The following is a 72,089-nucleotide window of genomic DNA, read 5'->3' as shown; positions in this document are numbered from 1 at the left end:
TTCCACTTCCTTCCTTTAATTTTCAAAAACTCCTCTCTAAATGTAGAGATTGGGTAACAACCTCCACAAGTCTAGGAAGGGCCTCTAAATAGGCCTCCAACTCAACCACCCAAGGGCTCAATAACTACCCCCACCCACTAGAAATTCTAGAAACTCCTAACTCAACCTACACTATGGTTAAATCCTAAGTGGAGATGAGGTGAGGTAACTCAAGAGAACCATGGTCAATTTTCGCACAAAGGCAAAAAGAGACTTTTTGAGTGACCTCAAAAGTCAATAAAAGGGGCTTAGGGGTTGGAAAAGACCCCTAACCCATACCCATACCATTTGGGTATAATTATTTCATTTTTTAAGTCTTAGGGAAAAGGTTTATAGTGAAAAAAAATCTAGGAATAAAATACAACCATCTAACTATTCTAACATTGCAGATTAAACACTAATCTAGATTAAGGGAAGACTAACCTCGATTAAGAACCCAAAAGCAAACTGACACCAACTAAACCAACTTGGGTCCAAATGTTAAACAACTAACCCTAAATAGTACACTAAAGCACATAAACAATTTACGAGTGTCAAGTGACACTAAAAGAACATAATTACGAACATTAACATTCACTGAACAAAGAAGATACATACATATATTTCACAATACAATACGTGAATTACGAACAACAAGGTTTCCAAAATTAGCACAAAGATATCAGTTATATTTCTCCATAGGGTTTCTCGGCTAAATATCTCCACACTCATTGCACACATCAGTAGTCCCGTAAAATCACATATACATAAATGTATACGTATTAGAAATTCACATAAATTAAAACATACATCAATAAGGGTTTCTTCATCCTACTTAATTCTTAACCATTTAAAATCTCTTCGATCAAAGTCTCAATCCTACATTTACTGATTTTATCAACATACATATACATGAAACATTAAATGACAATCATCAAATATATCTGAAAGTAACATCACACAACATGAAATAATAAAGTATGTTCTAAGCATCAGATAATGTCTCAACATCTCGAGTCGTGAATATTAAAATAATAGTAATGTATCACTATGCTACGATGGGTCGGGGTGAGGCCTCACAATTTGGTTATTTCTATCTAAAAAGTAATTTTCTTCAAACACATGATTTTGATAAATTTATTCTAGCTAAGTTATATATGGTCTCACATTTTCTTGATTGGAAATGTCAATTAAATGAATGTTTTATACTAGTTAGTATCCAACTACTAAAGAAATAAAATTATTTTAGAAAAGTGATTTTTCAATAACTCTTACTAGTTTTTATTATTATTTTTAATAACATATAAACACCATTTAATAGTGCTCATGGTCATGAATATTCTCATATAGAGTTCATAGTGTTTTAATTAGATATAGTATATTGTAATTAGAAAATTTTACAAGTACATATTTTAACACTCGAGAAGATGTTGATTTTGAGAAATAAAAAAATATTAAATCATATCAAAGAAAAAGAAGAAGTTATATAATTTTTCTTTTGAATGGAATACATTTATTTTGAAAAATGTGGTGGGAGATGAAAAGTATCAATTTAAATAAGTTCAAATGTGAATTGTTATAAAATAGAAAATATAGGTTTGACGCCTATTTTGATTTTTTATTGTTCTATCTACATATGTTATCTATAGTATAATCTAAGATCAAAGGGAAATAAGATTATTTCCATGTCATTTTTTGGTGGGAACTAGACCCTGAATTTCGAGTGTTTCTCGACAAATAAAAAAATATCCTTAAAAATAAGAAAATATATAATTTCTTATTCCAAATAATTATTAAAATTTACAATCCTAAACTTCATATATTTCTACACATTTCACTAGTTTACTTCATTTTCAAATTCTAAATAATAATACCAGTTTTATGTCATTGAAGGCCAACAATTATACTTTTGTTTTTCTTTTCATTTGTAAAAGGGTCACATAGGTTTGTGCTTTTACCCAACTATTGTATGTATCTATTACAAACTTGAACAGTTAAACTAGTAAAACTAGTTAAACATAAATTAAACTTATATAGTGTTACGTATCTTTTACAACTTGAACACTTGAATACTTTAGACTTGATTTCTTCAAACATAGAAAAGGGTAAAACTTGTATAACTCATGAGTTGGACTATAGACTTGTTTTCTTATGATTTTTCTTTAGGTGTTATACCTTTGTTAACATTCTGAACATTTTTTCTATTGTTATTTCTTGGGTGTTTTTGAGTGGAGTCTTACACTCCTATTAGGGGGAAAGGGTTCAATGGAACTCACATAGTGACTGCTTTAAATTTATCTTTCTTGTAGGCTTCCAATTGTAGATACCTATCTTTTTATTCCTCTTTCATTGCATAATTCATTGAATTAATTTTAGATGAGTTCTCCTCCCCTATCAGACCTTAGATATTGTAGTTAATTTCCTATCTCTTTCTACAATCTAGCAAGATACCACTTCAATTTTTGAAAGGCTTTAGATTTATCTTTCAAGTATATCACTAGCATCATCCTAGAATATTCATCAACAAATAAAATGAAATACTTATCTCCACTATATCTCTCTATGCCAATGGGTCCACAAAGATCTGTATGAACCAGCTCCAAAGCTTCTTCAAAATGATAGTTCTTGCTCAGATTTGACAATTTTTTTCCTTTTCCATATAAGGTTTCCTCTGACTTGAAATGCCTTTCACTCTTTTACTATTTCTTATGCTGACTAGGATATCAAAATTCACATGACACAATTTTTTATGCCATAACCAACTTTATTCTACTTGAGCTATGAAACATGAACATTTAGTTAGATCTAGATAGAATAGGTCATTTCTTGTTTGATTTCCAGTCCCAACTAGATTTCATTTACCATCTAGAAGCTTGGCCTTCCCATTCATGAATTCTACCTTGAATGTGATATTGTGCAACTATGCCATACTAAGTAGATTGTGTTGCATTTCTTCAATTGAATAGGTATTGTCACATCTAATTTCTTTAGTCAATGCAATGCAACTTTTCTTTTACATAACAAGGTTCATCATTTCCAAAGATGACACTCCCACCATTATAGTATTCCAAGTGCTCAATTTTTTTTTTATCACCATCCATGTGGTGAGAGACCACTATCTATGATCCATGTCTCATTCTTGTTAATATGAGAAATGAGGGCCATCTTATCATTTTCATTATCAGATTAATTTACAATAGCAATGTGAACCATTTCATCATGATTAATACTATCAAAGTCTTTAGCTATGTAACACGATTTCTTACCTTTATCCTTGTAGTATTTGTAGCCTTCAAAATCTTTCATGAATTTTTACTTATTTTTCTTCTTTATTTCTTTTCCTTGTGTCTTTGGACACCTTGCAGCAATGTGACCAACTTCTTCACAAGAAAAATATATTAGGGGCATTTTACCTTTTTCTTTAGGAAATATTTTTGTAAGAAGGGCTTCAATGACATCAATGTCATCATCAAGACTATCTTCTTCTTCATTTTCAGACTATGTGGCTCTATATTTTTGACATTCCTCTTTGAGTAAATTCTTAGCTTGTAATGCAGACTCAATGCTACTGGAGTTCTAAACATAGTTGTCAAAGTTATCTAACTTAAAGGCTATTAACCTTCCCACTAGAGAAACCATAGTTATTTCATTCTTAGGTGACATCTCATTTCTTGAATTGATGAACCTGAGATTACATAAATAGGAAGAAGAGTTTTGAGTAGCATTTCAACCATTGTTACATCACCCATTTTCCCTCCCAATACTCTAATTTCACTAACACTTGCATTGATTCTTTCACTACATTTTGCAATGTTTTCATCTTCCCTCATTATTATTTGATCAAACTGACCTCTCAGACTATCTACCTTAGCTCTCCTCAAATTTTCATCTCCTCCATAGATATCTTTAAACTGGACCCACATTTCATGAGTAGTAGGAAAATCTTTGACTTCATCAAATTTAGCATAATTAAGGGTTGAGGATGTGTCAATCATCATTATGTTGTGATTCATCTTTTGAACAAGTTGATCCATAGACAAGGGTCCAACAAGTTTCACATTCTTGTTCTCTAGATATTTCAGGCATGTATCTCTAATTGTTACCAAATGTAGCTTCATGAGTTTCTGCCATGCTTGGAAGTTATATATGTTCAATTTATGAATTTCTCATTTTTAAGACATCTTGATATTTAGCTTATATCCTTGAAAGCTTATCTACAAGCACCAATACCTATGATACCAGTTTTTCAAAATGGAAAGGAGTAATTGAGAGGGGAGGGGTAAATCAATTACCACTAATACAAATCAAAGATCCCTTAAGATGTCTAGAATTTAAAACAAAATCCTTGCTGAAACTAAATATTGTGTTGTAACTCAATTAACATGAGATCACTTAGCTAACACAAGATCACTCGGTTAACACATGATCACATGAGTAATATATGATCACTTAGTTAACATTGAATAATTATTGTCACTTGGTTAATAGATAATAATATAAATCTAGAGACATTAATTTTATTAACATTAATTAACATAGTTACAATAACATAAAGAAAATTAACACAAGAGACACCAATATTTAATGTGGAAAACCAATTTTTGAAAACCACAAATTGCAACTAGTTAGTATTTTTTACTCTTGTAAAGTGAGCCATATTAGGAGCCAACCTTGCTAGTACAAAATACACAATTAGATGTGACCTTCTTAGAGGATTTAATTCACCCTATTAGGAGAGGCCTTCTCAGAGGTCATCAAACACTTCAATCTACAAATTCTACCTTGTTAAAGGATTTAAAAAATAACTATTACGATAACTCTATTAGGGGATTTGATTCATTGCTACAGTTATTAGAGAGTAAGAATGAATTGACTTGATCATAGATGTAACTATCTTTTCTGATCTAGATCCCAGTTTTGGTTTGATTACTTTATCCACCTTGATTATATTATTCATTTTTGCTTGGTCAACTCAGATACTCTTTTATCTTACATATATCCTTCTAATTTTATTCCTTTATTTATCTTCTTCTCTTTCACACATTCTTCTTTCAATCCTCAAATTGACCTTTCTTTTCTATAATTTACCTTGTCAAGTTGGCTTGAATATACTTTTGATCAAACAAATATCATCCCTTAAGTTGACTAATATTAACTAGTGAATCTATTAGACTCAATATGCTGATAGTTAGGTGATACAGAATTGAGTACTTTTCCAACATAGAGAAACCCTTCCTTACCTGACCCAACTCGGTCAATACTAACTTGTGTTGACTTTCCTTTGGTAACCAAATGAACTTAGTCAACACAAGAAACATTGTAACTTTCCTTTTGTAACTAAGCTAACTTTTTTAATACTAGAATATGCTAACTATAATGCTTGGCATACACATGAAAATTCTTGCGATGTCTAAGTGAGCTCAGCTAACATTGATAGGTCAGTAAAGACTTGATATTTTTTGTAATATCAAAGACAACATACAATTAAATAATTTTTGAAACATAGCATTGGGGTGATTTCCAACATCTGTGTAGTGCCCTTCTTCCTTCTATAGAGGTCACCAATCTTTAATTTTATACCTTTATATATTGGAGATAAACTAATATGGAAGCACACCTCTTCAAAATATTTCTCCACAATATATCTATGCTCATTCTATTGAATTCCAAATATCCATATCCTTTATATTCTAGCAATTGGATTTACTAGCTTATCCCCATGAAAAATATTTTCTATTGTTTCCTCCTTCAAAATTAAATTTTAACTAATGATAATTTATGTCATGGATGTTTTCATTTCCCTGATAAACACTACTTTTGCATGGAATATGCAAAATATTTTGAGTCTATTTCTCGTGATTGTCCCTTCTCCTCTTACATTTAGTATAGATTCTTACAAAGTATAAATTAATTTTGGGTGTTTCCTAAATCTATACAAGATATCTTTCAGGAAATTGAGTACGTCATTTAAAAAAAAAAAAACCTTAATATATTTTTGGTCTTTTGTTCTACAACTCCTTGTGTAGAAAATTTTGAATCAAAGAAATGATTCTATTTTTTGAAATGTTTCCCTTCCCTCAGATATTTTCAATGACAAAAATTCATAGACTTATTTGGTAGAATGTCTATCTTTTCGAAGATTTCTCACCCAATAATTTATTTTTATAAGAGTATGTTTTATAATGAAAATGATAACATGCACCCATCAATGTCATGATCTTGAATACTAGAGATAGTTGCATATAGAAACACCCTAGAAGTGATTGGGTTAATTAACTTTCTTGGGCTAGCTTGGTGTGATAGGGCGATCAAATATGACAAGGACATATGTATTGCAGTCATGGAACTCCTCTTGGGAATCTATAATAGCCTCCTTTTCAATAAGATGGGTTCATATTAGACCTCAATACTAGATAATAGTCTAAATTTTCATATGATGTAGATGTTGAAAAAAATTGTTCAATTGTATATTATCTTTGATATTATACAAAATGTCAAGTCTTTACTAGTCAATGTCTATCAAGCTTACTAAAGCAATGAAAATAGCTTCCAATGTTTACCAAGCATTCTAGAGTAAACCAACTTTAGAGACATTATGTGTGAAGTTCACTCAAGAGGTAGTGAAAGTTTTTAAGAAGATAGTGTCTACCAAGTTCACTTGGGCGGTAAAGAGAAGTTGACATGGGACTAGTGTTAACTGATTTCACTTAGTTATCAAAGGAATTTAGTTCAAGATACAATGTTAACCGAGTTCACATGATTAAGAAATGAAGTCTGAAGAGAGTCTTTTTTGAGATAGTATTGACCGTTATGGGTTGGCTAAGGAAGGATTCTATTGAAAAGTATACGTAAATTGATGAATTTATTTGTTTATTCTAATTAACTAAAGAGATGGATATTAAATATTTGTATGTGTATCCAAGCCAACTTTAAAAGGAAAAAGATATAAGGTCAATTTGTGGGATTGAATTTGAGAAGCATGGGATTGAAAAGATAAATAAAGGAAGCAAATTGGAAGGATAACATAGTATGTTGAGCTGATCGAGCTGCAAAATTTTATTTGATGAAGAAGGATCAATTATTGAAGCTAGAACTAAGATCTGAAATCAGAAATATAGTTGCACCAACAATTAGGTCATATCATTGTTATTCTCTAATAATTGTACTAGTGTATCAAATCTCTTAACAAAGCTAGCTTAACAACTATTTCCCAAACCCTCTATCAAGGTGGCATTTCTAGATTGAAGTGTCAAAAGGCCTCTAAGAAGGTGATTAAATCCTTTAATAGGGTCACACCAAAAAGTTTCTTTTGTAACCTTTAACATGCTTAGCTCCTAATACAGCTTGCTTCAAAAGTGTGAAAAAAATTAACTAGTTTTAATTGGTGATTTTTCCTAAATTGGGTTTCCACATTAAATCTTGGTGTCATATGTTTCATTAATTTCAGAGATGAGCTTATAGGAGTAACTTTTAATCACTAGGACATAACGTCCAAGCTTTAGAAGGTTGGAAGATGTGTGCATGTAGCCTTGAAAGAACTACAAGACTAGTTGGGTACCATCAAAGATCTGGCCCAAGAGCATTCTTGGCTCTTGAGATACACAAATGTGCATGTCCATAAGAATGAAGAGCTAACTCTGATCATTTTTGCTGCCAAAGCCTATAGGGAAAAGAAAGAAAAGGGAAAGAAGGTGAAGTGATTCCTTTTCCACCTTTTCCATTTTTGTTATGTAATAATTGTAGTTGATGAACTAGCTCTTTCCTATTTATCATTTTTGAGAAGATGAACCAATTGAACTTCCATTGTAACAGTCATGTCAGAATCCTATATGTATGATAATGAAAGATTAACAAAGGGCTTGCAAATTTTTGGTGTGAAGTACTTGATGTTGTAGAGTCAATTGAATGGTATTTCTATATCAATAATTTTTTGTTCCATTTCAAATAATTGTTATTTACTTGTTGTTTCTCTTTATCTTGGATTGAAATGAGGAATAAATAGAGTTGTATTCCCCTTTTTTCAATACATCAAGATAAAGATAATAGAAATTTTCACCATAAGCTTAAAGAGATCCTTTAGATGTTTTCATTCAATATAATCTTCCTCTACAATCTAGTTTCTAGATAGATCAGTTAATTTCAGTGCACATTAGCTATGAGTACAAGACTTGACTAACCCTTCAAATATCATTTCTTTCCTGACCTAACAATTCAAAGGAAAGTAAGTCTTCTTAGAGGCAACTTTTGAACTATTGTAATCATATGTTGTTCACAAATTATGGCATTGAAGAGTTAAAATCGGGAAGAATAAATCTGTTTACCAACATAGTTATCTCTAGATTTATTTCTAGTTTCTTATTTAGGATTGAGGTGATTATATTGATTTGGTTTTGGTGATTTCATGTGATTTCATGGGTTGGTATATGTGTACTTAATTTTGATTCAGTCCTATTAGGATAATTGTATTGGTTAAATTTGTGATTTCGATAAGTGATCTTTAAGAACTCACTAGTTTCTTGTTCAAGAATTGATGTGTGGTTTATGGTCATATGGGACCTTCTACTTTTTTTGAGCTTAGGGTAGGTTATTCATATGTCATGTTGGGAAGTGGCTTGTAATGGAAGCCAAATCCCTAAAGAGGTTGCCTAGGTAACCCATTGTAGGTTGTTTTAATAAGTGATAACATTTCATAAAATGGATTTAAAATGGATTAATAAGATATTGGTACCACATAAAGTCACTAGGGGACCGAAGTCTTGAGAGACTGCCAGGGTAACCTTAGAGTTGACTAGTTAGTATGCTTTGTCTGTATGAAAGGATATTGATCCCACATAGAGACACTAAAGGGCCAAACTCGAGCAAGGCTTCCAAAGTAACATTAGAGTTGTCTCATGCAATGACACTTGCCCACTTACATAGTACATTTCCTATGTATCTTGTTGCCTTTGGATCTAGTTGATACTTATGTCTTCATACCCTTTGAATGGTTTTCTTTCAGGTGTTTCCTTGACCTACATGTTGGTTTTCACTTGTGTTTTGATAACTATATGGGACTTGAGTTTATGTCCTCAGTGTAGTGGGAGTGGGCCATTTAGGTTCCATGAGGTCAGGTGGTAGTACTTTTTACTTTTACCTTTAAGATTTGACAATTCAATATCATGGCTAAAGTTCACTGTTTTATATTTCCTTTCCTTATGTTCTTGTGTACTATGATGGATGATTATACCTATTGTATTTTATTTGATTTAATGGATTTTATGAGATGATGTAATCTATTTAATGATGTATATTATTTCATCCTTTCATACCCTCTGACTTGTACAGTGCTTGAATGTGCATTCTAATTATTGCTAAGTGTCATTTGAAATAATTTAATAGTATTTAAATGGATTTATACTTGTATTTATTCTTTAATGTGGAATTATTATATAATGATTTTAGTATTAATTAAACTTAAATGTGATTCAACATCATGGGGCCCTTAAGACATGTAATTTGTTTTATGGTATGTGTTTATGTGTATATTATTGCTTTTACTATATTATAAATGTTGTTGTTTGTTACCTTTAAAACAAATGTTTGTCAAACATAGTGACAACTTTAGGTTGATTTATTTTGGCTTCCCTAGTAGGTCATTAGATCTGGTATCAGAGCCCAAGTTTCTACATTGGGAGCTCTAGGTATATTGGAATGGCACTAGTTGTTAACTAGTTGAACTGAAAGAAAACTTGAATTGGGTAAAAGTACAAAATTGTGTCACCATTTAGGTTGACTTATCAGAACATTTGAATTTGAGTATTTCTATCTAAAAATTATTATTTTTCAAACACATGGATTTGATAAATTTATTCTAGCTAAGATATATATGGTCTCACATTTTTCTAATTGGAAATATCTATTAAATGTATGTTTTAAACTAGTTAGTATCCAATTACTAAAGAAATAAAATATATTAGAAAAGTGATGTTTCAATAACTCTTACTATTTTTTATTATATTTTTTTGATAACATATAAACACCATTTAGTAGTGCTCATAGTCATGAATATTCTCATATAGAGTTCATAGTGTTTTAATTAGATATAGTATATTGTAATTAGAAAATTTTATAAGTACATATTTTAACACTCAAGAAAATGTTGATTTTGAGAAAGAAAAAAATATTAAATCATATATAAAAAAAATTAAAAATTTTATGATGTTCTAGAGGAGAGAGTCCTCTTCTAGAATCTATAATTTTTCTTTTGATTGAAATACATTTATTTTGAAAAATGTGGTGGGACAGGAAAAGTATCGATTTAAATAAGTTCAAATGTGAATCATTATAAAAGAGAAAACATAGGTCTAAAAAATATTTTTATTTTTTATTTTTCTAGCTACGTATGTTATCTATAACATAATCTGAGATCAAAGGGAAATAATTTTATTTCCATGTCATTTTGTGGTGGGAACTAGAACCCTAATTTCTAGCACTTTTCAGAAACTAAAAAGTTATCTCTAAAAAAAGGAAAGTATATCAGTTCTTATTCCAAAAAATTATTAAAAATTACAATCCAAAACTTCATACATATCTACACATTTCACTAGTTTACTTCAATTTCAAATTCTAAATAATAATACCAATTTTATGTCATTGAAGTTGAATAGTTATACTTTTGTTAGCCTTTTCCCTCTATAAAAGGGTGACATAGGTTTGTGCTTTTACCCAACTATTATATGTAACTATTACAAACTTGAACACTCAAACTAGTTAAACATAAATGGAACTTATACAGTGTTATGTATCTTTTACAACTTGAACACTTGAAAACTTCAGAATTGATTTCTTGAAACATAGAAAAGGGTAAATCTTGTATAACTCTTGAGTTGGACTTAATACTTGTTTTCTTATGATTTTGGTTTAAGGTGTTATACCTTTTTTGACTTTCTAAGCATTTGTTTGTATTTTTATTTCTTGGGTTTTTCTGAGTGGACTCTTACACTCCTACTAGGGGGAAAGGGTTCAATGGGATTCACATAGTGAGTGCTTTAGTTTTACTTTTCTTGTAGGCTTCCAATTATAGATACCTATCTTTTGATTCCTTTTTTATTGCATAATTCATTAAATTCATTTGAGATGAATTCTCCTCCCCTGTCAAACCTTAGACATTGTAGTTATTTCCTATCTCTTTTTCCACTTTGGTGAGATACCACTTGAATTTTTAAAAGGCTTTAGATTTATGTTTCAAGTATATCACTAGCATCATCCTAGAATATTCATCAACAAATAAAATGAAATACTTATCTCCACTATATCTCTCTATGCTAATGGGTCCACAATGATCTGTATGAACTAGCACAAAAGCTTCTTCAAAATAATAGTTCTTGCTCAGATTTGACAATTTTTGCCCCTTCCCATGTCAAGTTTCCTCAGACTTGAAATGCATCTCACTCTTTTGTTATTTTTTATGCTGACTAGGTTATCAAAATTCAAATGAAACAATATTTTATGTCAACCAACTTTATTCTACTTGAGCAATGAAACATGAACAATTAGTTAGATCTAGACAGAATAGGTTATTTCTTGTTTGATTTCTAGTCTTAACTAGATTTCATTTCTTGTCTAGTAACTTGGCCTTCCCATTCATGAATTCTACCTTGAATCTAATATTGTGTAACTATGTCACACTAAGTAGATTGTGTTTTAGTTCTTCAATCGAGTAGGCATTGTCACATCAGAGTTCTTTAGTCAATGCAATGCAACCTTTTTCTATTACATAACAACGTTTATCATTTCCAAATATGACACTCCCACCATTATAGTATTCCAAGTGCTCAATTTTTTTTAATCATGATCCATGCATTGAGAGAAATGACTATTTATGATCCATGTCTCATTCTTACTAATATGAGAAATGAGGGTCACCTTATCATTTTCATCATTTGATTAATCTATAATAGCAATGTAATTCATTTCATCATGATTACTACTGTTAGAGTCTTTAACCATGTAACAATATTTCCTACCTTTATCCTTGTAGTATTTGTAGCTTTTGAAATCTTTCTTGACTTTTTACTTTTTGTTCTTCTTTATTTGTTTTCCTTCTATCTTTGGACACCTTGCAGCAATATGACCAACTTCTTCACAATAAAAATAGATTAGGGGCATTTTACCTTTGTACTTTCCTTTTCCTTTAAGAAATCCTTTTGTAAGAAGGGCTTAAATGACTCCAAGGTCATCATAAAAACTATCTTCTTCTTCATTTTTGGACTATGTGCCATTGGATTTTTGACCTTTCTTTTTGAGTGAATTCTTAGCTTGAAATGCAGACTCAATACTACTAGAGTTAGGAACATAGTTTTCAAAGTTATCTAATTCAAAGGCTATCAACCTTTCCACTAGTGCAACCATAGTTATTTCATTCTTCACTCACATCTCATTTCTTGAATTGATGAAACTAAGATTGTATAAATAAGAAGAAGACTTCTGAGTACCTATTTGACATTTTTACATCATCCATTTTCATTCCCAAAACTCTAATTTCACTAACATTTTCTTTGATTCTTTCACTACATTTTGCAATTTTTTCATCTTCTCTCATCATTATTTGATCAAACTAACCTCTAGAATTTCTACCTTACCTCTCCTCACATTCTCATCTCCCCCATTGATGTCTTTCAACTTGACCCACATTTTGTGAGTAGTAGGAAAATCTTTGACTTCATCAAATTTAGCATAATTAAGAGTTGAGGATATGTCAATCATCATTATATTGTGATTCATCTTTTTAGCAATTTGATCCATAGACAAGGGTCGAGCAAGTTCCATATACTTGTTCTCTAGATATTTCAGGCATGTATCTCCAATGGTTACCAAATGTAGCTTCATGAGTTCCTACCATGCTTGGAATTTATCTATGTTTAATTTAGGAATTTCTCTTTTGTAAGACATCTTGATCATTAGCTTATATCCTTGAAGTCTTATCTGCAAGCACCAATAGCTATGATACCAATTTTTGAAAATGGAAAGGAGTAACTGAGAGGGGAGGGGTAAATCAATTAACACTGATGCAAATCCAAGATCCCTTAAGATTTCTAGAATTTAAAACCGAATCCTTGCTGAAACTAAATATTTTGTTGTAACTCAGTTACCTTAGGATCACTCGATTGACACAAGATCACTCAGTTAAGACATGATCACTAGGGTAATATATGATCACTTAGTTAACACTAAATAATTATTGTCACTTGGTTAACACATAATAATATAAATCTTGATATATTAATTTTATTAACATTAAATAACATTGTTACAAAAACATAAAGAAAATGAACACAAGAGACACCAATATTTAATGTGGAAACCCAATTTTGAAAAACCATGAATCACAACTAGTTAGTATTTTTTCGTTTTCTAAAGTGAGCCATTTAAGGAGCCAACATTTCTAGAGGTTATAAAATACATTGTTAGATGTGACTCTATTAGACAATTTAATTCTCCCTATTAGGAGTGGCCTGTTTATTGGTCTTCAAACACTTCAATCAAGCAATGCCACCTTGTTAGAGGATTTAAAAAATAACTAATAGGATAACTCTATTTGGAGATTTGATTTATTGCTACAATTATTAGAGAGTAACAATGACTTGACTTTATTGTAGATGCAACTAATTTTTTTGATTTAGATCTCAGTTCTTATTTGATTACTTGATCCTCCTTCATTATATTGTTCATTCTCACTTGGTCAACTTAGATACTCTTCCTTCTTACATATATCCTTCTAATTTTATTCCTTTATTTATCTTCTTCTCTTTCATACATTCTTTTTTCAATTCTCAACTTGACCTTTCATTTATATAATTTACATTTTCAAGTTGGCTTAAATATACTTTCAATCAAAGAATTTTCATCCCTTAAATCGACTAATATTAACCAGTGAATCTATCAGATTCAATATGTTGATAGTCAGCTGATACAAAACTGAGTACTTGGCCAATGTAGATAAACCCTTCCTTAACTAGCCCAACTCAGTCAATACTAACTTGTGTTGACTTTCCTTTGGTAAAGAGATGAACTTAGTCAACACAAGAAACATTTTAACTTTCCTTTGGTAACTGAGCTAACTTTGTTAGTACTAGAATTCTCTAACTATAATGCTTGGCATACACATGAAAATTCTTGCGATGTCAAAGTGAGCTTGGCTAACATTGACAGGTTAGTAAAGACTTGATATTTTGTGTAACAACAAAGATGACATACAATTAAATATTATTTTTAACATAGCATTGGGGTGATTTCCAACATGTGTGTAGTGCCCTTCTTCCCTCTATAGAAGTCACTAATCTTTACTTTTATACCTTTATTTGTTGGAGATAAACTAATATGGAAGCACACTGCTTCAAAATATTTCTCCACAATGTTTCTATGCTCATTCTATTGAATTCCCAAGATTCATATCCTTTATATACTAACAATTGGATTTACTGACTTATCCCCATGATAAATATTTTCTATTGGTTCCTCTTTCAAAATTAAATTTTCACTAATGATAATTTATGTTATGGATGTTTTAATTTCCCTAATAAACACTAGTTTTGCATGGAATATGCAAAATCTTTCAAGTCTATTTCTCTTGATTTCCCCTTCTCCTTGTACATTTAGTATAGATTCTTAGAAATTATAAATTAGTTTTTGGTGTTTCATAACTCTATATATGATATTTTTTAGGAAATTAAGTACATTATTTTATGAAAAAAACTTAGTATAATTTTGGTCTTTTATTCTACCACACCTTGTGTAGGAAATTTCAAAGGAGAGGAATAATTCCATTTTTTTAAATGTTTCCCTTCCTTCAGATATTGTCATAAAATTCATGCACTTATTTTGTAGAATTTCTATCTTTTCAAAGATTTCTTACCCAATAGATTTTTTTAATGAGAAATGATCACATGCACCCTCTAATGCCATGATCTTGAATACTAGAGATAATTGTATATAGAAACACCCTAATAGTGATTGAGTTAAGTAAACTTTCTTGGGCTAGCTAGGTGTCACATTGTGATCAAATATGATTAGGACATATGTATTGCAGTTATGGAATTCTTGTTGGGAATCTACAATAACCACCTTCTCAATGAGATGGATTCATATTATACCTCAATATTGGTTAATAGTCTAAATTTTCATATGGTTTAGATGTTGAAATAAATTCTTCAATTGTATATTATCTTTGGTATTATACAAAATGTCTAGTTTTTACTAATCAGTGTATGTCAAGCTTACTAAAGCAATGAAAATAGCTTCCAATGTCTACCAGGAATTACAGAGTAAACCAACTTCGGAGATAGTATGTGTCAAGTTCACTTGGGAACCAATTTTTTTTCAAGAAGATAGTGTCTACTGAGTTCACTTGGATGGTAAAGAGAAGTTGGCATGGGACTAGTCTTAACTAAACTCACTCAGTTACCAAAGGAATTTAGTTCAAGATGTAGTGTTAACCAAGTTCACAAGATTAAGAAATGAAGTCTGAATAGAGTCTTTTTTGAGATAATATTGATCAATATGGGTTCTCTAAGGAAGGATTATATTGAAAAGTATATGCAGTTTGATGAATTTATTTGTTTAGTCTATTTACGTAATGGATGGATATAGAATATTTGTATGTGTATCCAAGGTAACTTGAAAAGGTAAGAGATATAAGTCTAAGGTCAATTTGTTGGATTGAATATGAGAATCATGGGATTAAAAAGATAAACCAAGGAAGAAAATTGGAAAGGTAACATAGTATGTTGAGTTGACCAAGTTGCAATGTTTTATCTAATCAAGGAAGATCAAGTATTAAAGCTAGAACTAAGATCTAAAATTAGAAATATAGTTTCATGAGAAATTTGGTCATATCATTGTTACTCTCTCATAATTGTAGCAGTGTATCAAATCTCTTAACAAAGTTAGCTTAACAAGTATTTTCCAAACCCTCTAAGAACATGGCATTTCTAGATTGAAGTGTCTAATGGACTCTAAAAAGGCCACTCCTTAAAAGGTGATCAAATCCTTTAATAGGGTCACACCTAACAGTGCCTTTTGTAACCTTTAACATGCTTAGCTCCTAATATGGATCACTTCAAAAGAGTGAAAAATAGTAACTAGTTGTAATTGGTGGTTTTTCCCAAATTGGATTTCCATGTAAAATCCTAGTGTCATATGTTTTCATTGTATTTTATTTCTATTTTGTACAACTAAGTTAATTATGGTTAATCACGTTAAAAATCTAAATAAGTAATATTTTAGTACTTACCGAGTTACAATAATTCTTAGTGTTTGCTGAGTGTTTTAATGCTAATGGAGTTACAACCATATTTTTAGTTTTAGTAGAGTTTTTTTATTATTTGATTTTACATTTGAGGGATCTAGGATTTACTTTTGTGGTAACTGATTCAACTCTCCCCTCTCAATTACTCTTCTTATATTTCTAACAATTCGTATCAGATCTTTTGGTCTTTGCAAAGAAGGTTTCAATGACCTAAGCTTAGGATTATGATGTCCTACAGAAGGGAGATCCCTAAGCTAAACAAAGATAACTTCAAGGCATGGTAGGAACTCATGAGATTGTATTCAGCAACCATTGGATACTCATGCGTAAAGTACCTAGCCATTGGGTGTGTGTCACCTAGTGGAACTATGACCATTGAAGAAATTACAAAAAAGAAGAATCATAACATTATGATGATTGATATTGCTTCAACTCTTAGCTATGCTAAAATTGATGAAGTCAAAGAATATGGTACTTCTCATGAGATTTTGATCAAGTTGAAGGACATCTATGGATGATATGATAATGTAATAAGAACCAAGGAAGAATGTCATGGAGATATATTTTATCAAATGACCATGAAAGAATATGATAATATTAGAAAATATAGTGAATGAATAAAAGCCAATGTGTGTACAATTAGAGTTTTAGAAATTTGAGAGATGAGATGCAATCCCAACAATGATATAAAATTGTATGGAGTAATGAGAAGGTTGACATAATTTGAGTTAGATAAATATGTCAATTATGTTCCTAAAATGTTGAGTCTACATTTTAAGACAAGTTATCACTTGAAAAGAAAGTTGGAAAATCTAAAAGACAATCTGATAGTGAGGATGAAGATAGTTCTGATGAAGATCTTGAAGTAATTGGTGTATTACTTGCAATAAATATTTCCCAAGTGAAAAGGGAAGTAAAAAGGAAAAATTCCTTTGATGTTCTTTTCTTGTGAAGAGTTTGGTCATAATGCTCAAATGTTTCCAAATAAAGAAGGAAAACAAGAAAAAAACAATGACAACTACAAGGGAAGAAGAAAATCAGAGGCTACAAAGACTACAAGGACACAAGTAAGAAATCTTGTTACGTTTCTAAATATTCTTAAAGTAGTGAAGAAAAAGATGAAATGGTCTACATTGCTATTAAGGATGAATCAAATCAAATGATGACAATGATAAAATGGTACTTATCTCACATATTAGTAAGAATGAAACATGGATTATTGATAATGGTTGTTCTCATCATATGATGGGTAACAAATCTAAATTTGAGATCTTAGTACACTATGATGGTGGAAGTGTTAGATTTGGCAATGATGAACCATGTTGTGTGAAAGATAAAGGTTGTATTGTGCTAGGAAATGATCTTAGATGTGATAATGCTTGTTGGATTGAAGAATTGAAGCATGATCTACTTAGTGTGGCTCAATTGAATAACACCGAATTCAAGGTAGAATTCATTAATGGAAAGGACAATCTGCCAGATGGGAAAGGAAATTTGGTTGGAATTGGCAAGCAAACAAAAGGTAATCTATTCTACCTAGATCTAAATGGAAGTTCATGTTTCATTTTTCAAGTAGAAGAAAGTTGGTTATGGCATAAGAGGTTATGGCATCTGAGTTTTGATAACATGATAAACATAAGCAAGGAAAAAAGGGTTAGAGACTTTCCAAGCCTGAAGAAACCTAACATGGGCACATGCAAGAATTGTTGATTTGTCAAGATAGGAAAGACAAGCTTTAAAAGCAATACTATTACTCTAAAGAAGTGTTGAGATGGTCCATATAGACCTTTATGGAACTATTGGTACAAAAATATACACAAGAGAAGAACTTACTTTATTTTATTTGTTGATTATTCAAGAATGATGATTGTTATGTATTTGAAGGATAAATTAGAAGCTTCTCAAATGGTAAAATAACATTTGGCTAGAGTAGAGAAAGAAATAGAAACAAAGCTAAAATGTTTAAGATCAATGAATTATGCATCGAGAGAGGAATAAAAAAAAAAAGTGCCTGCACCTAGCACACCTCAATAGAATGACATTGCTATAAGAAGGAACATATCAATCATGGATTGTGCAAGGAACCTTATGATAGGAAAGAATTTTTTATCAAATGTTGGAAGGAAGCAATTAGAACTATAGTTCATAGCTTGAACCAAGTTCAGTTGATGAAGGATTCAAATCAAACATATTTCAAAACATGAAATGGATATAAACCTAATGTGTGTTACGTCAAAGTATTTGGGTAAATGTTATATTCTGAATGAGTCTAGAAAATGAAATTTTTGTGTTAAAAGTGATGATGGAATATTTTTATGATATTTAATAAGAGAAAAGCATATAAATTTCTAAATCTATCTACTAATAAAGTTATAGAAAGTGCACATGTGAATATTGATGAGTTTGCAGAAAGGAGTGAAGAACAAAGTAGAAAGGAACATGAAGACCATATTAACTTTGTCTACTATGAGCTTGATACTATTCCCAATGCTCAAGTAAGTGGAATTCCACAACCTTCCCCACCCAGGCCCCCAAAATCTCTAGTTTGACATCCAACAATTACAACCTAAGCCATTAAAAGGACCCAAGTCATAGTTAGAAGGACCTGAGTTTCAACAAGAGGAAACAGAGTCACATTTCGATGAACCTAAGTTACAAACAATGGGACCCAAACATGAGACAAAAGATCATGGTGAACCTAGTGATTTTAGAAAGAAGGAGCCTAGACTTGATGGGTATGTTAGAAGGTATCATGCACTTGAGAAAATCATTGGAGATTAATCAATTGGTACAATAACAAGGAACAAGTTAAAAGGTATATGTTTTCTTAATAAATTTGAACCTAGATCTATAAAAGATGCATTACAAAATGAAAGTTGGATTGAACATATGAATGAAGAAATTGATTAGATTGAAAGGAATAAGACTTGGACTTTTGTTTCTAGACCCAAGGATAAGAATGTAATTGGCACAAAATAGTTATTTAGGAATAAGTTAAAAGAGAATGGAGAAGTTTCAAGAAACAAGGCAAAGATACTTTTCAAGGGCTATGCTCAAGAGGAAGGTATTGTCTATGGAGAAATGTTTTCTCCTATTGCTAGACTTGAAGGTGTTAGAACACTCTTTATATATGCATCACACAAAGGATTCTAAATGAATGTGAAATCAGCATTCCTAAATGGAATCTTAGAAGAGGAAGTCTACATAGAGCAACATGAAGGTTTCATTTAACATAGAAAGAGGGACATGGTTTACAGACTAGACAAAGATTTGTATGGTCTTAGAGAAGCCCCCCAAAGCTTTGTATAAGATATTACACAAGTATCTCATAAATATTGGTTTTCAAAGAACTAATGACAACAATAGCTTATACATCAAAGAAGGACTAGATAAGAATATTGTGTTGGTAGAAATCTTTGTCAATGATACACTATTTAATTGAAATGATGATTTGTGTAAGTATTTTTCTAAGGAAATGAGTAAGGAATTTGAGATGTCAACAATCACTGATATGTTCAACCAAATATCAAAAAATCATCCCCTTTTCAATGGATGGCAACATATCTAATGAGAAAATGACCAATACACAATGTCTCAATAGATCCATCTAAGAACTTTGAATATCCATATTAAAAGCTCTCATTATCTAAAAATTGACATATAACATAATTTTTCACACATATCTCTCCCTCTTTTACATTCATACAAATATCTAATTACATCTAAAAAATTAAAATCAGCACAAAAGATGGAACTAAAATCTTTGGTATCAAACCAAACAAGACTGACCCACCTAAGGAGAAGTCCCCAACATATCCATCACCATATATGATATTCTAGTAATGTATTTGACTGATTTTATTCCAAGCATATTTATTATGTTTGGAAGGGAATATAACCTAAAACTTGTATATTAGATACTCAAAGATATCCTTAAAAAAAGGCTTATTAAATATATCAATAATCTATTCTTTTGTAAGAACATACTCTAATCTTACCTAATTTTGAATGACCTTTATCTCTAAAGAAAATATACTAAATATGAATATGTGCTTTTATTTCAATGGTTCACAAGGTTCTTTAAAATATATATAGAAGTAGGGTTATCATAATGAATAACAATAGGTTTACTAATTTATATCTTGAAATCCTTCATCATTTTCTTCATCTAAAAAAATTGAGTTCAACTTTTTGGAACAACAATATACTTAGCTCTAGTAGTATATTGAGGAAAATAATCTTGTTTCTTACTTTTTAAAAATATTAGTCCCTTGTCCAAGAGGAATATGACACCACTTGTACTCTTTCTATCATCCACATTAAATGCAAATTCAACATTTGATATGTATAAATTACAAAATCATTTTCCTTTGCAAACTATAATTTGTAATCAATTGTTGCCTTCAAATATTTGAATATCTAATTTAGAGAAGAAACATGTGATTCCTTTTGATTAGCTTGATATAATTTCAAAATATAAAGCATATTCATTATATGGGGTAAAGCCTATATCAAGTAAAGTAATTTGTATTGCCTCTCATGTTTGCAATCTATTCCTTATTTATTTTGATCTGAGACATACTTGTAACTCATGTTATTTTTACATTTGGGATGACTTGAGGGTTCAATGTCATAATTTGATTTTAGTATCATAGATGTTAGATTACTATGTTGTTTAGTTGATTGTATTTGCATGATGATGTTATTTTGAGACGAAAATATATTTTATGATGATAAATGGTAATCTAGTATTTGGAAATATCTCTGATTATGTTATATGTTGGATTTAAGGTTATGATGATTTACTTCATTCTTGTTTCATGATGCTTTATATGAACATGAGTGATGTTAATGGATTATTATATTATAATTAAATAAATGGTTAAATTAGGTTATTCAATGCATTTATTGCTTTGGCTATGTTATTATATGCAATTGCACATGATTATTTGTTTTAGTGTCCATGAATTATATCGTTGGTAGTGGTACATGGAGTTAGTGATTCAGTTGTTCATTTTACCAATGTCATCCCTATATGATTGATTTATCTTAATTAATTATCAAATTAAACCTTTGCATGATTTGATTAATTCCATACGCATTTTCATTAAGTGATTAAATCTATGAATGTGTATGTGCATTTAGAGGTTTTGTCACAAAAATTGTTAAGGAAATTTTGGTGATTTTGAGTTTTCGGCCTTTTCTCTTCTTGATTTTAATTTCTGGCAACTTTTCCTTAAATTAATCCAATTACTTGGATTAGCATATTTTTGTTTGAGAGGTAAAAGCACAAATCTGTGTCGCCTTTTATAAAGGAGAAGTGGTATCAGAATTTAAAGTCTTCAACTTTAACGAAATAAAAGTGGCATTTGTGCTTAGAATTTGAAGATGATGAAAACTAATGAAATATGTAAAATTGGATGAAGTTTATGTCTATAATTTTTTTTTTTTTAAATGAGTGAAAATTTTATTTATTTTTGAATTTTTAAAGTGTATTTTTTAATTTTTTAAAAATACTAAAAATATAGAGTTTTTTTCCCATCAAACAAATATATGCAAATGTTCATATTTTGGTTTGATTTTGGAATATGTTAGAGATAGCATGTATACCTAGTGCACCAAAAAAGAAAAATTTAAATTTGGCTAATATTTTTGAAGTTATAACTGGTCAAAGTCAAAGTTATCAAAAATAGACAGTTTTTTTCTCCCGTCAAACTTTTTCCATCAAATCTACATATTTTTTTTTTAAAATTACATATTCTTGAAGAAGACTCTCTCCTCTAGTGCACCATTAAAAAAAATTAATTTTTTGACATGATTTACTATTTTTTTCTTATTTTTGAATAGACATCTTCCTGAATCTTAAGATACCTACTTGTAATATTTTAAAATTATAACATATTATTCATAATCAAAATTTAACAAAAAATTATACAATCATAATCGTGACTCTGAGAACTAAAAAAGTATATTTTTAGTTTTAAAAAATACTTCAATTTAGTAGGTCAAATTGGCCTTCAAAGTGAGATGTTTACAGAAGTTATATTTTTTCTTGTTTGGCTGCCACATAAGCTGCCACATAGACTGTTTCAGCCGGAACAGTTCCGGCCGAAACACCTATTGGTAGAATAAATTGCTAGCAGTTAATGTGACTATTTGATATAAAAAATAGTGTTTTTCCTTTTTAAAAAAAATTAAATATACAGGGACAATGAAAATTGGAAGAAGATTTTCAAAAAACAATTAATTTTGAAGCAATTTTCAACAACTATTCTGTGGATTTAATCAATATTGCAAAGGATCGAATATTTTGAAGGTGCTTTTTTTCTCTTTTAATTATTTTTATTTTTATGTATTATATATTGAACCATTAGCTGATATTTAGTGAAATCTAAATTTATTTATTTTTCTTTCTATAGATTGAAATATTCAATGTGTAGTAAAAGGAAAAGATCAAGGAAATATGATAGAAAAAGAGATGACAAAATTAAAGGCCATACAAAACATGCTCAAAACCAACCTATTGAAATTCATGAACATGATGAGATTCATGAAGAAAATGAAAGTAATGAAGAGGAAGAAATTGGCAGTTCTATTGATAGAGACAAATTAGAAAGCATAAAAAATTTGATGGATGTGGATGAAGAACTACTTTTTAGCCAAATTCCATCCAAAGATATGATAAATGATAACACTATATTAGTGATGATAGAGTTCATGACAGGAGTTATGTGGCTCATTGTTTTGCAATGTTCTCTAAAGATCTCAAAAATCGTGGAATAAATGTTTCAGAGCACTGCATTTGGTCTGATGGATGTGCAGGTTAGTATACACGAAATAGTTACACATTTATTTAACTTTATTTTAACTTATATTTATTTGGACATGTATATTTCTATTTGATATATGTACATGGATAATTGTAGATACTTATCATGTTTCATGTACACTGGACAATTCAAATATGCAAAAGCATTTAATTGGTTAGCAATGCAACATGCTAGAACCAATGTTAGCTTTTTATGGAATTTCTTTGAAAGTGGACATGGAAAAGGGGAGCATGAAGGAGCAGGAGCATGTATAAAACGTGCACTTCGACAACATGAACTTGCAGGTAAATATATGCATTTTAAAAATGTACATGTTTAATACTCTAATAGAATATATTTTAAATTTTATATATACATGCATATTGTATGTACATACAGGGAATAGGATAGAGAGCGCAAATCAAATTGTTGAATGGTGCAAAGTTCATTTTGCTACTCAAGATACTGAATACAATAAGCGTTACTTTTGGGAGGTGAAAGGTGAACTAAGTTATATTTATTTTTAATTTATTTTTCAAATCAAGTTGATTTTTTAATTAAATATTTATTTTGAAATATGACAATTATTTTTTGTATTTGTAATAGATATAGATCGATCTAATCCTTACAATTGTCAAACGATTCTTGGAATTAGAAGTTTACATCAAGTGATGACTACAGGAAACCATAAACCTCTAGTAATTAAAGTAAGAGAGAAAACATGTTTTTGTGATGACTGCATTAAGGAAAATGTAGTGAGTGCATGTGAAAATATTGGGAATGGATATGTTTCACATTGGGATTTGAAGGAGATAGTTAGAAAGCCTCCTTTTGAAGATGTTGACATTGACATTGACATTCATGATCCTCTATATTCAGCTGATTATGAGAGCATTTCTGATTTAGTTATGGCGGGTTTGTGTGCATATATACATATATATAAATTAATATACATGTATATTTGTTTTAAAATTAATTTATATTTATCTTTTTATATACATGCAGGAGATAATTAATTAAGATGCACAAAAGAAAAACACAAGTTGCTAGAAGGAACTATAGATGCTAATGAACAGTCATATCCAATTGGATCAGTTTTTATTGAAGGAACATATTATCAACAAACAAGGGTATTTGATAGTGGTATTGAATTTATTGAATACAAGCTTGGAGAAAAGATTTTACACTATAGTAACCATGTTATAGCAACCAAATTACAATTTGAAGTAGTGCAAAGAAAAGGATGTCGTGGAAATCAAAAGTGGAAATTGCCTATTGAAGAAGATGAAAAACTTCTAGAGATAATAAAAAGTAGAGAGGATCCTAACAATGCATTGTTTGTGGAGCTCTAGTTTACCTATGTACTTATTGGGGAGCTCTAGTTGAGTTATGCCTGTATAGCTCTTATACTTTCATATTTAATATTGACAAGATATTTGTTTTATAATTTTTTGTAAATTGGATCATTTATCTTAGATATGCAAAATTAGACATGTATTGTTATTTTTATTTAAATTCGACATGGATATCTCATTTAAGACTAGGTCTCTTAGGACCTCCCCTTAAGAAAACCCTTTTAGTATTTGTATGTATTTATATGTACATTGTTTATGTTTTCTTACATATGATTGTTAATGTTGTTATGTATTTATGTACATATAATCTTTATATGTTCTTATATGATACATTCTTTATATTTTTATATAATCATTATGTTCTTACATGTATATGTTATATGAACTAGGTTACATATTACATACATTATATTTTATTAATTAAATGCTATTAATTATAGTTAATTAAGAATGTATGTCATTAAATAGAGTTAATTATTAAGATATTAAATATAATTATATTAATTATAGTTAATTAAGGCATGTCATTAAATATAGTTAATACATGTTCTACATTAAATATAATTAGACTAAATATAGTTAATTATACAGTTAATTAAGACATGTCATTAAATATATGTTATATTGTTATGTACATCGACCATTAAAATTATAAAGTTATATACACTTAGATTAAGGCATTAAGATGAATAACTATACATATACATGTAAACTTGAATATTGAAAATATGAATAACATATAGAAACATGTGCATAACACATACATAAGTTACATAAAAGATGAAGACATCAAAAGATCAATAAAATAGACGTGTACATTAAAAGATCAATAACATACATGTGCATATAACTGGAGAATATAATGTACCCATATCAAATTTATAAAAATAGATCATGTATCAAATGTCTGGAAATAACATATATAAAACATCAAAATCTCCATATAAACATGTATCTAGAAATAACATATAAAACATCATTTAGTGTCCATGATATAAACACATATCTAGAAATAACATATAAAACATCAAAGTGTCCATATAAATATGTATCTAGACATAACATGTGTGTAATAAAATAAAAGGCCACATATGATCTAATCAGCTACATCCCCCCTCCTAATCCTAGGCCTTGTCCCCAAAAGGGTCTATCAACTGCATCTTAACCCTGTGTCAAATGATAACTTGAACCATTTAATTATGTGTACAGAGAAATTATATCATGATCTACATGTATATATATATATATATATATATATATATATATATATATATATATATATATATATATATATATATATATATATATATATATATATATATTAACATACCTAGGACTCATGACATGTAGGATCTATCGGTGTCTGCAGATCATCAAAACGTAACATACTATCACTCAAACCCTATAACACATACACAAACACACACATATACATTAATCTAAACATATAGACATATTATTTACTATAATAAAATTAAATCTAAGCATATAGAGATATTTACCGTACCATTATGTAATGCTTTGCCGATCTGACTGATATCTGAATCATGTAATGAAAAAATAGTATCAACATCCAAGTCAATAGTGCGGCCCGGATCTGAAAGCATGTAAGTAAATAGACCAGGCTGTATGGTAGTGAGATCCTAAGTAGGGGGGGTGTTGTAGGGTCTTGAGTAGCTGGGGCTGGTGTTGTAGCCTAGGCCTGTGTAGCAGTAGGAGTAGTAGAAGGTGCATGAATGTCCTCCTGCCTCTATGAATCCTCTGGGGCTGTTGTACGTAACAAAATATGTCTAATCTGAGAGCTCATGTCACGAAGTGGAATCCCTAAGAGTGTAGATAATGCTTGATATGCATTTAAAAGATCAGATGCTAAATATGATGTCAAACGATGCAATGCATCCACCTCTAAGACTGCAAAAATATCTATAGGAGAAGGTATGTTTGCAACTCCATAATCATCATCAATAGGTGTGCTAGATGATGTAGCTATGGGAGTAGTACCTTGAGACCATAGCATATATCAACCACATTGATTAGAAGAAATCTCATGTAACTTTATCGTGACAGTGGTGATGCTCAAAAAAGTCTGTGTCCTAATTGTGTCATCAGGAACACTCTCACCTGCAGTAGCCATCTGTGGACCTCTTAACATAACCAAAAGTTTTGGACCCACCATTGCCCATTTGTTAATGGGTGTAGGAGTGTCCACGGGTCTAAATCTATCAGAAAGTCTCCCCTGACCCTGCCCAACATGCCCTGGATAATCTATATAGTCAACATCATAGTGTAAATGAAATTCTACAAACAATTGTTTGCAAAAATATAGGGGGAACTCATCCTTCTGTGGCCATCTATGATGAGTAGCCAACCAACGAGGATACATAAATGGTGTGACGAGTGGATCAGTACAGTTTGTTGTAGAGTAGCCTCTGACTCTATGATGATCTGGATAAGATGGAAACATGGATTTCACCATGCCGGTGGAAACCTCAGTGTCAATCTGTGTGTACTTCATAGTGCCAATGACACTGTGAGATAAAGAAGAATAAAATGTCTCAATGCTCATATCATCAAAAGGGTTGTATGATTCAAATATCTGAATCATACAAAATAACTCCTCTCGCATTGCTGTGACCTTCTCCCTATTAGGGAGGGTGGTAGAATAGGAAAGTGAGGTATCCAAAATCTGCATAGCATGAGATAATCTCGCAACTGTATCTCTAAATAACTGTTGTCTATCATGCGTGGAGGAGGTCAATCTATGTCCTATACCAGACTCAACACTTTGACCCCCACCACGAACACTGGCATCCCTTGAGGATGTAGGAGCACGATCTCGAGAATTGGATGCCATAATGTATATATGAAAATAAATAGGAGGATATGAATGTGAAGCTACAAGAGTGATAAATATCTAGAGATCTGCACATGCATATATATACAAATGTAAACATACAAGTGTATTTAAATTAAAATAATTAAAAGTTAAATTTAATTTGAAACACATGTACATATAAATACACAACATTAAATGTATGGTGCTAAATTCAATCATGTAACATACATATGTATTTTAAAACAAATTATCTTAGAGACCATATCTAATGTACATTGTAATGTGCTCATGCAAATGTGAAAAATAAATATTCATACATGTACATGTATATGCAATAAAAATAAAATAAAATTTCTTGATTAAATGATAACTAAGTGTACACATGTATACATGCAATAAAAATATATAATTCTTGACTAAAATCTAGATTTTGATGTAAATGCTTTGATGATTATGGGCAGTTTAGATGAGAGTTAGGACATAGGAATAGAAAAATTTGTTACTAGATAAGTAAATGAGTTTAGTTAGCAAATGTTAGTTTACGATTTAGAACTCATGACTTAATTTAGTAGTTTGAATTAGAGTTAAGAATGTTAATAAAGTAAATGGGATATAGTTTTATTAAGGTTGATAGCAAGGTCAGTCTATTATGTGCTAGTGAACATATGAATACCTATTACAACCTATAACAAACGTAATGACCTAGTAGGAGTCCTTAGGTTCCCTTAACACATATATGGATAAAAATACCTAGAATGTATCATAAGAGGTCGTTATGTGTCATTTGGTAATGTTAGAATCATCATTACCTAATAGGACCTATTATATCCTAATAATACATATTAAGACTTATTAGAACCTATAATAAATAGTATGACCTATTACAACTCCTATGTCCCCTTAAGACACACATGTATGGATAACGTATTGAAAAATACAGTTGACATAAGTGATCTTAATGTGTTTTTTGGTAATGTAAGACTCATTATTACTTGACAATACCTATTATGTGCTATTAAACATATGAATACCTATTACAACCTATAACAGACGTAATGACCTAGTAGGAGTCCCTAGGTCCCCTTAACATATATATGGATAAAAATACCTAGAAATGTATCATGAGGTCGTTATGTGTCATTTGGTAATGTAAGAATCATCATTACCTAATAAGACCTATTATATCCTAATAATACATATTAAGACTTATTAGAACCTATAAAAAATAGTATGACCTATTACGACTCCTCTGTCCCCTTAAGACATAGATGCATGGATAACGTACCTAAAAACATATCATTTAACCAATCTTAATGTGTTGTTTAATAATGTAAGACTCATTATTACCTAACAATAACTAGTTGTTAAAATGAACATTATCAATATCTAAGTGTGGTTCATTTGGTTAGTAGAGGGCCTATGTTATGGTTAGAATGTGGTATGGGTTATGATTATAGTTAATATAGGGTTATGTTAGAAGGTGTATTTAATGTCAAAATTAATTTCACGATAAGATATTATTGTTTCACCTCTAGATCCATCAGGTTATGTTAGAAACTAAATAATGTCCCCTAAACGTTTGCTACATTTTTTACTAATATTTTTCTACATGTTTACCTCATGTTTTTCTATATTTTTTAACTAATTTTTTTGACATTTTAATCTAATGCTTTTCTATATTTTACCCTAATGTTTTTCCTAATGTTTTTCTATATTTTAACCTAATGTTTTTCCTAATGTTTTTCTATATTTTAACCTAATGTTTTTCTACACTTTTAACTAATGTTTTTCTATATTTTAACCTAATGTTTTTCCTAATATTTTTCTATATTTTAACTTAATGTTTTTCTACACTTTTAATTAATGTTTTTCTATGTTTTTATCTCATGTTTAACTGCATTTTTGCTAACAAATTAATTTAAATACCATTGTAAAACAATCTAAAATAATTAAAATAATTTAAACATATTAAAAAATAAACAATTTTAAGCATTTCACTCATAAAATAGGTCAAAAACAACTATTTTAAGTACAATTAACATCTATTAATCAAAAAATACGTTTAAAAACTATTAAAAAATGGGGAGGAAAAAAACACTAACTAGTTACGATCGAAACACTTGACCCGCTCTCCAAAAATCTAGGAATCGCAATAATAACAATGATAGTCATTAGAGGTTTGCGGTAGTTTTTATACCAGCTCGGGGTTTCGGCCATAACAGTTTCAACCAAATAGGTTTTAGTCAGAATGGTACGAGCCACGTAGGTGTGCATAACTACCACGTATGTTTGGTCGGAGCCGTTATGGCCAAAACTGTTACGGCCGAAAGCCTTCTGGCCGAAATGGTGAAAGATATCACAAAGGGTGACACAGGTTTGTGCTTTTACCCTGAGTTGACTCATGTCTTAACTAGGTTAGCTGGTTATTTACTCTAACTGATTATTCACTCAAAAAATGAATAAGTATCCAGAAAGGAAATTGATTTCTCACTTCTAACTTTTGGAAATTAAGAATTTGAGAACTTCTTCCAAAATCCTCTTCTAGAGGATTGCGTCTATTACCTTATGAGAGCTACAAGCATGGGATCTTCGCAAGATTGGTCTAACTGGATCTAGGTCAGGGAGACCTTGTTTTTTCATGACTTTTGGTAGTGTCCATAGGTTATTTATTTTATTGTCCTAATTCCTATTTCTACCCTTTGGGCTATTAGGTAAAGCTCTCTCATTTTTGTGTTTTAGCTTTGTTTCTATTTTCATTTCTAGTAGTTTTTTGTAAGGAGGCTAAGAAGTGGTGTTCCCCTCCATTTCTCATTGTTGGTTATGCCCGATTGGTCGAGTATGAATATTTCCCTATTTTTGAGATGAGCGTTTGGTGTTTTGCACTATTATACTAGCCATTTTTTTACATAGTGTATGAACCTAAATTTTATTGGGTTTTTATGGCTTTTGTGCCCTAAGATCAAATGGGTTTTATTTTCAAAATTTTAAAGTTTTTGGGTTTTTACCTCAATTTGTATGTCACCTAGTTTTCTCAAGTTTTCTTTGTATGATGTTGGTAAAACCATTATTATACTTTTATGTTTCATTGGAATGTGTGTTGCATCCATCCTTCTAATTTTTCTCCTTATGTTCTCATGCAGTCCTTGTGTTATGATCTTTGTGATGGTGGTGCATCACAAACGAGCATGTATGCATGTATTTGTCAAGTGACTTGCGAGGCCTAATATTCTATGGTATTATAGTAGTTAGGATAATTTGGGGTTTGTTTGGGAATAGGCATGCCTATTGGAACTCATTGATGGATGAGTGTGGGTGAGGTAGTGTAGCATGCATGGAGGGGGCTTCTATCTTGGCAGCCTATTGACTATTTCCCTAGGGCTGGCATGCTGAACTTTTAATCAAGTGATAACTTAATAAAATATTGGATGGTAATAAAACTTAAGATAATAAAATGATTAGTGTGAGAGCCTTCCATTGGGAAGTTGATTCTACATGATCCAATCTAGTGGTATCCAATGTGAAGTGACTCTCCACACAATGAGCCCCTGTATAGTTACCCATTGAGTGTTTGACCAAGACTTATAGTACTTACATTGTCACATGATCTTAGTTGCAGTCATCATTACTATCCAGAATGCATGATAGTCATGGACATGTATTTTATGTGTTTGTGGTTAGATTATTATCTCCATCAACATGACACAAGTGGATTTATGAGTATTACATGGTTGAGAGGTATAACTACCCTTAACACTATAGGGGACTAGTTTATAGATATGGTCTATTATTCTATTGAAACTAGTGTTTGATGTTTCAATTGGTATTTCAGTTTATCTAGATGTTTCCTTGTGATTTATGCTTTCAATTGAATGCTTGGATAAAATGTCTAGATGATGTTAGTTATTTGATGAATTCCTATATTATGATGTTTAGAATATGATTAGATGATGTAATTTGATTAGTTGGAATGTCTATTTCTTTACTTGTTAGCATGTTTGATTTCCTTTTTCTTATGATGTTATTACATTTTAGTATCAACATCCTCATAAGACAACTCCGACTATCTTTTTGGTAGTTTTGGATGTTATGGGTGGGGGATGACTAGAGCCCTCGAGGTCTCATGATGCTATTACTATTAAGAGGAACAACATAATAGTTTGGTTGATTTTGTCTAATGCGATGTTGACTCCAATTCATTTCCTTATTATTTAAGATTAGATGTTTAGTCATTTATCTCCCTTCATGTTTTTTTGTATTCAAGTGTCCAAGCCTTGACTTGTGGATCTAGTAATCCCTAGTGTGGAGGTCCTAGCTCTTTGTTTTATCTCTTTGGTTTTCCTTGGAGCATTTCTTTCTTTTCTTAAATGAAAATGTTCTAGCATTGGCTAATACTTTTAAAGTATCACACACCCAAAGAAGAAGTATCCTATGATACTGGAAAGTATCGCATGCCAAAAAGAAGAATATCATAGGATACTGGAAAGTATTAGACACCCTTTGAGGAACCATCATATGATACTTATAAAGTATCACATAGCCTTAGGAGAATTGTCACCAAGATTCTGAAAGTATCATATACCCATTGAGAAAATGTCATATCATACTAAAAAGTATCGAATAGTGTTGTATGAAAGTGATGCATGGGTCTTTGGGAAAACCTATTCGAGCATACAATAGACACTCTTTGGTTTGTCTAAAAGTTTTCAAGAAGTTTTTTGAGTACCCTCTATGGTGTTCTTGAATCTCTTGGATTTGGATTTTAAATTTATAATGTTTCAAATTTGAAATCATTTGCATTGTCCATAGTTTTTCTTTTTCAGTCAGTAGTGGTTTTTGGAGATCTATTGGTGTTTGGATGTTTATATAGTCTTCTATTGTGAGCTTTTCCATCCTTGTATGTTGATTGCCATGTGTATCCATACTTGTTTTAAAAAAAATTTCTTGGCTTGTATTGAATCCTTGTTCCAAGGATCTCTAGGTAGGTCATTCCTTAATCCATTAGTCATTAATCTATATCTAGTTTAATTTTGACAAGGAGATCCAATATATGTAGCCAATTCATAACTACTAACCAGAGGAGTGCCAATTGGTTTTGAATCTTGCATACAAAATTTATTCAACAATTCTTCTCCTTACTTTGACTATGTAATGAAAATTCCTTTATTCATTTGTGTAATTTGCAATCCAAGAAAGAATTCCATCTCACCTATCATTCACCTATCATAGATATCTCAAACTCATTTTTGGAATCTCATCAACAACACCTATACTTAAATCATAATCACCCAAAAAAAATGATACCATAACCAAAAAATTCAAAAAATAAGATATTATTATCACCCTCACTCAAAAACAAATTATTTTTAGGAACTCTTTTAGTAAATCCCATCTTCATCATTTACAAGGGTAAAAGTACAAACATGTTTCACCCTTTTACAAAGAAAAATCCTAACAACATAAAAATTGTTAATCTTCAATGACATAAAAGAAATATTTTTATTTCAAATTTTAAGATGGTGGAAATTGGTGAATTTGTATAAATAGATGAAGTTTATGCATTTTATTGTACATACATACATACATACATACATACATACATATATAATTTTAAATTTTCAATGCCCACTTTTGAATCGCTAAAAATACTAGAAATTAGGTATTATAGATCCCATGACAAAATAAATTTAAACAAAGTTTTTTTCCATTTTTTTAAAGTAAATTTGTTAGAAGACATATGTAACTAGAAATATTAAACAGAAAGATTTGATTATGATATACATTTTGTGTGTTATAGCTACTCAAAATTTGACTTACAATAAATTAACTTTTTTTTATTCTCATCACCATTTTCCCTAGAAAATGTATGTGGGTAAATACACAAACCTATGTCACCCTTTTGTAAAGGAAAAGGCTAACACAAGTATAATTGTTCAACTTCAATGATACGAAACTAGTATTATTATTGAGAATTTAAAAATGAAGTAATCTAATGAAAAGTGTAGAAATAGAAGAAGTTTAGGATTATAATTTTTTAAAATTATTTTGAATAGGAATTGATGTATTTTCCTAATTTTTATAGATGATTTTTTAGTTTTTGAAAGATGTTAAAAATTAGGGGTCTAGTTCCCACCACAAAACTATATGGAAATAAACTTATTTCCCTTTGATCTAAGAATATGTTACAGATAACATATATAGCTAGAACAATTTAAAAAAAAAAAATTGGTTTTAGACCTATACTTTCTCTTTTATATTGATTCAAATTTCAAATCACTTGAAATTGATAGTTTCCATCTCCCACCACATTTTTCAAAAAAAAAATCTATTCTAACTAGAAGAAAAATTATAGATTCTAGAAGAGGACTCTCCCCTCTAGAACTTGATATAATTTTTAAAACTTTTTAAATATTATTTAATATTTTTTTCTTTCTCAAAATCAACATCTTTTTTAGTGTTAAAATATGTGCCTATAGAATTTTTTAATTACAATATACTATATCTAATTAAAACACTATAAACTCTATATGAGAATATTCTTGACTTTGAGCACTATAAAATAGTGTTTATATGTTATTAAAAAAAATTCATAAAAATTAGTAAGAGTTATCGAAATGCCATTTTTCTAAAATAATTTTATTTCTTTAGTAATTGGATACAAACTAGTATAAAACATGCATTTAATAGAGATTTTCAATTGGAAAAGTGTGAGACCTTATATAATTTAGCTAGAATAAATTTATCTAGAGTATGTATTTGAACAAAATTGATTTCTAGATAGAAATACTCAAATTCATACATTGTGATAATTCAGCCTGAAAGGTTACACAACCTTGTACTTTTACCCATGTTTTGATTAAAAATGGTAGGCAGAGGGTCTTGAGCATAGATAACAACAAAGTACTAAAACCATCTCTCCTTGGGGCCATTATAGCCAAATAGGAGAGAATCACACTTTAGCCCCAATAGTTAGAGTCTCACCCAAACAAAGCCATATATTTATGTTAATAAATAAATAATTTATATATTATCCAAGATGACTATCTCCTCTAACATTATTTGATAATTGTTAGTTTCACCTAATAATTCTTTTCTTTATTTTAAATGTGCGTCTTCTTGAGAATTTAAAAATGTACTTGCAAGATATTGTAATTGGGTATGTGCACCAAGTTGTGGTTCCAAAAAGGTGACAAACTTTTTTTTTCAATTTTGAATAGCATGCACACACTATGGATTGGGTAACCCAAGCCATAGTGCGTACGGTGCTTTTAAAAAAGAAAAATGTTATAAATGGGTTGCATACTCATAGCCAATTCATTTTAACTTTGTTTTTTAACTTCTCCTCATAGCAGTGCATATGTGAATTGGAGAAAATCAGATTTTTCACCACCCGCCTTGCCGATATGCCTCCTTGCCAGTGAAATTTGAGATCATGAGCATGTTGTATGTGATCTATATTTCATTTTGCATTGTTTGATATATTTTTTATATTGTTTTTTAGGTTTTTTATATTGTCTTGTAGGGTTTTTACAATTTTTCTTTAGATTTGTTTATTTATTTAGATTTCAATTGAGTTTTTATCAGGAAATGTCAATAATCAACCGGCAAATCCCCAAGAAGCTCAAAACCCTCAAGAAAATCAAATGAAAACCCTCCCCAAGAAGAACAACAAATTCCATAGCCTAAACCAATTGCAAGACCTTTGCCTAGCACATAAGAAAATATAATAAATTAAATAGAAAGAGGCAAAACTGAATTAGAATGACTCATTGGTTAGTTGAAAGAATTTGGACAAACCAATCCAATGAGGGCTCAATTGGCATTGTCCCTCGAATCGATTAAGACCTAGGTAGCTTCAGTTAATGGTCAATTAGATGTTTGGTGGGTTAAGAGGGATGGACAAAAAATGTTTTATGCAAATATGCAAATAAATTTTTATATCAAGATGTTATAAAAAAGATATACCAAAAGGTAGAATATGTGCATTATTTAGAAAACCTTCTGAACAAAATATTGTTAGAGAGAGTACTAATTGATTCCCCATCCATTGGTGCACACACGATGCTATTAAAAATAATTTTTGGGATAGATGGTGGATGGTTTTTGAAGCCCCTCCTTGTAACAATCATGAGGTCCCCATGTATTCTTTAAATAAATTGTATTATGAGTTTGTCCTTCGAGAAATCTCCAATTATTTTGATATATTAGACTCCTAGGATAGAGGTAGGGGGTCATCATTTGAGAGGCTGAGGGAACATCGTGACCCTAATGTAGTTAGGCCACCTGTGGTCAAACCACAGGGTGAACATGTCACTATTCCTTTAGTTGTGAAGGAACATGTAGAGGCCAGTGCTCTATGGACCATTAATACTTCGACATAGATAATCATCCATTGCATGAGTCCATTAATTGAGGGAGATCCTTCAGTGTGCCGAGGTCACATGTGAACATCATGTGGATCCTTATGCACATTTGGTACTCATGCTGGAGATGGTGCAGATGATGGGCTTGTCACTGATAAGTTCCTAAGTGACACATTTTGCATTGACATTGTTTAAAATTCAGGGTCAGAGTGTTGGCAGTAGCGATCCCCTTGCCCCATTTTTTGCCCTGTCCATGGTTCTAGAGGTATGTATCAATTTAATCATTTAAATTAATACATATATTTATTAAGTAATCATATTAAGGATTGGCAAAAAAATTATGCATGTGCATCAGTTTTCTATAGGACCGTCAATATTTACTATGGACTCAGAGCATAGAAATCATACGAGCTTCGTAGAGGTACATTTGTTTCATATTAATTTAATTCATTTGATTATATGTGTTCCATGTTTCATGTTACATGTAACATGTATTGTATGATATGCAGCTCATGACATCAGACACTCCTGATCTCTGACAATCCATTGATCATGGAGTGGCTGCAACTATGGCTAGTTCATAGCCATTGACTGAGGTATGAAAGAATTTTCTTGGTTTTAGTTGTTGTTTATAATATTTAGTATCAAAATTTCTAATGTTATTTATAAGTGATTATATTGATTCAATTTTTGTAGGGTCTTGTCACACCTAATCATCCATGAGCATTCGAGGTGGACTTGCAAAGCGACTATATGATGTTTGTAAGAAAATAATTAAATTTGTGTGTACATTTTTTTGATTTCAATGTATAATAATTATTCATTCCTTTCTACTTTGTTTGTATCGGCTCGAGTTAAATAAGAGCCTCAACACACACTCCCATCCCCCCATCTATCTTACACAAACTCCCATTCCCCCTCTCTCTCCCCCTCTCCCACCACCTAGTCTCTCTCTGCCATCTACTATTCTCTCTCTCTCTCTCTCTCTCTCTCTCTCTCTCTCTCTCTCTCTCTCTCTCCCCTCTCCCATCCCCTAAACTCTCTCTTTTATAGATATACACTCACATCCCCCTCTCTCTCTCCTCTTCCATCCCATACTCTCAAGATCTCTCATACACACTCCAATCCACCCTTTCTCTCCCCCTGTCCCACTCCCTCTCCCACCGCCTAGTATCTCTCTCTCTCTCAAGTTTTCTCTCTCCCTCTCTACTCTCTCTCCCCCATCCCCTACTCTTACCCTATCTTCCCCATCCCCAACACTCTCTCACACTCTCTCCCATCCCCTACTCTCTCTCACAATGTCTCCCATCCTTTCACTCTATCTCTTCCATCATGTACTCTCTCTCTCTCTCTCTCTCTCTCTCTCTATGCCACCCTTAGTCTCTCTCACACTCTCTCCCATCTTTTCACTCTATCTCTCCCATCCTGTACTCTCTTTTCCACCCCCTACTCTCTCTCACAATCTCACACTCTCTCCCATCCTTTACTCTCTCTCTTTCATAGACACACACACACTCCCATCCCCCCCCTCTTCTCTCCCATCCCCTACTCTCTAGATCTGTCACACACACTCCCATCCCCCTCTCTCTATCTCCCTCACCCTACTCTCTCTCATACTCTCTCCCATCCCTTACTCTCTCTCACACTCTCTTACATCCCGTACTCTCATGCTCTCTCTCTCTCCCATCTCATTCTCTCTCTTTTCCACCTCCTACTCTCTCTCACACTCTATCCCATCCCCTACTCTCTCTTACACACACTCCTATCCCCCCTCTCTCTCCCTCTCCCACTCCCTTTCTCACCACCTAGTCTATCTCTCCCATCCACTACTCTCTCTCTCTCTCTCTCTCAGGCTACTCCCTCTCCCCTCTCCCATCCCCTGAACTCTCTCTTTTATAGATGCACACTCCATCCCCCCTCTCTCTCTCCTCTCCCATCCCCTACTCTCTAGATCTCTCACACACATGCTCCCATCACCCCTCTCTCTCCTCCTCTCCTACTCCCTCTCCCACTGCCTACTGTCTCTCTCTCAAGTTCTCTCTCTCCCTCTCTACTCTCTCTCTCTCCCATACCCTACTCTTACTCTCTCTCCCATCCCCAACTCTCTCTCACACTCTCTCCCATCCTTTCACTCTGTCTCTCTCATCCCGTACTCTCTATCACTGCCACTCTCTACTCTCTCTTTCACTCTCTCTCATCCTTTCACTCTATCTCTCACATGTACTCTCTCTGCCACCCCCTACTCTCTCTCTCACTCTCTCCCTTCCTTTCACTATGTCTCTCCCATCTCATACTCTCTCTCTTTGCCACCCCCTACTCTCTCTCACTCTCTCCTGTCTCCTACTCTCTCTCTTTCACACACACACACACACACACACACACACACACACTCCCATCCCTCCTCTCTCTCTTCTCTCCCATCCCCTACTCTCTAGATCTATCACACAAACTCCCATCCCCCTCTCCCTAATCTCTCTCCCACTCTCTCCCATCCCCTACTCTCTCTCTCACTTTCTCCCTCTCCTACTGCCTACTCTTTATCCTCCATCCCCTACTCTCTCTCTCCTCTCTCCCATCCCCTACTCTCTCTCTTTCATAGACACACATACTCTTATCCCTCCACTCTCTTCTTTCCCATCCACTACTCTCTAGATCTGTCACACACACTCCCATCCCCCTATCTCTCTCCCTCTCCCTCTCCCACTCCCTCTCCTACTACCTACTATCTTTCTCTCTCTCAAGTTCTCTCTCCCCTCCCCCCCCCTCTCTCTCTCTCTCTAACTCTCCCATCCCTTACTCTCACTCTCTCTCTCCCATCCCATACGGGCTCTCTCTGCCACCACCTACTCTATCTCTCTTACACACATTCCCAATCCCTCCCCTCTTTCTCTCTCCCTCTCCCACTCCCTCTCCCACCACCTACTCTCTCTTCCCCATCCCCTACACTCTCTCTCTCTGGCTCATAGGAACACACACTCCCATCCCCCCTCACTCTCCTCTCCCATCACCTACTCTCTAGATTTGTCACAAGCACTCACATCCCCCCCTCTCTCTCTCCCTCTCCCACTCCCTGTTTCACTGCCTACTATCTCTCTCTCAAGTACTCTCTCTCCCTCTCTACTTTCTCTCTCCCATCCCCTACTCTCACTCTCTTCCATCCCCTACTCTCTCTCTCTCTCTCTCTCTCTCTCTCTCTCTCTCTCTCTCTCTCTCTCCCCCCCATCCTGTATGAGCTCTCTCTGCCACCCCTTACTCTCTCTTAAACTCTCACACTCTCTCTCATCCCCTACTCTATCTCTCTTACACACATTCCCATTCCCTACTTTGTCTCTCTCTTGCACTCTCTCTCCCACCACCTACTCTCTGATATCCCCTACTATGTCTCTCTTACATGCTCCCATTCCCCCTCTCTCTCCCTCCCACTTCCTTTCCCACTGCCTATTATCTCTCTCTCACTCTCTCCCTCTCTACTCTCTCTCTCTCCCATCGCCTACTCTCACTCTCTCTCTTCCACCCCTACTCTCTCTCACACTCTCTCCCATGCCCTACTCTCTCTTACACACACTCCCATCCTCCCTCTCTCTCCCTCTCGCACTCCCTCTCCCATTGCCTACTCTCTTTCTCTCCCATCCCCTACTCTCTCTCTATCTCTCTCTCATCTCTCCCATTCCCTATTCTGTCTATTTCAAACACACACACCTATCCCCCCTCTCTCCTCTCCCATCCCCTAATTTGTCTCTCACTCACTCTCCCTCTCCAACTGCCTACTCTCTCTCTCTCTCTCTCTCACTCACTCTCTCTCTCACTCTCACTCTCATTCTCACTCTCACTCTATCTCATTCTCACTCTCTCCCTCTCTACTCTCTCTCTACTACCCCCTACTCTCTCTCACATTTTCACACTCTCTCCTATCCCCTACTCTCTCTCTCTCTCTCTCTCTCTCTCTCTCACACACACACACACACACACACACACACACACACATTTCCATCCTCCCTCTCTCTCCATCTTCCACTCCCTCTCCCATCATGTACTCTCTCTCCCATCCCCTACTCTCTCTCAAGCTACTCTCTACCCCCTCTCCCATTCCCTACTCTCTCTTTCACACACATGCACTCCCATCCTCCTCTCTCTTGCTCTCCTTCTCCCACTTCGTCTCCCACCACCTACTCTCTCTCTCTCTCTCTCTCTCTCTCTCTCTCTACCCCATTCCCTACTCTCAATCTCCCTCTCCCACCATGTACTCTCTCTACCACCCCTACTCTCTCTCACACTTCCTCTCTCTCCCATCCCCTACTTTCAATCTCTCTCCCCCATCTTGTACTCTCTCTTTGCCACCCCTACTCTCTCTCACACTTCCTCTCTCTCCCATCTCATACTCTCTCTGCCACCCCTACTCTCTCTCTCTCACTTCCTCTCTCTCCCATCTTGTACTCTCTCTTCCACCCCTACTCTTTCTCACTTTCTCTCTCCCATCCTATACTCTCTCTACCACCCCTACTCTTTCTCACTTCCTCTCTCCCATCCCGTACTCTCTCTTCCATCCCTACTCTTTCTCACTTCCTCTCTCCCATCCTGTACTCTCTCTACCACCCCTACTCTTTCTCACTTCCTCTCTCTCCCATCCCCTTCTCTCTCCCCTCTCCCATCCCCTACTTTCTCTCTATCTCTATCTCACACACATAGCCATTCCTACCCCTACCCTCCCACCCCCCCTTAGCTCTCTCTTTCTCTTGCTTTGCATCTCTTTTATGCACTATTTAGGTCCCAATAGTGTGTGTGCACTATAGCATGCATGCACTATTGAAACCAAAATTGAAATGCTTTGAATAGCATGTGCACACTATAGGGTGTACACGCTATTGAAAGCTTTGCATTAAACGAAGCCTTAAGCTTGGTTTTTCATTGGAGATCCAACCCAAAGGTTTGGAGTTTATAAATAGGTCTAAGATGTGTTTTCCAACAAACATACAAAAAATGATTATTTTTCTTGTGTGCTCTCCTTCAAGATTCCTCGTGGTTGGGCATCGATAAATTAGGTTACATGACATTGTTGGTCTCTATGTTAGCTATATAACCATAGAATTTATTTTTAATTTGAACTATTTAAAGCCTTTCATCTATAATTTCTTTTGAATGTATGTTCATTTTTTTATCAAAAACCACCATGTACTAATTGGGCTATAGATTTTAGCTTGTTCATCAAATTTTGTAACAACTTAATTTTTTAGAAACTAGACTCCATTCTACACACTTTGAAAAAAAAAGTTTTGATTTTAGATTAGTTTTCAATTATTTCCAGGGGGAGCACATAGATATTTCACATTTTTGGGATGTGTCTAGTTAAAAAATTCATAAAAAAAAAATACACATTATAAAAATACAAAAAAAATCTGGGATAAACTACATAGTGTTAAGTAACTTTTGACCACAGTGATTAAAGAATTTCCAAAAAAAAGTTAAAATTTTAGGGGGGCCACACTTTGTATTGTATTATGCTTTTTTGGAATAAATAGTACCACTTTTTGTGGCCCCCTTTTTTGAGGACCTAAAACTAAACCATTTTAAAAAAAGAATTAGTAGTTTAGAAACTAGATTTAAAGGACTATGACTTTGGTTTTTGTCATATCTTAAAATTTTGAGTGTAACTATCTTCAAATTCTTGTTGAAGTTCAGAAATTGCTGATTTCAAGAAAAAGTTGTCCACTTATACCCGCCTTTTGGCACCACAACTTGGTGCACTTACCCAATTATAATATATAACATTTACTCAAAAATTAATAATAAATATATGAGCATAATTTTGACTCTGAACTCCATCAAACAATATTTTTAAATATAGTTTTTGGAACTCTAATTTTGATTTTGAAATAGGTCTTAAGAGTTAGGTAATATATAATTTTAGTTTTTATGAATTAAGTGTCACTTAGGATGAAATATAGGCAATTCTAGAAGAACCAAATTTAACTGGACTCTACCTTGGCCGACATGGTTGAATGCCCATCCAATCGATTAAAAATGCTTAACATTTTTTTATTTAAATACAAATGTATTTATTCTTTTTAAAAGAAAATGGCATTTTTAAAGTTTTATGAAATATTTTTTACTCATTAATTATTTTTGTGTATTTTTTGATTAATTAAATTGATTTCTTTTATGTTAATTATTTTAAGGTACTTTTAATTTTTCTATAATATTTTTATTTATTTGATAAGTGTTCTTTTAGTAAAAAAATTATTAAATTTTATTAAAGTATTTTTCAATATTTATTTTTAAAAAATAATTAATTTAAATTATTTTATTAAATATTTTAAAAGTAATTAATTGAAATAAATAATTTATTTTAAAGAATTATTATATAATGTAAATTTACAAGATGATTTATTGGAGGAGACTTGCTAGATTCTATTTTAACGTTTGAGTAATCCACAACTCTTTTCTGAGTTCTTTTATATATATCTTATATAGATAATAATAATCTATAAATGTGTTCAGACTTTCCTTCTATAGTATTCGAGTAGATATAACTCAAGTATATGTATATATAACTCAAGTGTATGTATATGTATGTCTGTATGTATGTATGTATGTCTGTGTGTGTGTGTGTTGTAGATATATACATATACATATACACTCATAATTTAATATATATATTTATCATTACACATATAAAATTCCATAAATTATATTGGCTTCATTTTCCATGAAGCTAATATTCTTATCCCTCTCTCTTTAGCAAGGAGGGAAATTGAAGAAGTTATAATACAAGATTAAACACCACTTAAATGTGGTCAATCAAGTTATGGTGTCTGACAAAATCTAGCCTGAAGAACCATAACAATGGATTTCAATGTTGTCTAGAAAAATATGACCAAAAGAACCATGATGGTTATCAATGTGTTCAGCAAAATGTGTCCCAAAGAACAATGATAAGACTTTGCTTCAACACATTTCTAGTATTATAAGATAGATCAACTATTGATATGGTTGTGACCATATAATACAGAGCTTATACAAATGAAAGATCATTGCCTATCAATACACAAGTTTCCAAACAAACTAATTTTCAATTTATTCATAAAATTATAGATAAATTCTAAATATATTCTACAATTTTTTTATACCAATGATGTACTCTAATTTCAATCTTACAAGAGGCTCGATAAAAATATAAGCATTTATCTCATTTGTACTGATATAAATCAGCGAAATAATAATTCTATCAACCATGTCCCTTATGTAGTGGTAAGGAATCTTGAAGTGGGGTTAGTAAAAAGTTTGATGCAGCTTTGGTTATCACAATGAATCACTGTCGGGCCTAGTTACTTTCCAAAGAGTCAAAATAATATTTTTCTTAGGCATACTTCTTTGCAGGCTCATATGGAGACTACCATATATTCAGCTTTGGTGGAACTCAAGGTAACTATAGGTTGTTTTCTACTCAACGTTAATTTATTTTCTCACCCAAGACTAAAGAAATATCCTGTAGTACTTTTGTGCTTTATAGAGAAACTAGCCTAATCAGAATCTTTATATCCTTCAAGTTTGATCTCAACATTTTTGAACTTCAACCCAAGACCAATAGTGCCACGTAGATATCACAAGATGTGTCTAAAAAGCATCAAATGAATCTTGTTATGTTCACATATAAAATGACTTAAGACATTGGTGACATAGTAGATATTGGGCCTAGTATTTACTAGATACATCAATGATCTAATGATCTATTTGTAGAGAGTGGGGTCGATAGGCTATGAATTTACAACTTCTTCTTTTATCTTGTGTAGATTTGTTTCCATCAGAGTTGCTAGAGCTATTATAACCATGATCCCAAATCTAGCCAAGATGTCATGGGAGTACTTCACTTTGTTTAGAAAATATAAACTTTCTTTTGACATACTTCTAGATGCAAAAAATAGTTTAGTAGGCCTAAATCCTTCATTTCAAATTCAACTATAAGATCTTATTTGCATATTTTAATTAAGTGATATTTAACTGTTATCAAATGGTCATCAATATATAAAATAGGTATTGAAATTTCACCAATTAGATATTTTTAAATATGTGTTAGGATCAACTTCAATTTTGGAGTATCTTAGTTTGGAGACATAGCTATCTATCCTTTCATACAAAGCTTGTGGTGCTTATTTGAGGCCATAGAGAGCTTTATTTAGTTTACACACATATAGATTCTTATATTCTGTAAGAAAACATTCATGTTATTCAATATATGATTCTTCATTAATGAAATCATTCAAGAATGTGGTTTTGACATTTGTTTGATGTATCTTCCATCCTTCGGATGCTACAATAGTAATAACTATTCTTACAAAAGTGTTTCATGCAACTAAAGAAAAGGTTTCCTCATAATCAATGCATGTCTTTTGAGAAAAACCTTGAGCAATAAATCTTTCTTTGTTTTTTTTCTATACCACCATCTGAAGCATATTTAATTTCTATAAGAACTTGGATAACACAACCAATTTTCCTTTAGGCCTTAGTACAATATATCAAACATCATTTTTTAATATGGATTGATTTATTTTTACCATGGCATCTTTCCAAACTTGACAAGTTAGGGCTTCTTCAATGGTTAATGGTTCCAATTTAGTACTCTTAGTTACTAGTGCATTATCACAAGATTTATTTGTTGTTTTCTTTCTCTCCCTAGAAATTTAATCTAGCTCAACATCATTTTCTTCAATCATTTTCCTTTCCCATAATGGCCTTCTCTTGATATTAGAGATGTCTCTATTTTTTGTATCTTGTAATGATACATTCTCCTCTAATATGTTCTCCCTCTTATTTTCAATTTATATATTTTCATCTAAATCTATGATGGGCTTATCTTCTATACTTTCTAGTAATTTCAAGGCAATATTTCCCTCAAATTTGACTTTTTTTCTAATTTAAACTAATCTCTACCTAGGCACATAGAATCTATACCATTTGGAGTTCTCACTATACCCAACAAGTATCACTCTCTTTCCAGATGGTTCTAACTTAGTTTTCTTTTCTTTAGGTATGTGAATGTAAACAAGGAAACCAATATTCTGAGATGACTTAAGTTAGATTTAGGTCCTATGAAGACTTCTTTTAGGAGTTATTTTTGTTGGAAATATTATGATATGCTAAGTTACTAAGATGAGAGGGGTGAATCAGTAACTTGTAAAATTTAATCATTAATTAGAAATTAATCATTCCTGTGTATTCTAATTTAATTGCATGCATGAGAAACTAAAATCATTAAAGGATACATAACACTTTTAACACACAATTTCGTGACCCATAAACCTTCCAAATATAAAGTAAAACTAGGGTGGGGATGATACCCACAAGCTTTAGTCTTGTAATATAAAGTTAGCCTATTAATGCTTACAATGATAATTTCTGATGATCTACCCTATTAGGAGCAATGAGGAATGCTAGGTCCACCTTGCTAAAGGATTTACAAACATACAATGAAGTATGCACTCAATAAAGAGATTTACATAAGGCTATTAGGTCTACCTTGTTGAAGGATTTGATTGATCCACCTATTATGATGAAATACTATACTGATCTCTAATTTGCAACTTGGTTTTTTGAATGAGATACCTTTGAGTGTAAAATCACCTTGCTATGATAGATAAATCATTTTTGTTTCTTATACTGCTTGTGGCTTTGTACTTCACTTTTTTGCACTTTCTTTTTACTACATTACTTCAATACTATATATTTCTCTTTCGATGTGATACAATACATCACATATATACAAATCCAATTAATCAAATTACAAAGTCAACCATAATATAATTTTACACAAAATGCACAAAGATGACCCATACTATGGGAACTCAGGTTCTGAAGACTGGCTTGGTTAGGTTTTGATACTCAACATCCACCATTAATGCTTGGCATTTTCATGCACTTAGTAGATGTAGAAGATCAGTCCATACTAATCATTTCCAAGTAGTCTAGAACTCAGTCTACACTAATGACTCAATGGATATTGTGAAACTCGGCATATAAATTGAATTCCTTTGTTAGCACTGAGTGGCTTAGTCAACACTAGATTCTTACTACTATAATTGGGAACTCAATAAGCAATGTATGACTTAGTTTATACTACTGATCATTACAAGGGTAAAAGTATAGAGTTGTGTCACCTTTGAGGCTAACTTATCTAACAATAGAATTTGAGTATTTCTACCTAGAAAGCAATTTTGTTCAAACATATGGTCTCACACTTTTCCAAGTAGAAATATATATTAAATGCATGCTTTATACTAGTTTCTATCCAGTTACTAAAATAAAAAAAATTATTTTAAAAAAGTGGTGTTTCAATAACTCTTGCTATTTTTTATGATTTTTTTTAATTACATATAAACACCATTTTATAAAGCTCAGAGTCAAAAACATTCTCATATCAATTTTATAGTGTCTTAATTGGATCTAGTATATTGCAATTAAAAAACTCTACAAGCGTATAATTTAACACTTGAAAAGATGCCAACTTTGAGAAAGAAAAAAAAATAACACATATAAAAATATTAAAAATTATATGGCATTCTAGAGGAGAGAATCCTCTTCTAGAATATATAATTGTTGTCCTAGTTAGAATAGTTTTATTTTGAAAAATATGGTGGGAGATGAAAACTATCGATTTCAGGCAAGTTGAAATTTGAATCATTATTAAAGAGAAAATATAGGTCTATAGCCATTTTTTGTTTTTGATTGTTCTACCCATCTTTGTTATCTATAACATAGTTTGCGATCAAAGTTAAATAAGCTTATTTCCATATAATTTTGTGGTGGGAACTAGAACCCTAATTTTCAACATTTTTTAGCAACTAAAAAATTATGTATGAAAACAAGGAAAATGTATAAATTCTTATTCCAAATAATTTTTAAAAATTATAATCCTAAAATTCATCTGTTTCTACACATCTCCTTAGGTTACTTCATTTCAAAATTCAAAATAATAATGCCAATTTTATGAAAATAAAGGTGAACAGTTATACTTTTGTTAACCTTTTACTTTACAAAAGAGTGACATAGGTTTGTTCTTTTATCCACCAAAGTAGTGATTACTCTATGCAAACTAAAATTGTCTAAGGGACTTTGTAGCAACTATAGAGCTTGGTAGAGACTAAAACACTTGGTTAACACTATTAACTTAACAATATGCTCAGTAGATACTTGCAATCTAAATAAGTGTATGTCACTAATAACAAACATGATTGTAATGTCTACAATCTCCTACTTTGGCATTAGTGACAAAAACACTTATCATTCAAAATAGAATAATAATAAAAGTTCATTAGAACCGTTATCCATCATCTTATGACTCCAACTTGGTTGAATGTATGTTTCTGAAAGTTTTGAAATTTGGTTTTGTAATATTGAGATGGATTTCTATACATGAATAATATGGTAATACTCCCCCATACATAATATACAATGTACTTTACATCCTTTCACATCTGATATATACATTTTTCTCTCACAATACATCTATATACATCTTTTTCTTCTTTATACAATATACATATTTTCTACAATCTTCTCCCCCCTTTTTGACATTAATGCCAAAGATTTTAGCTATATATACTATACAATAATGCCAAAATGTGACAAGAAGTCTGAATCTACCTTCAAGATTAGCATCATTTTCTTGTCCCAATTCTCTTGCAACATCTTTCATGTGTGTAATGCAATCTAAACTTCTGTTGACAATTCTATCATATGGTCTGTAGTGGATAAGTTGTTGTCATGGATGAGCATATTTGTATGTGCAATGTGTTTCTACAATGAAACCATGTTTGGGAGAATCATGCCGTTTATATTTATCAATGTAGCTCTTATTCTTGCTTCTTCTCTCAAAAATTCTACCTGCATATCAGTTAGGAATCTGATCTTGTTGTAATGGGTAGTGTTGTAGCTCGAGTCAAGTTGCAACTATTGTGGAGTTGCCTTCGTATCCTCATCAATCTTTGATAGTTTATCTTTTATTTCCTTAGGAAAATTAATATTCCATAGAGATTAACAATTAGTGAAGATACATTATTGTAGGAGTTCTCTAGTGAGCCTAGAATAGTAGATAATTCTACTAGATGTATAGCAATTTGTTGAGCAAAATGTCCTAAAACTTTATTCTCAAATTTCTTTTTAGCTTTCTATAGCAATTTCTCTTGTCCATTAAGATCTTCATTGAATTTTTGTACTCCCTTTGTTAATTGATTCGAAATTGGTTGAGATGTATCAACCTTTGTATTTAGTGCCTCTGTAAGAATATTCTTTTCATTCTTAATTATCTGGAATTCCTTATTCATTTCTTGTCTAAGGCTTTGCCACTTAGCTTTCTTCTAACGAAGTTCTCCAAATTTTTACAGTTGATCAAGATTGAGATTGGAGATATCCCAATTAGGAATAACAATCTCCTCATCAAGATTTATGTCTTCTTCCTTTTCTTTTTCTTTACTCAAAAATATTTTTCTTGGTTGAGACGTGGTCTCAACTGTCTTTGCACTTATTAATTGCATGCTAGGAATGAAATAAATTGTTGATGTAGTAGGGCTTTCTAAAAATGTAGATACAATACTTATTGCTGAAGTACCAATAGTAGAAATGCCTTAAGTTACCAAAACTGATGTAGAGGAAAGTGGTGTCTACTTAGTGGATGAAGTGCTTGACACTTGAGTCAATGTGGTGCTAAGCTAGATACGTGCAAAGATTGATTGAGTTCTTATGCTAGCTGTATTTGTCACAATCAATCCTACTGAAGCTTTCTCTAGGCTTGATGTTTTAATAAATTTTCTTCGACTATGAGGAAGTGAAGTTATAACTACTACAATAATTTTCATTAGGTCAATCTCCTTAGTATCTTGTACATCTGGTAAGTTTTCCATAGTAGCTTCCTACCCCTATTCCTCTTCCTCATCGTCTACATTATCAAAATGTGTAACTTCTTCAGCATAAATTTCTTCATCATTTTTTGGTTCATCATCATCATCATCATCATCATCATCCTTGTCACTGACACTATGTAAAAAATCGCTCAGCTTGTGAATAAGATAAGTGTTCTTCCTAGTGTTTGTAGCTTTCCTTACTATATGTTCCATGTTGTTTAGCAACACGAGGCAAGTTTTGATTCACAAAGTAAGATTTTCTTTATTTTTCTTTAAATATTCCTTTAGCTCCTTGTCATTCAAATTTGGTATGAGCTACCTTTGCTCATATGTGTCTTTTTTAGTTTTCATGGCAATCTCCCATCTTGGCTTAATTTTATCCATTAAAACATTAGGAATCTGATGAGCAAGATGATCTCAAGAATATTTCCCCATATTAGATGTTACCAAGTCATCTATTTTCTTCTACTTCTCTCTAGTTCTAGCTTCATACTTTAGTGCTTTGATGTTTGTTATTTCGTCCCCTGATTGTAATTTTTTCATTCTTTATCAAAAGGTAGGTGGAGGCCTCTTGAATATTACAGATCCTCCTTCTCTATTTACTTTCTTCCAAGATGATCTTCTAGTGAACACAATAGTGGATGTTTTGGCAAGCTTGGTAATAATTAACTTTCCTTTCTTCTTAAATGGTGCTTCATCCTCTAATTTCTCTTCATCTTTTTCTTCTTCATCTTCTTCTTTCACTTTAGTTAGCAAAAGAGTTGTGTTGGTTTCTACTTTGGCAATTCTCTTCTTTCCTTTGTTGAATACCTAAGGAAGTTTGATTTCAAGTTCAATTCTAGCTTTTTCCTCATCATAACTACCAAAATGTGCAGCTTTAGGGTCTACAGGATCATTGATCGATGCCTCAATTATATCTTTACTTTAATCAATGTTTACCTCATAACCATGAGGTTTTACCCATACTATCCTTGGTCTAACTGCCTAAATGTATAGTTTGTCACTATCAACCATGAAACAAAATATCATCTTTGTAATAATCAACTGGCTACTTTGGAATTCTAAATTTTTTATTCATCTTCTCTTTGAATACATCAAAGTAGTTATCCATGATACTTGTATAGCTCTCTCCCATTTCAACAATATATTCATTAATCTAATAAAGAATAGGTACATCCTTCATCCAAACTACTATATGTTTAGATGGGAAAAACTTTTGGACATAGAAAAATAGACAAGTCAAAAGTGAACCAAACTTACAAGGATTGTTCTTGGAAGTTCTTATACTTTCCATATTTTTGTTGAACTAGTTCAACATTAACTCGACAAGGTCAAGTGACGTGTTATTCTTGACCATCTTGTATGCCGAGTCCACTACTTCACAAGATACACTATTTAATCTGCTCAAACTGTATGTCTTGTAAGAGATTACATGTATCCCAAGTTTGAGTTCCATATCTATCACACTGCTAATCTTCATTCCCCTTCCATCCCACTCAGCAAGGGTTTTCTTCTCTAGTTTGACCCGACGTATGGTTTTTGTCATTTTTTATTTTGTGAACATGGGAAGACTAGTGATCCTGTGGATCATCTTCTTAGTTATCAAAATGGATTGTTCCAACCACAGCTGATTATTGTGCACATGACTGAAAATATATCTTATCCATTTAATTTGAAAATCTTGCAGCATATGCAAAATGTGGGTTAAATCTTTTGTTTCAAGATGTTGATGTTATGGTTTCAACACACCACTAACACATAATTTTTGCAAAGGTTTCATCCATTTCTAATGTATTGATATCTTGAATAGCACAACTAAAATGTGAATGGATATCATTGATTAACAATACCTTTGGTGGAATCTACGACTGAGTTCCACTTAGATCTAGGATTTTTGTAATGGCAAGGCTCAACTTGAAGTCTAGTGTCTTCCACTCCATGCCTTGAACTAACATGTCTGAACCTTTCATTTATTTTCTACTAGTAGATGCTATCTTCACTTAGTAGGGTTTGAGAGAAAATAAAAAATTTCAATAAAAATTCACTCAAATTGCTTGAATGCTCTGAAGATCACTCTACACAAATAGCTCTTAAGAATTTGTAGTGAGAAAATAATTTGATTTCAACCTTTTTCATCAACCTTTTCCATAAATACCTTGTATGATTATTTTCTCAAATGAAAGATTGCCATCCACTATGCTTACATTGAATGCTTAGTAACCACACATAACTTACTCCCGACCTTGCTCGAAAGGGTTTGTAACCTGACCTTACTCAGTAAGATAGTCATCCTTATTTGATAATGATTGGCATCTTTTAATTAGTGATCCCTTTACATCTTGAATTCTGATTGGGATCTTTCATTCTACTGAATGAAATTGATGTGAGATATTTTCTTAAAAATCTTAGTTCTAGTATTCAATTGAGAGATCAAGTGAAAATGGTGAAGTCACCCAATTCTTGAGTGACTTGTTCATTATAGCTTGGACTTGCATTCTCAAAAGATTTTGGAACATATTGCTATCTCATTTTCTTTATGATGTTATTAGTTTTTTTCTTTTGTTCATCTTTAATTATTCCAATATTCATACATTTATTGGCAAGATGACCAAGTTCTATACAAATGAATCATCTTCTAGTAGTATCTATTTTCCTCATATGATGTTTTACATAATTTATTTCAATGTGTCCAAATTCTATATAGTAATGACATTAGCACCAAGTGTTATCATCCCAACCAAATATAGCTTTCACAATTTGTTCTACTAGGTTCAATATCTTAGTTTTGCATTTTGATGACTTGTGCCTATGCTTCTTACATTTTTGACATTTTCCTTCAAACTTAGATTTCTCTTTGCATTCATTAGCCCTATGACCATGTTGATTGCAATTGTAGTACATTTCATTGAATTTTGCTTTCCCATTGCACCAACATTTGTTTGATGTATGACCTATCTTACCACATTGACTACAAGTAGGTCTTTGATTCTTTTGAGTTCCTTTCTTGGATGATTGACCTTCTTTTTTATATCCAACTCTTTCTTTTCCCTTTTGTCTGCAATGCCATTTCTCATTCAATTGATTCATGTTTGCTTGAGATTTCACCATTCTCTAATTGGTTTTCCTTTCAGTGTTAAGACCATTATGAAATCTTTTGTTCTTTGATCTTAGATTCATGATTTCTTTATTTACATTGGTTAGTTGATTAATGAAGTCAGCTTGCTAAGGGATAAGTGTTGAATCTCACTATTCTTTCCTTCTATTTCTTCTTTTGTCTTGTTCTTTTCTTCCATAACTTCAAATAGTCCTACTAATTGAATTTCTTGATCTCTTTTTAATTTTCTTACTTCTTCTTGAAGTGAACCATTCTTTTCTAATAGTGAGTAAGTGCACCAAGTTGTGGTGCCAAAAAGATGATACCTTTTTTTTTCTTAGTTTTGAAAAGTGCATACGTGCTATAGCTTGCATGTGTTGTAGTGTGTAAGCACTATAGTGTGTACGCACTTTTCAAAATAAAAAAGTTTATTAAGTGTGGACACACTATTAAGAATTAAATTTAAAAAAATTTAAATAGCACATTCAAGCTATAGTGTGCACGCACTATAGCACATATGCGCTTTTCAGAAAAAATAAAAATAAAGTGCATACATGCTATTAAGAAATAAATCTAAAAAGCTTTAAATAGTGCATGTGCACTATAGCGTGCACACACTATATGGAACACATGCTATTCAAAGCTTTGCATTCTACCAAGCCTAAGGTTTGGTTTTGCCTTGGGGATCCAACCCAAAGGTTTATAGTCTATAAACTAGTCTAAGACATGTTTTGCTACAAACATACAAAAAATGATTGAGTTTTCTTGTATGCTCTCCTTCAGGTTTCCTCATGGTTGAGCATCAATAAAATCAGGTTATATGACATTGTAGGTCTTTGTGTTAGCTATATAACCATATAATTTATTTTTTATTCAAACTATTGCAAGCCTTTCATCTATAATTTCTTTTGAATGTGTGTCTATTTTTTGTCAAAAACTAACATGTACTAATTGGGCTGTAGATTTTAGCTCGTTCATCGAATTTTTCAACAACTTAGTTTTTTAGAAACCAGACTCCATTCTACACACTTTGAAAAAGAAGTTTTGATTTTAGATTAGTTTTCAATCATTTCTAGGGGGAGCACATATATATTTCATATTTTTGGGATGTTTCTAATTAAAAAATTCATAAAAAGAAAATACAAATAATTAAATTACTCCAAAATATGGGATAAACTACATAGTGTTATGTAACTTTTGACCAGAGTGATTAAAGAATTTCAAAAAAAAGTTAAAATTTTAGGGGGCCCACATTTTGTACTATGTTATGTTTTTTTGGAATAAATAGTACCACTTTTTGTGGCCCCCTTTTTTGAGGACCTAAAACTAAACCATTTTGACAAAAAATTAGTAGTTTAGAAACTAGATTCAAAGGACTACAACTTTAGTTTTTTTCCTATCTTAAAATTTTGAGCATAACTATCTTCAAATTCTTGTTAAAGTTCAAAAATTGTTGATTTCAGAAAAAAGTTGTCCACTTATACCCCTTTTTGGCACCACAACTTGGTGCACTTACCTTGGTTCTTTGATTGTTTCATTGGCATCATCTAAACAACTTGTTGAATGGATGTCTTCAATTATTTCCTCAATGTAGGGAGGTCATTCATTTGGATTGCAAGATCTTTTCTTCTTTCTTAGTGATTGAGAGAGTTGCTCCTTTGCTTTCTTTAGTTGTGAAATAGAAATTTCAAAATATAGCTTCTCATTGTCAATAGTCTTGTCAAGTATGAATATTTCTATAGCCTTTGATCTTTGCTCAAGCTATTAAACTTTTCTCTGAGAACCACAAACACTTTGACACCAATTGTTGAAAATATTATGATAGATTAAGTTAATAAGAGGGAAGGGGTGAATCAATAACTTGTAAAATTTAATACTTAATTAGCAATTAATCCTTCATGTGTATTCTAATCTAACTACATGTAGGAGAAACTAAAAAAATTAAAGCATACATAACACTTTTAAACCACAATTTTGTGACCCAGAAACCTTCCAAATAGAGAGTAAAACTAGGGTGGGGATGATACCCACAAGCTTTTAGTATAGAAGTATAAAGTTGGCCTATTAAGGCTTATAGTGATCACTTCTAATGATTTTCTCTATTAGGAGAAATAAGAATTGCTAGGTCCACCTTGCTAAAGAATTTACAAACATACAATGAAGTATGCACTCAATAAAGAGATTTACATAAGACTATTAGGACTACTTTATTAAAGGATTTGAATAATCCACATGTTAGGATGAAATAGTAGCTCGATATCTAATCTACAACTTGGTTTTTTGAATGAGATACCTTTGAGTGTAAAATCACCTTATTGTGGTAATTAAATCTTTGCTACTCCTTATATTGCTTGTGGCCTTGTACTTCTCTTTTCTACTCTTTTCTTTTTACTACATTACTTTGATACTATATATCTTTATTTTGATGTGATACAATACATTACATATATAAAAATCCAATTAATCAAATTACAAAGTTGGCTATAATAAAAGTTTACACAAAATGCACAAATTCAACCCATACTGTAGGAACTCAAATTTTGAAGACTAGCTTGGTGAGGTTCTGATACTTAGCATCCACTAGCAATGTTCAACATCATCGTGAAATTAGTAGACATAGAAGCTCAATCCATACAGATCATTTCCATGTAGTCTTCAACTGGATCTACATTGGTGACTTGGTGAATACTATGAAACTTGGCATATAAACCGAACTACTTGGTTAGCACTTAGTGGCTCGGTCAAAACTAGATTCTTACTATTGTAACTGGGAACTCAATAAGCACTATATGACTCATTTTATACTACTAATAATTACCAAAGTAGTGACTACTTGATGCAAACTAAAACTATCCAAGGGACTTGGTAGCAACTGTAGAGCTCAATCGAGTCTAAAATGCTTGATTAACATTGTTAACTATACAATATGCTCGGTAGATTCTTACAATATGAATAAGTGTATGTCACTAATGAAAAACATTGATATAATGTCAAAAATATTTTCTATGATAGACTGAGGGCATCTATTTTGATTATATGTAGTAGTATTAGTGGAATCTACCCAAAATGAGAAGTGTAAATTTTGATCATGAAGCATGGCTTTTGTTGCTTCAACAATGGTTCCATTTTTTCTTTCTGCTACCCCATTCTATTGATGATTATAAGGTATAGTTGTTGGATACAATTTTTTAATTGTTTTTTTCTTTGAAGTTACACAAATTTCATATCAAATGACAATTAGTGCATGCCAAGCTCACTTGGTCAGCAAATACAATTTTCCTTATCTATCGAGCATTCTTAAGTGCAAAGAGAGTGTCTATTGAGCTCACTCGAGCATCGAAGGAATTATGTAGAAAATAATGTTAACCAAGCTCACTCAATTAATGAAGAAAAGTTGAACAGAGTTAGTGCTAATAGATTTCACTCGGTTACCAAAGGATTTTGACAAGTTCATAGCGTTAATCGAGTCTCTATCGGTTAACATAGGAAATTGCTTCAAAGTTAGTTTCTACTGAGCGGGGTTGGCTAATGAAGGATTTTATTTTTTTGGCATATGAAGCTTAATTATTTTAAGTATTGGTTCTAGCTAACTATGGTAATAAATATTGGTTATTCTAAGTTGCATTTGATCTTATTTGATAATCTGAATGATATAAGGTCAAGCTGTGATTTCAAGGTGCACAAGTGTGTTGATTGAATTGAAAGTGAAAAGTGAGGAAGTGAACTTGAATGATAAATAGGTATCCTTATGGAGCAAAAAGGTAACATTCAATCATGAAGGATCAAGTATAAGCAAAACAAAGATCTAAATTGAACAATTTGATTGCATAACAATCAGGTCATTTCATTGTTACTCTCTAACTATTGTAGCAATGATCTAAAATCTCTTAATAGAGTTGGTTTAATAGTCAAATGTAAATCCTCTAAACAAGGTGGCAATTCCATTAAATTTTTTTAAGACCTCTTACAAGGAAACTCCTAATAGGGTGATTAAATCCTCTAACAAGGTCACACCTAACAATGTGTTTTGTAACTTTTAACTGGGTTGGCTCCTAACAGGGTCCACTTTAGAAGAGTGCAAAATAGTAACTAGTTACATTGGTGGTTTTTCCCATATTAGAATTCCACATTAAATTTTGGTTTCTTATGTGTTCATTTATTTTCCCTCATGCATGCAAATTAAGTTTAAGTAATTATAATAATATCTAAAGGATAATTGATTACCGAGTTACAACAATTTTAGTATGCTTATCGAGTATCATTAGTAATTAGTTTTATCAGTCTAGATTTTATTATTGACATCCAAGGGATCAGAGATTTATTTTAGTGGTAACTGATTCACCCCCCTCTTAGTTTCTTCTCTTATATTTCCTACAATTGATATTAGATCTTTTGGTGGTAATAGGAAGGTTTAAAGGACCCTAAGCCAAAAATTAGGATGTCTTACAAAAGAGAGATTCCAAAGCTAAACAAAGACAACTTTGCAGCATGGCAAGGACTTATGAAGCATCATCTAGCTACCATCGGCGATTTAGGCTGCAAATACCTAGATGAAGAATACAAAACTCTTACTACAACATTATCTATTGAAGATGTTGCTAAGAAAAAGAACCATAACATCATGATGATTGATATTGCATTTTCCCTTAGTTAATCTAAATCTGATGAAATCAAAGACTATAAAACTACTTTTGATATGTGGAACAAACTGAAGAAAATCTACAAAGGAGATGACAATGTGAGAAGAGCCAAAGTAGAAAGCCTTTGAGGACAATTTGATCAAATGAGGATGAGAGAAGATGAAAATGTAGCAAAATATGTGGAAAGAATCAAGGCCATTATTAGTGTAATCAGAGCATCAGGAGGAGAAATCAATGAAGAAATTGTTGTAAGTAAAATTATTAGAACTTTTCTTCCCATCTATGCAATTAGAGTATCTACTATTCAAGAAAAGAGATCTGATTCAAATAACAAGTTAGGCTTTGATGCGCTAGTAGGAAGATTGATAGCTTTTGAACTAGACAACTTTGACAACTATGTTCCTACTTCCAAAAATATTGAGTTTGCATTCGAAGCTAAATTTTCACTCAAAGAAAAAGGAAAGAAAATAAAAGAAAATCAATCAGAAAGTGAAGAGGAAACCAAGGAAAGTTTTGATAGTGATCTAGAAGTCATTAAATCCCTACTTGCAAAGATATATTCTAGGAGTAGAGGAAAGTACAAAGGTAAAATCCCTCTTATCTATTTTTCTTGTGAAGAAATTGGTCATATTGCTACTAAGTGTCCAAACAAAGAAAGGAGGAATGCGAAGAAAAGCCACAAGTACAAAGGAAAGAAGGATTCAAAGGTCACAAATACCACAAAGCCAAAGGTAAGAAAACTCAATTTTTATGGCTAAAGATTCTAATAATAGTGAGGATGAAATAGATTACATTGCTGTAATAGATAAATTTGATGATGAAGGAGATAAGATGGTACGTATCTCTCATGTTAGAAAAAATGATGCATGGATCATATATAGTGGATGTTCACACCATATGATTGGAGATAAAACAAAGTTTGAACATTTTGAACACTATGATAGAGGTAGTGTAAGGTTTGGAAACAATGAACCTTGTTGCATAAATAGAAAAGGACATATCTCATTAACTAATGAACTTGTATATGAAAATGCCTATTGGGTTGAAGGACTAAACCATAATCTACTAAGTGTGGCAAAGCTAATCAACATTGGATTCAAGGTAGAATTCATTAATGGCAAGGAAAGACTACTAGATCAAAAAGGGAATTTGATTAGACCTGAGAAACAAACAAAAGGTGACCTATTTTATCTTGATCTTGGTGATTACTCATGTTTCATTGCTCAAGTAGAAAAAAGATGGTTATGGCACAATAGACTATGTCATGTGAACTTTGAAAATTTGGTCAAGATAATAAAACTCAAAAAAGTAAGAGGTATCACTAGTTTGAACTAGATGTTGGTTTATGCAAAAATTATCAGATTGGTAAAATGGGAAAGACTAGTTTTAAGAGCAAAAACTATCAATCTGGAGATTTCTTGGAAATTATGCATATTGACTTATGCAGACCTATTGGAATAGAAATTTATAGTGGAGAAAAAAATTTCATTCTTTTTGTTGATAACTACTCTAAAATGATGACTGTTATGTATCTAAAAGAGAAATCAAAGGCATTTGAGAAATTCAAATGGTATCTAGCAAGAGTAGAAAAGGAAATTGGAAAAATATTGAAATGCTTAAGATCAAATATAGGTGGTGAATTCATCTCCAATGAATTCAATAATTTTTGCATTAAAAGAGGAATCAAAAGATAGGTATCAACCCCTAGTACTCTTAAGCAGAATGGTATAGCTAAAAGAAGAACTAGATCCATTGATGAGACTAGAATATGGTCTATTTTGACATTTTATTTTCAGTTTAATTTGCAAACTTTCTAAAGACTTTGATGTTCAAGAACATGATGTTTATGATGATCTCAGTCAAATATGTGTGTAATTACTTTTCAAGATCAAAATGGATATACTATGAAGAGATATGTCATTTAAATACAAAAGAGTGTGAGAATGATGTTTTCTCTTAGCTAGGTTGCATAGTTCTCCTATAGCAATGTGACATAGGGTAAACTAATTTGGATAGCATGTTTTGAAGGAGTTTTGATGTATATTGTTATTTCTTTAAAAGTGCTAATATTTTGCAAATATAAAAGAAAGGTCAACTTAATCGAATGGGAGTCAAAGTGGTTACTAGTGTTATTATGCTTTCCTTGAATGGAGGAAATTTAGGGGTTGTGAGCACCTAGATTGCTGATTCTTTTTGTCACCACAATTAATGCATAAGTTGTAATAATTAATACTATTAATTTCTTTGATAGTTGATGAGTGTAAAATCTAGGAATTCTATTCCTAGTTGGTGTTAAATTCAAATAACTAAAAAGTCTATATTCTAAGAAGGAGAAATTCTGTAGTCACTCTTAATAGTAGAAGTTTTGAAACCTGAATACAATCCTATTGTTCATCTATATGTACATTTTTCCATTGTTATGAATAAAAGGAAAATTTCAAGTCTTCATCTTTGGGTTATTTATCTTCACTTCTCTATGGGGGCACACATACAAAGTGAACTAATCAATTAACATAGGATTTATATTCAGTTATTAGAACCAAGGTAGGCTCTATTGTTCCTGCAACCACTAATAGTAGAATTAGTGGACTGTTCCTACAGCATAGGCAATTGAAGTAATTCTTAGCTATATTTTCATCCTTTGTTAAAATATATTTGATTTCTAGCTTTAGCCTAGATTTCTTGTACCTTAAGCATTTGAATTTACTTAGAATAATTCTTAAGTCAAGACAAGTTTGAAGTCAAGACAAGTTTGAAGCATATATTTTGCCAACACCATTTCAAGTTTACATCCCTGGTTGATAAATTAAATGAGGCCAAATGAGTTGGGTAAGAACCACTTAAGATGTCCAATCTTGGGTTAAGCAGTTGATTGCTATAGGATTTTGATCCCTGTCTTTGGCCAAGCATTTTTGGCACCATTGTCGGGGATGGTGTTAATTCAAACTAGTCTTTTAGCTTATAGAGTTTAGTAATAAAGACACATGTTATGAATTGAAGAATAGACCAGTTAGGGAGATTCCTTCCTCATGATTATTAGGAAGAACCATTCAATGATTTTCAGCCTAAACTAGAAGAATCCCAAGAAGTGAATGACTTAAATGAACCATTTGAAAATCCATTTGCTGACATTGACATTGAACTAGAAGAATCACTCCACTTAAATGAAATTTTTGATGAGCTTGAATATCAAGATAATCCACTAGCCATTGTTATCTATCAAGCACCACATCTTCCTCTAGGAATGGCTTTCCCTACCTTTCCCTTTCCTATTCCACCTCAGTAAGGCAAAAAAAATTTGAAGAACATACCTACTGCTGCACTTCCAAAATTTTATGGCTTAGTTACAAAAGACCTTGAAACCTTTCTCTTTGAGTTTGAGATCCTCCATAGGAGTTATGACTACACAATGGATGCCCATAAGTAGAAATTATTTTCCTCTACTCTAAAGGATGTTGCCCTACAATGGTTCATGGGGTTGGATGCAAATTTGGTAGCAATTTGGACTAAAATGAGTAATTTGTTTCTTCAAAAGTATAAAGAATATTGCAGAGGAAAAGATATGAAGGGGGATGATATTTTTAAAATATCACAAATGGAAGGTGAAACCTTGGAAGAAAATGTTTCTAGATTTTTTCTTAATATACAATAGAATACACAACATAACTTAAATGACGAATCTAAAAAGCATCCTTTTCTGAGAGGTGTGCAAGAAAAAAGTTTGGAGGTCCTAAACTTAATGGCTAGAGGTGATTTTACACAAAAAACTTAGAATGACATCAAGAAGATATGTCAGAACAATTCAAGAGCCATAATGAAGAAAGGTAGAGGATTAAGGAGCCTACCACATAAGACCAATGGTGGGTTAGGAGTATCAAAGATGGAGTTATCCAATCTACTCTCTAATTTCAAGAAAGATATCATTAATGATGTTGCTACTCAATTGGATACCATGCAGGCTTGAAGGAAAAAGAATGAAGTTGATGCCATGCTGACTGAATTTTTCCCTCATTGTAAAGAAAGGAAAAAGTATTGCACATGGAAGACCATTGAAACAGTAAGTTCACAACCAATGCACACTGAGTTTAAAGCAATTGATGAGGATATAGGAGAAGTGATTTGTGTTTCTCAAAGGCAACCATGGGCTCAAAGACAAGGTATGCCTGAAGACCCTCTGAATAATTTTGGTTAGAATAAAAATTAGTGGCAGGGTACTATTACCTCAATTTTGTCCCTTAAGGAAAAAATTGGAGTAGTAATTGGTCTAACTAGCAACCCCAATATAACCAAGCCTACCATCAACCACCTTATTATCCCCAAAAAAATACTCAGTGGCCTAAAAAAAAAACTTGTATCCTTAGTGGGGTCCTAATCAACAACCTCTATATCAAGGGCATCGACAAAAGCCACCTTAGTTGGGGCCAAGCCAACCTCCTCAGTAGCAAGCCTTGATGCCTTTGCCTCAAAAAAAAGTCTTAGTGCCTCCACCTCCTACAACTAATACTAGCCCACAAAAGAAACTACAACTTCTTGCTCAACCAACACTAAATCCCAACAATAAGCAGCAAGCTTATTCTTTGTAGGTCAATGATATTCATCTTAGGTCTGGAACCAAGTTGCCTCCACCTAAAGGACCTATCATAACTGAGGTCACTAATATTGAAAATGGTCAAGCAAGTCAACTAGTTGATGTTCCAATTTCCCCATCTGTGCAAGAACCTACTCCTACATTTCCACAAAGGTTAGTTCCTACAGCCCCATCTAAACCAAGCCCTATAGAAATTGATCCCCTAGACTATCTTAAGAAAATGACTATATAGATTCCCTTATTGGATCCAATTAAAGAGATCCCCCTTTACAATAAAAATTTGAAGGAGGCATGTGTCAAGTAGTCTATTAGAAAGAAAAAGGATCCTCCTATTGTCCATGTATTGGGACAACTTTCTAATTTAATGTTGAACAGAGTGGGCTGAAGCCTAAATATTTTGATCCAAGAAGTCTTTTTTGTTACAATACATATAAATAGCATCCAAATTTAGAATGTTTTGATTGATCTAGGGGCCTCAATTAATGTCATGACTAGAGAATTCTTGTCATGACTTAGTATTATAGGATTAAGGAATACTTCTATAATACTCTAGTTAGCAAATAATTCAACTATCAAACCTGATGGTATGATAGAAGATATCATTGTAACCTTGGATTCCTTATATTTTCCTTTAGACTTTGTTGTGCTTTCACCAAGAGGTACCCTTGGAGCATATCCATTAATCTTGGGAAGACCTTGGTTGGCTACTACAGTTGCATGCATTGCATGTTGATTAGGAAAAATGACAATATTAGATGGTACCAACACTAAGAAGTTAACTTTGTACTCCCCTCCACAACCTCAACTAGATCTTCACCAAGTTTCCTATGGTGATGATGTTCTAGAAGTCAATTTCGTTCAAAAAATCATGATGCTACAAAGAAATCCATTTTTTGTGTCCTAGGAAAAAGATGATATACTCATAACAATCCTAACTAATCATTATGATTCTTAGGAGTCTACTTCTGGAACTCCTACTGGCTCCTTGAAAACTATATTACCTAAATGTGATGCACCTAAATCTCCTAAAGTGTAATGGACACCCTTGGATGTCCCAAAAAACTAAACCCAATTGCTGAAAGGAATTATGTCAAACAATTTGCATTCAACTTCTTAAAACCCCTTATAACTCCGAAAATCAAACATTTATTTGTTTGTTGTGTTTCATGCATGGAATTGGTATCATACAACATAAACAAGAAAGAAACTACAATAATATGCAAAGTGGAAATGAACTGCTGCTAATAAAGTGTTATTTTCAGAATTCATAAAACCAAATACATGGCAGATTTATCAACTCACTAATTACTTCAGCAATATTGTCATAATACTCTAGCCCATGCTTACAAGCTTGCTGCTACAATACTTTTTCCTCCAATCAGTCCACTACCTTCATAATACCATTCCCTCCAAGCAGCATAAGCGTCGGACAAGTAGTGAAGAAGATATGAGAAAAATATCAAATCTGCCTGTAGCCAAAAATGCAACTAAACTGCTTGATAATGAAGCCAATAAGAAAGAATTCCAAAGGCCAAACCCCAAGGGAATGACATCTAGAATGTTACAAGAGAGGATAGATGTCCTCAAATGCCAAGAACAAAGCTGCAACTCACACACCAATTTCTTCTCATATTCAACCTCCCTAAATGAAGCCACAGATGCTTCCTTTTATTCTATTCCCACGGGTCCGCTCAACTCATATGGGCAATGTGGGATAAAAGATGTGTAATATAAAAAATATATTAAAATACCCCTTATGTCTCCCTTGGGTACACATCACCATAAAATAAATATTAAAGTAACACTTTAATATTTTACAATTAAATTAGATGTTACTTTAATAAAACTTCAGGCATTAAAATGTATTAGCAATCGGACTCCGAATAATGCGAGTGATAGCTCATCGGAAAGCTCTCACCGAGGAGTATCGAATCCAATCACCAAAATTGACCTGCACTATGTCCTGTCGACTTACTAAAAATAGTAAGTATGCCTGAAACTGAGTAAATCAACTTCGTTTTGGCCCAAACTAGAAATGACTAGGCCAAAACACTCCAAGATCCCATTAAACCCTTCGTTAGCCCTCGGGACCATGTAGAACAAGGCTAACGCACACAAACTTGGTCAACTGCTAAAATAGGGACATTATAGTCCACCCCCCTTGAAATTGCTTGTCCTCAAGCAATCTCAGCCCAGCCTGCTGAATAACCTGCTCACTCTCCCATGTAGAATCTTCCTCTGGCAGGTCTTTCCATCTGACCAAATACTCCTTCACTATCATGTTTCTAAGTTTCCTCTCTCTGGTATCCAGAATAGCCTCAGGTACTAACACAAGCTTCCCCTCCTCATCCAAAGGGGGTAAATCTACAGAAGGCACTACACTCTGACCAATGGCTTTCTTAAGCCTAGACACATGAAACACATTGTGCACTCGATTGCCCTCTGGAAGCTCAAGCTCATAGGCGACTTTGCCCACTTTGCGAATCACCCTGTATGGACCATAAAATCTAGGTTTCAACTTTTCAGCTCTGCTCTTCTTGAGCGATGACTGTCTATATGGTTGTAGCCTCAAGTAAACCATATCCCCTACCTCGAAGTTGTGCTCTATTCGGTGCTGATTAGCATACAATTTCTATTGATTCTGGGCCTGTTGTATATTCTCTTTGAGCACTTTCAGGATGTCCTGACTATCCTGCAATAAGTTTTTGGCTTTGGGCACTCTACTGTCCCCCAAAACTAAATCCATGAAGCTAGGTGCTTCATAACCATAGAGTGCCATGAAAGGAGTCATCTTGATGGACATATGATAAGTGGTGTTATAACAATACTCTCCCATATGCAACCATCTGATCTAAGCCTTTTGTTGTGTAGTTACATAGTTCCTCAAATATCCTTCCGCCCATTTATTCACAATCTCTGTTTGCCCATCTATTTGCGGATGATAACTAGTGCTAGGTGTAAGATCTGTACCACACAACCTAAACAACTCTTGCCAAAAAACACTCATAAACATACTATCTCGATCGCTGACAATGAATTTGGGCAGCCCATGTAACCTGAATATCTCTTTAAAGAAAAGATCCGCCACCTGTGCTGCTGTGTAAGTGGACCATCACATAGATGCAATCCCTTCCCTGCACTCGTGGTAAACCAGTGATGAAGTCCATCGAAATACTTTCCCATTTCCTATCAGGAATGGGCAAGGGCTATAATAAACCTGCAGGAAATGTGTGCTCTCCCTTATTCTGTTGACAAACCACACACTCCCTGACATACCTCTGAACATCATCCTTGAGCCCTTTCCATGAAACATGCTCTTGGATCTGCCTGTATGTCTTGAAGACCCCTGGATGTCCAGCTATGGGTGCATCATGAAATGCCTTCAATATCGTCTCTCTCAAATGTGATGACGGAATCAAATAAACCCTATCCTGAACTCTGATCAATCCATCTATCACCTGATAGCGATCATCCTGTATGGTACCTGAAATCAATCCAGAAGCCCAAGCATCTTTGACATACTCTGCTATAATCTGATCTCTCCAATCTCCTGAAATCTCTGCCAGAGCACATAAGTGAGGTCTCCGAGATAAGGCATCAGCTACCACATTTTTCTTACCTTTGACAAACTCTATGTCAAAGTCATAAGCCTGCAATTTAGTCACCCATTTTTGTTGCTGGTCATTAAGATCACGCTGGCTCATGAAGTATTTAATACTATTGTGATCAGTCTTGATCACAAAATGTCCACCTACCAAATATTATCAAAATTTGGCCAATGAATGCATTATGGCCAACATCTCCCAGTCATAGATAGAATAACTTTTCTCAACTCCTCAGAGCTTCCTACTCTCGAATGCAATGGGATGCTTCTCCTGCATAAATACTGCTCCAATTCCATCACCTGATGCATCACAATGAAGCTCAAAAGGCTTCGTGAAATCCGGTAGAGCTAGAACTGGACATGAAGACATTACCTGCTTGAAATGCTCAAAACACCTCTGTGCTGCCCCTATCCACACGAAGGCTCCTTTCTTGGTAAGATCTGTCAAGGGTGTAGCAATCTGTGAGAATCCCTTAACAAACCTCCTATAAAAACCACATAAACCAAAGAATCCCTTAAGCTGTGTAAGGTTTGTGGGAGTAGGCCACTCTACAATAGCTCTAATCTTTTCAGGATCAACCCGAATGCCATTTGCACTAATGATATGCCCCAGGTAAAGGAGCTCAGTCATGCCAAACTCACATTTAGATTCCTTGGCATACAATGACTCTCTCTCCAAAATAGATAACACCTCCTCTAGATGATGTAAGTGCTCCTCCTAGGTCTTACTGAAGACCAAGATGTCATCAAAGAAGATCAAGACAAATCTCCTCAGCTGCTTCCTAAATACCTGGTTCATACAACTTTGAAATGTAGCAAGTGCATTGGTTAGACCAAATGGCATAACCATGAACTCAAAGTGGCCATAGTGACATCGGAAGGCTGTTTTCTCAATGTCCTTAGCTCTCATCCTGATCTGATGGTATCCGGATCGCAAATCAATTTTGGTGAAGAAGCATGCCCCATGCAACTCATCAATCAACTCATGAATCCTAGGAATGGGATACCTATTTTTAATTGTTTTTCTTATTCAGTGCCCTGTAATCGATGCACATGTGCATCGTCCCATCCTTCTTCTTTACCAATACTACTATTGAAGCAAAAGGACTCTTACTGGGCCTGATATGCCCCATCTCCAACAAATCCTTAATCACCTTCTCTATCTCATCCTTGTGTTTCTTAGGATGATGATAGGGAGTAATCATAACTAGTTTGGCTCCCTCCTCGAGCTCAATAACATGTTCCATCCCTCTATTAGGAGGAACCCCATGAGGAATATCGCTAAATACTTTAGCGTGTCTATCAAGTATCTTCTGGACATCTAGTGGATGACTCTTTTCTTGTGGCTCTGGTGAAGTTGGCATAATGTGGCACTCTGCCGCCCACTCTATGTCATCATGATGAAAAAGTCTATGTATTCTCCTCAAGGACACTACTCTACAACCTCCATCTGAAAGCCCTCTATACCACAATTCTACCCTCGTGCTAGAATCTCATCTCCAATTTTGCTAGATTGAGTGTGAACTCAACTAGTGAAGCCATCCATGTCATGCTGAGGATGACATCATAATCTCCCATGTCCACAACATAGAACTCATCCTCTAACTCGTAGCCATCTCCAAACCTGATGCAAAGATTAGATATCTTTTGAGTGCATAATAACTTATCACCGTTAGCCACCATGACTCTAAACCCATCATGCTCCTCTGTCTATAACCCTCTCCTAGCTACCAACTGTGCATCTATGAAGTTATGTGTAGCCACAGTGTCAATAAGAGATATCACTTTCTGCCCCTGGATAGTACCCCTGACCTTAAATATGATTGCCTTTTGGGCCCCTGTCAAGTGTGCCAACGATCTATCATCCTTAGGAATGTTGCTCTCCTCTATAGTGTTACCCTCATCTGAATCCGAGTGCTGATCCTCCCCTTTTGACTCTGACTCTTCTGCTGAAAAATACTCCATTTGATTTGCCTTAGCCTTGAGAGAACATTTATGAGATAAGTCCCAAGGCTCTCTATAATGGAAGCATAGCTTCTTCTTTCGAAGTTCATTCAAGGTTTCATTGTCTAGTCCTTTTGATCCTTCTTTGGGTTTTCTATACTCTTTCTGAAATGATTTTTTGTCTTTGTCCTTGCGGTAGGAAGAATCCGTTGAATGGTTTTTTCCTTTGTATATTGAAGGGGCTAAATCTCGTGCCTTTTTAGTTGCTTTAGCTAACGTGAGTGGATCATGTCCCTTCACCCAAGCTCGTAATGGATCAGCAAGACCATCACAAAATAACACCACCAATCTCCTAGGAGAGATATCAGTAACAAGTACAGACAAGCGCTGGAACTCGGCAATGTAAGCATCCACAGAACCTGACTGTTTTAACTGTGCTAGGTCCTTGAAATGTAACTCGGGATCCTTAGTCTCAAATCTCCCAATAAATGTTTTGGTGAATTCCTCATAGGATGCAATCTGATTATGCCCCAAAGTCACCATGCCATGATGCCACCATTCATGTGCAATGCCATCCAAGTGCATAGCTGCATACTTGATAGCCTCCTCCTCAGGTATAGGATTTAGCTACAAGTATGTATCTACCTTCTGCACCCAAGCTCGTGCAGTCATCTTCCCTGAAGCATCATAATAAGGTAAAGAAAGTTTTCCAACTTTCTTCCTCAGCTCAAAGTTTTGATTCCTCCCTCCTGCTTTAGGCATGTGTCTCATCCTCAAGTCCATATAATCTCTAAGAGAAATATCTACCTGAAACTCTGGTCCACTAGCCTCCCAGTCCCTCCTGAACTGATCCTGTAACTCGGTAATCTGTGGTTCGTTTACTGGTTGAACTGGATCTTTGGGTGGAAAAGTGGGTAGAAGAGGTCTCAAGCTCGCAGTCCGTGCTGGGCGTGCAACATGTCTAAAGTTATCAACCTCATTCCCATTGTTGTCGTGTCCATTATTACCATTAATGTTATTCTTAGGACCATTATTGTTGCCTTCACCTTCATGGTTATTATTTCCCCCGTTGTTATTGTTTCTCTCGTTATTATTGTTTCTGTTGTTGGCATCACCTGGATTAATATTGACACCCATCTTTCTAGCCATGAGCTGCAACATCATGTCCATTTGCCTATTTTGCTCCTATTGCATATGCTGCCCCTGCTCTAATGTATCCAGTAACTATCAAAATAGTACCTCCCCCTGATCTGGACCAACATTTCTACCTCCGCCTAATCCTGTATTCCTGTCATCTCGATCACCCATATTATTGTCCTGATCACAGAATATCTCCTCTGTGTCTGTATGGTTGAATTCAATGTCCCCCTGCACGGATGTACTAGACTGTTTTCTTTGCAAGTCTGAAATCCTATTTTGTCTTGCTCTGGTATCGCGGAAATTATAAGACCCTTGTTGCATGCTCAAACATAAATGCTTAGCCTGTATTTTTTACTTACTTTTTCCCTCTATCTGGCTATTCCAAATTCCCTATAAGACCTCCACATGATGGCAGGACTTATAGCTCTGATACCACTGTAATGGACACCCTTGGATGTCCCAAAAAACTAAACCCAATTGCTGAAAGGAATTATGTCAAACAGTTTGCATTCAACTTCTTAAAACCCCTTATAACTCTGAAAATCAAACGTTTATTTGTTTGCTGTGTTTCATGCATGGAATTGGTATCATACAACATAAACAAGAAAGAAGCTACAATAATATGCAAAGTGGAAATGAATTGCTGCTAATAAAGTGTTACTTTCAGAATTCATAAAACCAAATACATGGCAGATTTATCAACTCACTAATTACTTCAGCAATATTGTCATAATACTCCAGCCCATGCTTACGAGCTTGCTGATACAATACTTTGTCCTCCAATCAGTCCACTACCTTCATAATACCATTCCCTCCAAGCGGCATAAGCGTCGGACAAGTAGTGAAGAAGATATGAGAAAAATATCAAATCTGCCTGTAGCCAGAAATGCAACTAAACTGCCTGATAATGAAGCCAATAAGAAAGAATTCCAAAGGCCAAACCCCAAGGGAATGACGTCTAGAATGTTACAAGAGAGGATAGACGTCCTCAAATGCCAAGAACAAAGCTGCAACTCACACACCAATTTCTTCTCATATTCAACCTCCCTAAATGAAGCCACAGATGCTTCCTTTTATTCTATTCCCATGGGTCCGCTCAACTCATATGGGCAATGTGGGATAAAAGATGTGTAATATAAAACATATATTAAAATACCCCTTATGTCTCCCTTGGGTACACATCACCATAAAATAAATATTAAAGTAACACTTTAATATTTTACAATTAAATTAGACGTTACTTTAATAAAACTTCAGGCATTAAAATGTATTAGCAATCGGACTCTGAATAATGCGAGTGATAGCTCATCAAAAAGCTCTCACTGAGGAGTATCGAATCCAATCACCAAAATTGACCTGCACTGTGTCCTGCCAACTTACTAAAAATAGTAAGTATGCCTGAAACTGAGTAAATCAACTTCGTTTTGGCCCAAACTAGAAATGACTAGGCCAAAACACTCCAAGATCCCATTAAACCCTTCGTTAGCCCTCGGGACCATGTAGAACAAGGATAACGCACACACACTTGGTCAACTGCTAAAATGGGGACATTACATGAAGTACCCAATTACCTTCATACATTATTACCCTATGAAGTTAAATACCTAACAATAGCAAAGGTCTTAATGATGGTTAATGTAAAGAAAGAAGAAATTTCTTTAGGAAAAGAGTTGAATATTCATAATGAACTTACTGCATCTTAGATGGCAAGCATTACTAAACTAATGCAAAATAGTCAACAAGCCTTTGCATATGGGACTATACTGACATGAAGGTTTTAGATCCCGATCTTTGTACACATAGGATATTTATTAGTCTAGAGTGTAAGCTAGTAAGACAACCTCAGAGGAGTGTAAACCCAACATTAAAAGAAATAACATAACAAAAGTTGCAAAAGCTTCTTAATGCTGGCTTAATCTATCCTACTTCTAGTAGCCAGTGGATGTCACCTCTAGTTGTTGTTCCAAAGAAGAGGGGAAAATGGAGGGTATGCATGAACTATAGAGAGCTTAATAAAGCCACTAAAAAGGATCATTTTCCTCTACCATTCATTGATCAAGTACTAGTTAACTTAGCAGGAAAAAGATATTATTCATTTCTAGATGGTTTCAGTGGCTACAACCAAATCTAGATCTCTCTTGAAGATCAGGATAAGACAATGTTCACCTATCCATGGGGAACACTTTCTTACTTTGTCTTACCATTTAGATTTTTCAATGCCCTTGCAACTTTTTAGTGAGCGGTACTTAGCATATTTTTTGACATAGCTACAAATTGTGTTGACATTTATATGAATGATTTCACTACTTATGGTGGCACATTTGAGCAAGCTCATACCAACTTGGAAAAGGTATTAAAAAGGTTTCAAGAATACAATCTTTCTCTTAATATTAAAAAGTTTTATTTCATGGTGGAAGAAGGAGTTGTTCTTGGACACTACCTTTCTTCTTATAGAATCCAAGTGGATCCTGCAAAGATTGTTGTAATTACTAATCTACCAACACTAACCAAGAAGACCTATGTTATAAGCTTTCTTGGACATACTAGATACTACAAAAGGTTTATCAAAGACTTCACTAAGCTTGCTACTCATTTGTATAGCCTACTTAGGAAGCAAGTTGAGTTCGAGTGGACATAAGACTGTGAAGCAACATTCCAACAATTGAAGAATGTTTTGACAATAACACTTATTTTGAGAGGATATGATTGGAAAATGTTAGAGTGAATAATTATTATTTACACTTTACTTAAGTTTACTTATGTTAATGCATTTATTTATTAGTTTTAGTCTAGGAGTTGTTGACATCACGAGAGTTTGTAATATTCCACCTTTTGTGGACGTATCCTTATTTGTCATACTTATCTCCCAACACCTTCTAGCTTGTTCTAAAAGTCTCCTTGAGGCCTTTATATTTGAGCTCTTTCATTGTATTTCTCAACTCATTCTCAAGGCATATTGTATAGCAATACATTTTTCTTTTTTTGCAATATTTTCTCTCTTAGTCCATTTAGTTTTTCCAAGCTCTATCTCTTCCTTCTTTAGTTTCCCTTTAGTAGGTTATTTGCATGTAGGTGATCTTGGTGAGCTATGAAGTTGGATTTCATCAACTTATAAATGGTATCAAAGCCTCCCTACTACTTCTTGGCTGAATGATTTTTAACGCTGTGATTCAGAGACATAAACTCTAGTTTGTTTGTGATTTTTTCTTCAATCCAGGGGAAGAACACTATTTTGAAGCACTTTGGGCTTAAATGAACACTGCCATGTTGGAAATAGAGATGGACTAACTGAGAGGGGAGGGGTGAATCAGTTACCACAAAATAAATCCATAGATCCTTAGATGTCTTAAAATATAGTTGCTACTGACACTCGGTAACCACACAAATAAATGCTAAAACTTGATAGATGTTCTGTTAACTTATTAAGAATTTCAAGTGATTAACATGCATGCATAAAGGAAATAACATGAACACAAGAGACATAAGATTTAATGTGGAAACCCAATATGGGAAAACCACCAAGTAACTAGTCACCAATTTTCACTCTTCTGAAGTGAGCCCTGTTAGGAGCCAACCCTATTAAAGGTTACAAAACACACTGTTAGGTGTGACCCTGTTAGAGGATTTAATCACCCTGTAAGGAGTGGCTTGGTTGGAGGTCTTAAGAACAATTCAACTAAATTGTCACCTTGTTAGAGGATTTACAAAATGGTTGCTAAACCAGCTCTGTTAAGAGATTTTGAATCACTGTTACAATGATTAGAAAACAACAATGAAGTGATCTGAAATATATACAACTTATCTTTGCTAAATACAAATCTCTGTTCTGCTTCACTAGATCCTCACTGATTGAATACAACTTTGTAGCTCCATAAGGATATCTAATCCTTCCACCACATTCGTTCATATATTCAATATTCACTCATTCCATTTACATCTATACATTCGCACTCTTATGCATCCACACTCTTACATGTTCATGAATTCACAACTTGATCTTTCATATATACCTTACAGATTATCAAGTCGGCTCAATTACAAGTTACAACAACTGAAAAACATTAAATCAATCAGCTGCAAACATTGAACAAAACAATTAAACTTAATTCTTTAGAACAATAAAATTCTTTGCTGCCCAACCCAGCTCAGTGACCACTAGTCCAAAATGGATTCCCCAATGTTACCCAAGTGAAGCTTAGTAAACACTGTAAACCTTGCAACTTCCTTCAAAGACCGAGTTAACTTGGTAAACACTGACCTTCCTTCACTTACCGAGTGAGCTCAATAAAAGCTAACTTTCTCTTTGATGATCGAGAGAACTTGGTAGACATTGACTTTCCCTTTGTTAACCTTGGGAGCTCGGTTAACATTAACTTTTTGCTACAAAATCCTTTAATGCCCGAGTGAGCTCGTTAAGAGCTAACTTCCTCATTGTATTTCTCAAGCTCTCTCATTGTATTTCTCAACTCATTTTCAAGGCATATTGTATAGAAATACATTTTTCTTCATTTGCAATATTTTCTCTC

Source organism: Cupressus sempervirens, chromosome 5 (assembly GCF_028749045.1).
Source record: "Cupressus sempervirens isolate cs-2001-9-10 chromosome 5, ASM2874904v1, whole genome shotgun sequence".
NCBI classification, from domain to species: domain Eukaryota; kingdom Viridiplantae; phylum Streptophyta; class Pinopsida; order Cupressales; family Cupressaceae; genus Cupressus; species Cupressus sempervirens.
Note: the sequence above shows the minus strand (reverse complement) of the source record.